This window comes from Nicotiana sylvestris, chromosome 2 (genome assembly GCF_000393655.2).
Source record: "Nicotiana sylvestris chromosome 2, ASM39365v2, whole genome shotgun sequence".
Classification (NCBI taxonomy): Eukaryota; Viridiplantae; Streptophyta; class Magnoliopsida; order Solanales; family Solanaceae; genus Nicotiana; species Nicotiana sylvestris.
In genome coordinates this window covers 69,037,165-69,109,253 of record NC_091058.1, presented here as the reverse complement: position 1 = coordinate 69,109,253, position 72,089 = coordinate 69,037,165, and the positions used below count along the sequence as shown (strand labels likewise).

General features: G+C 38.6%; 4 protein-coding genes and 1 pseudogene across 5 annotated transcripts; 1 reads left to right on the top strand and 4 right to left on the bottom strand.

Annotated features, from left to right (window-relative positions):
* Nucleotides 1-2,644: 2,644 nt before the first annotated feature.
* On the bottom strand, nucleotides 2,645-3,853 carry LOC138885045 (uncharacterized). The gene is made up of 2 exons (XM_070165932.1): nucleotides 3,736-3,853; nucleotides 2,645-3,000 (listed from the first exon to the last, which is right to left on the bottom strand). The coding sequence occupies exons 1-2, from the start codon at nucleotides 3,851-3,853 to the stop codon at nucleotides 2,645-2,647; spliced, it is 474 nt and encodes a 157-aa protein (XP_070022033.1).
* A 24,158-nt stretch (nucleotides 3,854-28,011) lies between these two features.
* LOC104213735 (uncharacterized) lies at nucleotides 28,012-34,730 on the bottom strand. 2 transcript variants are annotated; one of them, XM_009763278.2, is made up of 8 exons: nucleotides 34,100-34,730; nucleotides 33,162-33,285; nucleotides 32,500-32,629; nucleotides 31,583-31,619; nucleotides 31,220-31,412; nucleotides 30,111-30,228; nucleotides 29,920-30,006; nucleotides 28,012-29,263 (listed from the first exon to the last, which is right to left on the bottom strand). In XM_009763278.2, exons 1-6 carry the CDS (start codon nucleotides 34,337-34,339, stop codon nucleotides 30,137-30,139), a joined length of 816 nt encoding a protein of 271 aa, XP_009761580.1. In that variant the 5' UTR covers nucleotides 34,340-34,730; the 3' UTR covers nucleotides 28,012-29,263; nucleotides 29,920-30,006; nucleotides 30,111-30,136. The 2 variants fall into 2 exon arrangements, with proteins under 2 accessions (XP_009761580.1, XP_009761579.1); XM_009763277.2 differs by having other exon boundaries at nucleotides 30,111-30,258; nucleotides 34,100-34,726.
* On the bottom strand, nucleotides 30,818-30,936 carry LOC138886661 (5S ribosomal RNA; annotated as a pseudogene).
* A 3,677-nt stretch (nucleotides 34,731-38,407) lies between the features above and the next one.
* On the bottom strand, nucleotides 38,408-39,570 carry LOC104213736 (uncharacterized). The gene is made up of 4 exons (XM_070165931.1): nucleotides 39,415-39,570; nucleotides 39,285-39,363; nucleotides 38,926-39,125; nucleotides 38,408-38,539 (listed from the first exon to the last, which is right to left on the bottom strand). Exons 1-4 carry the CDS (start codon nucleotides 39,568-39,570, stop codon nucleotides 38,408-38,410), a joined length of 567 nt encoding a protein of 188 aa, XP_070022032.1.
* Nucleotides 39,571-63,942: 24,372 nt separating this feature from the next.
* LOC138885044 (uncharacterized) lies at nucleotides 63,943-64,585 on the top strand. The gene is made up of 2 exons (XM_070165930.1): nucleotides 63,943-64,044; nucleotides 64,241-64,585. The coding sequence occupies exons 1-2, from the start codon at nucleotides 63,943-63,945 to the stop codon at nucleotides 64,583-64,585; spliced, it is 447 nt and encodes a 148-aa protein (XP_070022031.1).
* The last annotated feature ends 7,504 nt before the right edge of the window (nucleotides 64,586-72,089 follow it).

Here is a 72,089-nt window from a genome sequence, read left to right as displayed (position 1 = left end):
TATGTCAACCTCAAGAATAGTGGTGAGAGGCATTTCATCCTTCTTTGAAATTCCACCTGCTCTCTGGCACTCATCACATCTCTTCATAAGCTCACCCGCATCCTTGTACAATGTAGGCCAATAAAACCATAGCTAAGCACCTTTGAAGCTGTCCTCACCCCACTGTAGGGAGAGGAATGACAAACATCCACAATACTCATTTGCTAATCTTCCGGAACACATCTATGGATCACACCATCATTACAAATTTTAAACAAATAAGGCTCATCCCAGTAGTAGTCCAAGATATCTCATTTAAGCTTCTTCCTTTGGTTAGAAGAGAGCTCACACGGAACAATACCGGTCACAAGAAAATTAGCAACATCCGCGAACCAAGGCATGCTATTCATAGATACATAGAAGAGTTGCTCATCAGGGAATGAATCATTAATTTCGAGGCCATCATGGGGCCTCCCCTCCTCTTCCAAGCGGAACAAGTGGTCCATCACTTGGTTTTCACACCCTTTTCGATCAAAAATCTCAAGGTCAAACTTTTGAAGCAATAGAACCCATCTCATCAACTGAGCCTTAGAATCCTTCTTTGTCATTAAGTAGCGGAGTGCTGCATGATCAGTATGAATTTTCACCTTGGCACCCATGAGATAAGGCTTAAACTTCTCCATTTCAAACACAATTGCTAGTAACTCTTTTTCAGTCACCGTGTAATTAACCTGAGCATCATTCATTATTTTACTTGCATAATACACTGGGTGAAACATCTTGTTTACTCTCTGACCCAAGACCGCTCCTACTACAACATCACTTACATCACACATGAGTTCAAAAAGTAAGCTCCAATTGGGTGTGGTAATAATGGGAGTGGTTGTCAATTTGTACTTGAGAAGTTCAAAAGCTTTCATGCATTCTTCATTAAATACGAACTTTGCATCATTTTCCAATAACTTGTACAAAGGATTCACTACCTTAGAAGAGTCTTTGATGAATCTTCGGTAGAACCCCGCATGCCCAAGAAAACTCCTAACCCCCTTGACTGAAGTTGGAGGAGGAAGCTTTGAAATTACTTTAATTTTGCCTTGTCCACCTTTATTCCGTTCTTTGAGATCTTATATCCGAGGACAATGCCTTCCTCGATCATAAAGTGACATTTTTCCCAGTTAAGCACAAGATTTGTCTCTTCACACCGGGCTAGCACTTTGTCAAGATTCTTCAAACACTCATCAAAGGAGTCACCCATAACACTGAAATTATCCATGAACACTTCCAAGAAGTCCTCCACCATGTCGGTAAATATAGCCATCATACACAGCTGGAAGGTAGCCGGTGCATTACACAAACCAAATGGCATCCTAGAATATGCAAAGGTGCCATACGGACACGTGAAAGTGGTTTTCTCCTGATCTTCCGAAGAAATCAAAATCTGGTTGTTACCTGAGTACCCATCCAGAAAGAAGTAGAAGGCACACCCAACAAGTCTATCTAGCATTTGGTCAAGAAAGGGCAATGAAAAATGATCTTTGTGGGTCACTTTATTCAGCTTGTAGTAGTCCATGCACACCCTCCATCCGGTGATAGTCCTGGTGGGAATCAACTCATTTTGCTCATTGGTAACCACAGTCATACCACCCTTCTTCGGCACACATTGCACCAGCAAAGTCCAAGGACTATCCGAGATGGGGTACACAACCCATGCATCTAATCACTTGATCACCTCTTTTTTGACAACCTCTTGCATAGCCTAGTTCAACCTCCTTTGATGTTCCACGGAGGGCTTGGCATCATCTTCAAGTATAATCTTGTGCATGCAAAAGGCGGGGCTTATTCCCCGAATATCATCTAGAGTCTATCCAATTGTCTCCTTCCTTCTTTGGAGCACCTCTAGTGTTGCATCTACCTGCACGTTAGTAAGATAAGACGAAAGAATAATAGGTAAAGTTAAATTAGGGCCCAAGAATTCATACCTGAGGTATGAAGGCAAGGGCTTTAACTCCAAAATGGGAGGTTCCTCAATTGAGGGCTTTGTTGGCAGAGTCTTTCTATTCTTAAGATCCAAAGAAAGCTTACATGGCTTATAATAATAAGAACACATTCCATGCAAAGCATTGACACACTCTACCCTACCTTCATCCTCATTTACATCAAGGTTCAACAATACCGCTTCTAAAGGATCCTCCACATTGAACATGGAAGTAGCATCATCAACTATCACCTCTGCGACAAAATCCACAAAAAGCAAACTTTAGTACTATTCCTCATTGATTTGCACATATGAAAGACAACTTTTTTGTCATCCACCTGGAAGGTGAGCTCCCCTGCTTCCACTTCAACCAATGCCTTCCATGTTGCAAGGAAAGGTCTTCCAAATATTATCGGCACCTCATAGTCAACTTTGTAGTCCAGAATCACAAAGTCAATAGGCAGAATAAACTTGTCCACCCGGACAAGAACATCATCAATAATACCCAGCGGCCTCTTCATTGTTCTATCCGCCATTTGTAATCTCATTGAAGTAGCTCTCGGTTGACTAATACCCAACGTTTTGAACACGGAGTAAGGCATGAAATTGCTATTTGCTCCCAAATCACACAATGCCTTTGCAAAATTCGCACTCCTAATGGTACATGGAATGGTGAAAGCGTCGGGATCTTCAAGCTTTGGACGAGTGCACAATTGCACTTACTTGATGAGTCATTTTGATGGAATCACAATCCATAGATCTCTTTTTAGTCACCAATTCTTTCATAAACTTGGCGTATCCCAGCATTTGCTCAAGAGCTTCCACCAAAGGAACATTGATCGACAAGCTTTTCATCATCTCAATAAACTTTTTTAATTGGTTTTCATTCTTTTGCTTCGCAAGTCTTTGAGGGTAAGGTGGACGAGGCCTTGGTAAGGGAGCCTTAGCCTTGGGCACTACCATTTCTGGCATATCTATTACGTGTTCCCTAGACGGGTTCACATCATCTTGAGTCTCTACCTCATTATCATGAATATCAATTCTCACTTTCGCATTCAAATTCTCTTCACTCACTTGCTCATCAACTATAGGAACATCATCATCTTGCACTTCAACCTCATCACTCACAACTTCCTTTTGATTGGAGGTATTCACATCACCACCTCGACCGCCTCTTGTGATCACCACCATTGCATGCCCGGTATTGTTCCCACCCTTTGGATTTACTACCGTATCACTAGGTAGATCCCCCTTAGGGCGAGTATTCAAAGATTGCGAAATCTGGCCAAGTTGAACCTCTAAGTTTCGGATTAAAGTATTATGGGATGCCAACTGGGCATCAGAGTCGGCATTCTTTTTCATCATTTGTTCAAACACTTCCCATCTCATTATTTGACGAGCTAGGACCTTGGGACGAAAATGGAGGCAGGTTTTTTGGTTGTTGATACATCGAAGGTCTTTGAAAGCCTTGCCCCCGATTTCCTTGATTGCTATTATTCCAACCCCCTTGGTTGTTGTTTCCTCCCCAATTGTTGTTGTTGCCACTTCAGTTGCCCTGGTTGTTTTGGTTTCCCCAATTCGGATTGTTGTTCCCCCAGTTGCTATTTCCCATTGGTTTTGATTCCCCTAGTTTCCTTGGGATCTCCATTGTTGTTATTGATTAGGAGCATTGCCCCTTTTCCCTTAGTAATTGTTCACGTACTGAACTTTTTCACTTTGCTCTTCATACCCATCATCTTGGTTGAAACCACCACTACCCTACTCATATTGACCCGGACTACCTTGACCTTGTTGACCTCTTTGTCGCCTCTTGTTGACCAACATGTTAACACCTTCCATAACATTTACTTGTCTCGGCGATTGAACTTGTTGCAATTGAGCTTTTGCCAACTGGTTCATTGTTGTAGTTAACTCTGCTATTGCCTAGCCATGGTCGTGGAGCTCTTTGTGTAGTTGAATGATAGTGGGATCACCCTGTGGCACATTAGCTCGACTTTGCCAAGCTGAGGAAGTATTTGCCATCTCATCCAAGATCTCACACGCCTCAACATAAGGTGTATTCATAAATTTCCCCCTGCTAGCTGGTTCACTACACACTGATTGGTCGTGTTAATGCCACGGTAGAATGTATGCTAGATCATTGCTTCGGTCATGTCATTATTCGGATATTCTTTCACCATTGTCCAATATCTCTCTCAGATCTCATGAAGTGGTTCATTAGGTTCCTGTTTGAAGGCCAAAATCTCATCTCTCAAGGTCTCCATATGCCCTGGCGAGAAAAATTTAGCTATAAACTTGTCCGCCAACTCATCCCACGTAGTGATGGAATGGTTGGGAAGTGTTTCGAGCCAGTCTAAAGCTTTCCCTCAAAGTTAAAAAGGGAACAATCTCAATCTAAATACATCCTCCGACATATTTGTTTGTTTGCTTCTCTAGTAGGTATCCACAAAGCCTTTAAGATATTTATATGCATTCTGATGGGGAGTGCCTATGAAGTACCCTCGCTGCTCCAATAAAGTCAACATCACATTTGTAATTTGGAAATTGCCCGCTCAGATCCGGGGTGGGACAATTGCACTTGCGTATCCTTCATTTGGAAGCACCCGATGAGCGACTCTTGGAGGAGCTGAGGAGGGCCTGGAATGTTTTCATTGGCCTGACAACCTCTTCTTTGTCCTTGAGGTACTAGAGACACCTTCACCATTATCATCTACCTCCTCCCCCGAGAGAACATTTCCAAGAGGATCATTGTTTGCCATTTTGTACCTGAATCAATTGACACACACAAGTTAGTAAAACAGAAGGAAAGAAAAACAAGACACAAAACTAGTCAGATAGATAGCCAAAACAGTTTAGCTCCTCAGCAACGACGTCAATAAGTGATCGGCTCCAACCCTATACCACTATAGAATGACAAGAGTGGTTGATGCAGCTTTTACCCAAATGGTCGGGATCAAATCCACAAAGAGCTAATATTGGTTTGGAATTGAGTTTCTATCTAATCTAGCTATGTGCGATGTTCTTAATTGCACTTCCAATCATGCTTTGTTTGGTTACTATTCTACTTATAACACTAATGAAGAATGAAAATAAGCTAAGTATAATATTTTTGTAAGGTTTTCTCAATTGGTAAAAAGGGACTAGGGAAGTGACTTACACCTAGGTGGGTACCTAACGAGGTCTAAAACTTATGGCTAACTTGTTGTAATTGGGATCATGATATAACCATTGCGCATAGTTACTCACTCTATACCTCTCGGTAGTTTGAGTGACTTTTCCCTAATTGGCTTTCTCGAGCCCAATTGGGTGTTTACACAATGCAAGCAAAATTGGCTCAAGTCGGGTATTACTATCTCTAGGTTTAACCCTTTAAATCTCTTGAATGCACCCCAATTCCTTGTTAGCCTAAATTTCCTAGACTTAGTCTCTCTTTCTCAAGAAGAGACTAAGTTAAAAAGGCACAAATCAGTGTTTGCAATCACCAATTCAACAATTAAAGCATAAATCAAGCTAAATATCATTAACCCATAGACTTTTATGCCCTAAAATTGAAGACCCATTAAATACACACAATAGGGTTGGGTCACAACCCTAATTAATGTGTTTAGATACTTATAATCACAAAAGAAATAAAGATGGATATGAAATATAAGCCATAAAAAGTAATTACAAGATTAAAATCTAAGATTAATTGCTAAAGATGTCTAAAATTACTCAAAAAGGCTAAAAATGGTTGTTCACGTGCTCTACCAAACAACAGATGCCCTAAAAATCTGAAAAAGAACTATTTATACACAGCTAAATTTTTTGAACAAAATTGCCCCTGCGAGGATTCTGCTGACAGCGAAAAATAGGTCGCCTCAGCGCTATGACTACTGCGACCACACAAAAGCAAGCGCGGACCGTGATTCTTATCTTTTTAGCTGGTTCTGAACTCTGAATCCGCTGAGAGCAGAAAAACAACCGCCTCAGCGCTCCTTCAGCCGCTGCCGCGAGATATGATCGCGGACTAGGGTTTTCAATTTTGAGCTCCAAACTTAGTTCTCTGATACTCACTTCCGCTGAGGGTGAGGATTGGACCGCGGCCGTGTCAGAGACACCGCTGCCGCACAATTTCACCGCAGGTAGCGGTAACTTGTTAAGCTTCAGAAACACTTCTCTGATTCCTCAATCCGCTGAGAGCAGCATCAGGATCGCCTCAGTGGTAAACCCCTCGCGTCCACTGCTATTTCTCGCTATCAGCGCCCCTTTGATTTCACTTTGAACTTTTGCTGGTTTTACTCCTTTTTGAGTTGGTTATGACTTCCTTGTCTCTTTTTAACCAAACACTACAAACAAGCACACTAAGTTAGCTTTCGGGAATACTTGTACGTACTTTTAATCTAAAACCTAAGCTAAAATGAGCATAAAATACGCTAGAATCCCTAGTTATCAGAATCCTATACCTAGAGGTCAAAAGTAGTGACCTCAGGGTTTTAGGGTTTGTCCATTGGTTTGAAACTTCAACAACTAATTACCTTTCACTAAGGTAAATTCAATACTGAATTTCCCCCTTTGTCTTCTGATTTCTCTTCGATTTGCTATCATCATTACAATGAGTCACTCTCCACTATTCGATTCGAATTCTCTGAGCCTTAGAGCCTTAATGGAACTATAAATAGAAGCCTTTAATATTCTCTTCTAGGACAACCTAATAAGAGAAAATCGCGAACCAACTATCTAATACTGAAGAGAAACACAAACACTGAGAGGTTTATGATTCCAAGACTTAGGTTTCTTACTGCTTTTCTTTTCTTTTGCTGAGTAATATCGCTGGTCTAAACTTGAAATTTTTTGGGGTTTTGAGCAACTGAAAAGAGCCCTTATTTGGTTTGCTGCTCTTAAAAAGGTCAGCACCTCTCTCACTTTTCTCTTTTGTTCATTTCTCTGAATGATATAATTATGCCAAGATAGGTTCTATATATTGCAATTGTTCTATGGTGTTTAATATGTTAATACTTATGCTATGTTATTTTAACAACTCCTTGTGATTGTTGTTCTGCTACGAGTCTTTAAGTGATGGCTGATCAAACCATAATTGATTCCTACTGATCTTTGTTCTGAGTTTTCAACAGTCTCCATGCCTAAGTTATTATGTTTTCATGTTCAACATGAACTTTATAGCTTTCATTGACCTACAATAATCTTATCTTTGTCTTGTTGCATCTCTGTAGTTTTGTGAGCTTTGAAGTTGAGTTTATTATCTGATAATCATAACTAAGATGAATCTGAAGTTGTTTAAGTTTATATCTCTTATCTTTTAACCTTAAGCATGAACTTTAATTGTTTAAATGCTTTCTTCTCTGCTTATGTTATTTAGACTGCTTCTGAGTTACTCCTATGGTCTTTTACTCTGTTTAGTTGCTATTATTTCTATTAATCTAATCTTTTTTACCTAAACTTCATGGTCTTTCACTAATGATTCTGCTGTGATCTTTAACTCTACATATTATTTCCCCTGCATCCTATTTGTCTTGTGATCGAGTTTATTATTTGATAATCTTAACTGAGATGAGCCTGAAAGTTCATAAGTTCATATCACCTAACCAAAACATGAAAAATCTAAGAGTATAGATGTTCTCCTTCTCTATATCTGTATCTGCTGGATCTGAGGGAAACTTATGGGCTATCACTATGACATTCTCGTAATTATATCTCATTGTTGTTTGCTTTGTACGAAACAATTTTGTTAAGATAAACTTTCTTCTTTTCATGAATACCAATAGTTACACTGTATACATCCCGTTAAGATTAAATTATCCTCTTTTTCACAAAAAGTAAGTCATAATCATGTTTATTATTATTGACTAGTAGTTGCTGTTAAATTGAACTTAGTTGTCTCATGAGTAGATGTAATCCTCAGCTGCATGTTTAAGTCAAAACCTATTTAGGTGTAATGCTTTCTTGTCTTTGATCTCTTTTGTGACATTGCTGACTCTGTGAATCTTATATGCAGTTATCATTAAGTCATCTTCTATGAATGCATGACCTAGTTATTTTGTTACAGTCAAGTGATGATTTTAAGATGATCATGGTTACTTCATATCTAGATACTAATTTAGCTTGTACACCTGAGTTAAACTTGTTTTTGGTATAATACTGCCCTTGTCTATAACCCATTCCCTTCATGACATGGCTAACTTGATTCCAAAACATGTAAGATTCCCCATCCCTGCATAAAATAACAACCTCACTTGAAATATCTATGTATAATTGACTGAATACTGCATATATCCCTATTTGTTTTCATGACTCCAAAACATGTAAGATTTCATGCTTTTGTTTTGAAGTTATATTCAGACCTCTCTTTTCTGTTACTCTGAAATTGAATCTGATTTACCATCCTTTGAGAAGTTCTCTATTGCAACTAATTAAATATAGTGTTTTGTTCAAGATTAGTATCATTTTGAGAAAGGATTTTATTAAAGCATCCTTAGGAACTCATGGTGAATCTGTAACCTATAGTTTTATTAAGAACGTTGATCATGTTTCTGGTACTTCTGATAATGTTTGGTGTGAATGTTTTGTTTAAATCTTTGTTGATATTGTCTAAGAAATCCAACCAACGTGGTTAGTCTATGCATGTGCTACTTGCAATATCTAAGCCAATCAACTCATCATTAGTCTGTCAAGGCAGGAGTGTCTACATCTCTTGTGTTGACTGCATACATGGACTCTGTATCCCTTACCTCCCTTTGAATATTGATTTCCCTAATGTTTATACCTTTAACAATATGGTATGATGTTTCTGTCTCTTTCTTATATGTGCTCAAAGTCTGACCTTTAGATTTACCTAGTATGTGGATTGTTCATATGATGTTTAAGAATGTAGAATTGTTTGTGTACCCTTATGTTATTCTGTAAGGAAAGTATACTTTTATGATAGAAGTACTATGGTAGTTAGTTTACATTAAAAGGGCCTCATTATCACTTAAACCCATAGGGAAAAATAAGTCGTTAGTGGTTAAGTGTCACGACCCAATTACCCCTATATGCCATGATGGTGCCCAACGTCGCCTCTAAGAAAGCCAATGCGTGAACTAGCCACGTATTTATTCTTTGAATAATTTTAAAGTAGTTAATTTTTATTTCTTAAGTAAATTAGAAGTGAAAAATTATAGTAAAGTAAAGCGTGAACTAATGAAAGAGCAAATACGGTGAAACAGATACTCAAAATCATAAAGCGTCTACTAGCATGTTCCTTAGACCTAGTGTCACAAGTGTATGAGCAACTAGTAGAATATACAAAACTCATATGCTACTGTTTGAAATAAGATAGACAAAAAGTAAATACAAAAGAGAGACTACGGGTGCTATAGAACGGCCTTAGAGAGCAGCTCACCACTATGCCTCGGGGTAATGGGGGTGCGCACTTTAATAAATGCCAGATACACTTGCATCAAATCTTGCACGATTAGTGAAGAAGTGTAGCGTGAGTACATAAACAACATGTACCTAGTAAGTATTCAGTCTAACCTCGAAAAGTAGTGAAGAGGGATCGACATCGACACTTACTATGGGCCAACAATTTAAAATACAGAAATTCTAAATAGACATGGAATACGTGAATAATAATAATAATACAATAGCAAGTAGTGAATAAATGATTCTTTAACTCATAATCAATTTAAAAATCTCCAATTGGCACCTACTAACTTCAATAATTTCGACCATTAAATAAATTATAACCGATCAAGCCATAAATAATATCAAATGTAATCGGGCTCCGAGTATTATCATGCATGATTTATGCCGAGGTCATACGGTCCGATCCAGGATAATGTGTACACTGCCGAGGGTCGAATGCACGAACCATAGATACATCTATTATACTGTCGAGGCGAACGACCTGCTCCCATAAGAGTAGTGTTATCGTACTGCCGAGGTGAACGAACCGATCTCATTAGAGTAGAGAAGTTTACCTCGCTCGCATAAGTACTTATGATACGAGAGGACATGGATTTCTCAGAGTTATTAAGTATTCCTCAATTCTTCAAAAAATAAGAAATCTAAGTCGAAAATAGCAACTTTAAATCCCTTGTCTCAGCTCCATTCAAGATGGTTAATACATATGATAAACACAACAGTACAATTAAAAGTATGATGTGGATCTAAGACTACCTGGACATATCATGGAATATAGCTATGCACGAACTCTCATCACCTCGTGTGTACGTAGCTCTCCACACAAGTAATACACAATAATGGTACCCTAAGAGGATGAGTTCCATCTTACAAGATTAGGCGAGAGACTTACCTCGTTCTCAAGCTCACTTCACATAAATCCGCTCTAAAGCCTCAACTTGGTGCCAAATAATCTGAAACTAACCAAATGTTATATAAATTAATCAATATACATTCACAAGTTCATAATTTAGCCATTAGAAAATTTACTCAACCCAAATTGGACGATCCATAAAATTCACTCCCGGAACCACGTGCCCGAATTTTGAAAATTTTCGAAGATAAATGTTACCCAAAACCTCAAGAACTCAAATATATAATTTCTACCCAATTCCATAATCATTTTCGTGGTTAAATTTTATTTTTATCAAAATTTAGGTTTTTCAACTAAACCCATAATTTTTATAATTTATGTATTAAGAATCTACCCAAAATGCATGTATTAAACTCCTATTGCGTAGAAATTACTTAAATAAAAAAATTATTATCAAAACAGTCATGCTATTATAGAAATTATTTTTATCTAATAGTTAAGCCAAAAATTATTCTTGGTTTACTTCTTTGTCTCAAAATTCTATGCATTTTTTGTTTAAAAAGGGCACTTGTAAATATTTAAACGTAACCCTCCCATCTCAATTATGTTATTATGATTTTTAGTAAATATTTTTAAAAGTTTCTATTTTTGCGATTTCTATTTTCACGATCTTCTATATATTATAAAGGAAAAGCAAAAAGAAAGCTTTTCCTTTGATCATATTATCATTACCTCCTTGATATTTTATAAACTCCCTTTTTTCTTTTTGTTATTTTTTCTCTTTATTAGCCCTTCATTTCCTTGTATTTTTCGTATTTTTTTCCATCTTGATAATTTTCTGTCATGTAATCCTATCACTTCCTTATGTATATTCATTCAAAGTACTATTTATCAGTTTTCACTCTTCCTCGCTTTCTTTTTCATTTCTTTACCTTTTCTAATCTTCTTATTTTATTCTTTTTTAATCATATTCATGTCTTTTTATTCATATATAAATTAGAAACTACTATTATCCTTCCCTAAAATAATCAACTCAATTTCCATTTCTACTTCTACTGATCTTATAAAAATTACAAAACTTGACTTTTTCCCTCTTGATCAACTTTTCCTCATAATATTCATGATTTATGTGATTTTTTAAGAGGTCCACAGTCACTTCTTCAATTATCTTAGTTATAATTCTCTATATTCCTCCTCTTTGACTGACATCTCTTTATAATTTATAAAAATTAGATGCCAATAAAATGCATAATCGAACGCTCGAATATTTCTCAAGTATTACTATAACGACCCGACTAGTCATTTTGAGTTTTTTCGATCTGTTCCCCCATTTACTGCTCATTTTATGCTTAATGGTTGTTATGTTACTTGCAGGGGTAGTTGGTTCGGTTCCGGGGATATTTCGAAATGAGTTGAGATACTTAATTTCAAGGTTGGAAGCTTAAGTTGAAAAGGTTGATCGGATCTTGACTTATGTGTAAATGGCTCCGAAATAGAGTTTTGATGGTTCCAATAGTTCTATAGGGTAATTTTGGACTTAGGAGTGTATCCATATAGTGGTTTAGAGGCCCATAGTGGAATCTGGCTTGAAATAGCGAAAGTTGGAAAATTAGAAGTTTTAGAAATTGAGAAGTTTGACCGAGAGTTGACTTTGTGGTTATCAGACTTGGATTTTGGTTCTGGAAGTTAAAATAGGTCTGTTGTGTCTGTAACGACCCGGCCAGTCGTTTCATGAGTTACAGCTCAATTTCCCCCATTTCTGCTTCTTATTGCCTTGTTCAGCTGTATTATGTATTATCGGGTTGGTTGGCTCGGGTTCGGAGATGTTTTGGTAACATTTGAGACACTTAGTCTCTTTTGAGTAAACTTAAGTTGGAAAAAGTCAACCGGATATTGACTTATGTGATAAAGGGCGCGTATGTGAGTTCCAATGGGCTGGATAGCTTCGGGAGGTGATTTGGGTCTTAAGAGCGTGATCGGAATGTATTTTGGAGGTACAGAGTAGATTTAGGCTTGAATTGACGAAATTGGTATTTTGACATTTTCCGGTTGATAGGTGAGATTTTGAAATAGGGGTCGAAAATGGAATTCTGAAAGTTGTAGTAGCCCAGTGGTGTCATTTGTGACGTGTGAGCAAAATTTTAGGTCATTCGGACGTGGTTTGATAGACTTTTTGTTCAAAAGCGTAATTCGGAAGATTTTGGAACCTTAAGCTTGAATCCGATATGTTTTGGTTGACTTGATGTTGTTTGAGGTGTTCTGAAGATCGATATAAGTTTGAATAGTGGTATATGACTTATTTGTGCTTTTGGTTGAGATCCCGGGGGCCTCATGGTGATTTCGGATGGTTGATGGAAAGTTAGGAATTGGGAAATGGCAGCTGAAGCAGAGTCTACTATCATAACCGCACCTGCGGCTAGGGGGCGCAGGTGCGGGCTCGCAGAAGCGCCCAATGGGTCGCAGATGCGGAAAAGGGCCATTGGGGCTGGAGCCGCAGAAGCAACAATTTGAGATATCGCAGGTGCGGGAGATCGATCGCAGATGCAGCGCCTGGGTTTTAAGTGAAGACCGCAGATGCGACGTCTTTGACCGCATAAGCGGGACCGCAGGTGCGAAAAGCCTGGGTCAGAAGGTATAAAAGGTTTCCTTCGCGAATTTTGAGTAATTCTACACCATTTTCATATGGGTTTGAGCTTGACAGAGCTATTTGAAGAGGGATTTCATAGAGGTAAGGTTTTTGGACCCTAAACTCGATTCTATGGTGTTATTTCAGTGATTTGGCTTGAAAATTTATGGAAATTAAGGGTTAAAAATTGGAAAACTAGGGCTTGAGATTGGAGACCTCTGAGCAAGGGTTTGAGAGGTCATTTTTGGTCGGATTTTAGTACTTTTGATATGCGTGAACTCGGAGAGTGATAATGAGTCTATTGCTGTAAATTTTATCGGATTCCGAGACGTGGGTTCGGGGGTTGGGTTTAGCCAATTTCGGGATTTGTGTTGTAATTTGATTTCTTTCGAGTGAGCTTTGTTCCCATTGCATATTTTGATGGTTGTGCACTGATTTTGGTTAGATTTGGAGCATCCGGAGGCCGAAGAGGCAAAGGCATCGCGGGCTAGAGTTTGGACCGGATAAAGGTGAATAATGATTGTAAATGTTGTCCTAAGGGTATGAAACCTCGGATTTCATATCGTTGTGCTATTTTAAGGTGACGCACACGCTAGATGACGAGCGTGGAGTTGTGCACCATTGGAGATTGTGACTCAGTCCATCCCGTATGACTGTTTAACTGTGTATTTGATTGAAAACTATTTGCCATCATCATGTTTTGGGCTGAATGCCATATTTGGGCCTCGTGCCAACTGTTTTGGACCCTAAGAGAATTTTTTACTACTATTCCTCACTATTTTGACTTTATACTTGTACTCAGTCATGCTATATTCTACTATTTTCATAACTCAGCCATGTTTACCCTGTTTTGACATCTTAAATGATATTTTGAGCTGAGCATTATAGTTTACTGTGCCCGAGTGACTTTTAGAGATTTCTGAGTGAGTAGGGCATAGGGCCTATGTTGTGAGGTTATTATGGGATCGGGCTGCACTCTGCAACAGTGTTGTACTGATTTATGATTATGAGGCCGAGGGCCTGAGTTGTTATGCCACGAGGTGGCTTGATATGAGGCCGAAAGCCTATTTGATTACGCCATGAGATAGCTTGATATTAAGCTTGGGCCATAAGGGGCCCCTCTCGGAGTCTGTACACACCTAGTGAGCGCGGGTACCCAGTTTGTGATGTGATATAGCCCGATGGGCTGATATTGTTCCATGTTATTGCCCGATAGGTTGATACGAGGGATTGTAAGATAGCCCGATGGGCTGATTCTATTGGTACTTTGCCCGATGGGCTGGTTTTACGTGTTTATCTTTTCTCACTGCTTTTCATTCACTCGTTTACCTATTGAAAGATGTTTTAAAGAAGCTTATACTGAACTAAGGTATTTTTATAAGATTTCACTATTTTATTGCATTATATTGGTTTTACACTGCCTTTTTGTAGCATTCTGCTGTGTTTTACGTGTTTTCTTATCGCTCAGCCTTTATTTATTTTTATTACTCACTGAGTTGGCGTACTCACATTACTCCCTGCACCATATGTGCAGATTCAGGAGCTTCGGGCCCTGCTAGCGAGGGTTGATTGCTTTCAGTAGACTGTGCGGAGTTCACTAGGTAGCTACCCGATGTTCGCAGCCCAGTGCTTCTCCTTCCTATCTTCATTTTCATTGTACCGGATTTTGTAGTAGACTATGTAGACTCTTTCTACTTTTAGACAGTCATTTAGATGCTCATGATTGGTGACACCGCGATGTTGGGCTGTGTCTGTTTCCGCAAATTGTACCATTTCACTATTCTTTTGGGATTTAATCATGTTAATGACTTAAATTGAATTATTATAACTGTTGAAAATGAATTGGGTGTTGTGTCGGTTGGCCTTGTTTCACGATAGGTGCCATCACGATCGGGTCCAGATTTAGGGTCGTGACAAGTTGGTATCAGAGCCTAGGTTACATGGGTCTCACGACTCATGAGCAGGTTTAGTAGAGTCTCGCGGATCGGTACAGAGACGTCTGTATTTATCCTCGAGAGGCTGCAGAACCTTTAGGAAAAACTTCATATTCTTGAAATTCTTGTCGTGCGAATATGTTGATTCGAGTGCTAAACTTCTGTTATTCTATTCTCTCACAGATGGTGAGGACACGAGCAACCGGTCAGGATGGATGACCACCAGTACCACTAGCTATGGCCACTAAAGGCCGAGGACGCGGTCGAGGTCGCGGTAGGGGAAGGGGTGTAGCCCGCACGACAGCTAGGGCAGCACCTGCAGATCCACCAGCCGCCCCAATTCACGATCAGGTTCCAACTGTGGACGCTCTAGCAGCACAAGCTCAGGCACCTGCTGTGTCCATTATGATTCCGGGTCTTCAGGAGGTCGTGGCTTAGATTCTATCAGTATGCACTGGCCTAGCTTAGGCGGTCTTATTTACTATAGCCACAACTACTTCTCAGGCCAGGGGAGGCACTCAGACTCCCACTGCTCGCACACTTGAGCAGGTCATGCAGGGACTTCAGACACTAAGGACACATCCAGCCTAGCCGGTTGCAGCTGCTCAGGACTATGTAGCTCCTGCCATGCCAGAGGACGAGGAGCGCAGGTTGGAAGGTTTGGTAGACTTCAGCCTCCGACTTTAAGTGGTGAAGAGGGTGAGGATGCCCAAGGTTTCTTGGACAAGTGTCAGAGGATTCTTCGTACAACGGGTATTCTGGAGACTAGAGGGGTCGCTTTAACTACTTTTCAGTTTTCTGGATCTGCCTTCACTTGGTGGGAGGCTTATGAGAGGCGTAGGCCTATTGGTGTAGCACCCCTTACCTGGCAGCAGTTCTCCATTCTCTTTTTGGAGAAGTATGTGCCACAGTCTCGTAGAGAGAAGCTGCACATGTAGTTCGAGTGGTTGCTTCAGGGAGATTTAACTATGATACAATATGAGATGAGGTTCTCAAAGTTAGCTCGTCATGCTGTTTGGTTGGTTCCGACAGATAGAGAGAGGATCAGGAGGATCGTCGATGGCCTCACGTATCATCTTCATATTCTCATGACTAGGGAGAGGGTGTCTGGTGCTACCTTTGAGGAGGTTGTTAATATTGCTCGCGAGATTGAGTCATTTCGTCGCCAGGAGCGAGATGAGAGGGAGGCCAAGGGGCCTCGGGGATCTGGTAGTTATGGTGGTGCTCCTTCGAAGGGTCAGTTTCAGCATGGTAGAGGCCGTCCATTCAGACATGCTCAGTCAGCTCGCCCAGGTTATCGTGGGGCATCATCAGGTCATAGTTCTCACAGTTCTCATCAGGGCCAGTCATCACTCAGTGCCCTTCCAGCTCAGAGTTCGTCCCGTGCTCCATCAGTTTAGGGTTCTTCTATGCCAGGTGCATCGTCTAGTCATTCTAGTGCTAGGGGTTCCCTTCAATCCCTGTATCCAGCACCCGAGAGTTGCTATGAGTGTGGAGAGTTGGGTCATATGTGGAGGCAGTGTCCTTGTCGTCTTGGGGGTTCATCTCAGCAGAGGAGCTAGCCACAGGCTTCAGCACCAGTTACTTCACCACCACCTACCCAACCAGCTAGGGGTGGAGGTCAATCAACTAGGGGTCGCCCTAGAGGGGGAGGTCGATCATGTGGCGGTCAGGCCCGTTTCTATGCACTCCCAGCTAGACTCGATGTTATTGCTTTAGACGTCGTGATCATATGTATTGTCTCAATCTGCCATAGAGATGCCTCTGTATTATTTGATCTCAGTTTCACTTATTCTTATGTGTCATCATACTTTGCTCGTTATTTGGATACGCCCTGTGAGTCTCTTGTTTCATCTATTCGTGTATCTACTCCGGCGGGCGATACTGTTGTTGTAGACCATGTGTACCAGTCTTGTGTGGTGACTATTGGGGGTTTGGAGACCCGAGTGGATCTTTTGTTGTTATGTATGGTAGACTTTGATATTATATTGGGCATGGATTGGCTATCTCCGTGTCGTGCTATTTTGGACTATCATGCTAAGACAGTGACATTGGCTATGCCGGGTGTGCCACGAATTGAGTGGCGAGGTTCAACCGATTATGTTCCCAGTAGGGTAATTTCATTCTTGAAGGCCCAGCGTATGGTTGGGAAGGGTTGTCTTTCATACTTAGCCTTTGTGAGGGATGTCGGTGGAGAGACTCCTAGTATTGATTCTATTCCTTTTGTGAGAGATTTTCCCGATGTATTTCCTATAAACCTGCCAGACATGCCACCGGACAGAGATATTGATTTTGGTATTGACTTGGTGCCTGACACTCAGCCCATTTCTATTCCACCGTATCGTATGGCACTAGCGGAGTTGAAGGAGTTAAAGGAGCAACTTTAGGAACTCCTTGATAAGAGGTTCATTCGGCCTAGTGTGTCGCCTTGGGGTGCGCCTATTCTATTTGTGAAGAAGAAGGATATTGCGATGAGAATGTGCATTGATTACAGGCAGTTGAACAAAGTAACAATCAAGAACAAATATCCTTTGCCTCGCATCGATGATTTATTTGACTAGCTTCAGGGAGCGAGGGTGTTCTCCAAGATTGATCTCCGTTCAGGTTATCACCAGTTGAAGATCAGGGACTCGGATATTCTTAAGACAGCTTTCAGGACCCGATATGGTCATTATAAGTTCTTGGTGATGTCTTTTGGGCTAACCAATTCCCCAACAGCGTTCATTCATTTGATGAACAACGTGTTTCGGCCCTATCTCGACTCATTTGTCATAGTTTTCATTGATGATATTCTGATGTATTTGCATAGTCAGGAGGAGCACACGAAGCATTTGAGAGTTGTGTTGTAGAGATTGAGGGAGGAGAATCTTAATGCAAAGTTCTCCAAGTGTGAGTTTTGGCTCAGTTCAGTGGCTTTCTTGGGGCACGTGGTGTCTAGCGAGGGTATTCAAGTCGATCCAAAGGAGATAAAGACGGTTCAGAGTTGGACCAGACCGTCCTCAACCATAGAGATTAGCAGCTTTCTGGGTTTGGCGGGTTATTACCGTCGGTTTGTTCAGGGATTCTCATCTATCACATCGCCCTTGACTAAGTTGACTCAAAATGGTGCTCTATTCAGGTGGTCGGATGAATGTGAGGAGAGCTTTCAGAAGCTCAAGACTGCCTTGACCACAACTCCAGTGTTAGTTTTGCCATTAGCTTCAGGTTCATATACCGTGTATTGTGATGCTCCGAGAGTTGGTATTGGGTGTGTATTGATGCAGGGGGGTATAGTTATTGCTTATGCTTTTCGTCAGTTGAAGCCCCATGAGAAGAACTACCCTGTTCATGATTTATAGTTGGCTGCCATTGTTCACGCATTGAAGCTTTGGAGACACTATTTGTATGGTGTGTCTTGTGAGGTGTTTACTGATCATCGTAGCCTCCAGCACTTGTTCAAGCAGAAAGATCTCAATTTGAGGCAACAGAGATGGTTGGAGTTGTTAAAGGACTATGATATTACTATTTTGTACCATCTGGGGAAGGCCAATGTGGTGGCCGATGCCCTGAGTAGGAAGGAGGTAAGTATAGGGAGTTTGGCATATATTCCAGTTGGGAGAGACCTCTTGTAGTTGATGTTCAGGCCTTGGCCAATCGGTTTGTGAGGTTAGATATTTCGGAGCCCAGTCGGGTATTGGCTTGTGTGATTTCTCGGTCTTCCTTATATGATTGTATGAGAGAGCACCAATATGATGATCCTCATTTGCTTGTCCTTAAGGACATGGTTCAGCACGATGATGCTAGAGATATCACCATTGGTGATGATGGGGTGTTGAGGATGCAGGGCCGGATATGTGTGCCCAATGTAGATGGGCTTCGAGAGTTGATTTTGGTGGAGGCCCATAGCTCGCGGTATTCCATTCATCCGGGTGCCGCGAAGATGTATCAGAATCTGAGGCAACATTATTGGTGGAGGAGAATGAAGAAAGATATTGTGGGATTTGTAGCTCGGTGTCTCAATTATCAGTAGGTGAAATATGAGCATCAGAGACCGGGTGGCTTACTTCAGTAGATGGATATTCCGGAGTGGAAGTGGGAGCAGATAACCATGGACTTTGTAGTTGGGCTCCCACGAACTTTGAAGAAGTTCAATGCTATTTGGGTAATTGTAGATCGGCTGACCAAATCTGCACACTTCATTACTGTGTGTACTACCTATTCTTCAGAGCGGTTGGCAGCGATCTATATTAGGGAGATTATTCATTTGCATGGTGTCCGAGTTTCCATCATTTTAGATAGGGGCACTTAGTTTACTTTACAGTATTGGAGGTCTGTGCAGCGAGAGTTGGGTACTCAAGTTGAGTTGAGCACATCTTTTCACCCTCAGACGGACGGGCAGTCCGAGTGCACTATTAAGATATTGTAGGACATGTTGCACGCTTGTGTCATTAATTTTGGAGGGTCATGGGATCAGTTTCTACCGCTCGTAGAGTTTGCTTATAACAACACTTACCAGTCAAGTATTCAGATGGCTCCATATAAGGCTTTGTATGGGAGGCGGTGTAGATCTCCAGTTGGATGGTTTGAGCCGGGTGAGGCTAGACTATTGGGTACAAACTTAGTGCCGGATGCTTTAGACAAAGTGAAGGTGATTCAGGAGAGGCTTCGTACAACGTAGTCGAGACAAAAGAGTTATGCTGATAGGAAGGTTTGAGATGTGTCCTACATGGTTGGTGAGAAGGTCTTGTTGAAGGTTTCGCCCATGACAGGTGTTAAGGGAAGAAGGGTAAATTGAGTCCTCGCTTCATTGGGCCTTTTGAGGTACTTCGGAGGATTGGGAAGGTGGCTTATGAGCTTGCTTTGCCACCCAGCTTATCGAGTGTGCATCCGGTATTTCATGTTTCTATGCTCCGGAAGTATATTGGGGATCCATATCATGTCTTGGATTTCAGCACAATTCAGTTAGATGATGATTTGACTTATGATGTAGAGCCAGTGGCTATTTTGAAGCGTCAGGTTCAAAAGTTGAGGTCAAATGATATAGCTTCAATGAAAGTGTAGTGGAGAGGTCGGCCTGTGGAGGAGGCTACCTGGGAAACCGAGCGGGAGATGCGGAGTAGATATCCTCACCTATTTGAGGCTTCAGGTATGTTTCTTGACCCGTTCAAGTATGAATATTTGTATAAGAGGGGGATGATGTAACGACCCGGCCGGTCGTTTCATGAGTTACCGCTCCGTTTCCCCTATTTTTGCTTCTTATTCTCTTGTTCAGCTGTATTATGTATTATCAGGCTGGTTGGCTCGGGTTCGGAGAGGTTTTGGTAAGGTTTGAGACACATAGTCTCTTTTGAGTAAGCTTAAGTTGAAAAAAGTCAACTGGATATTGACTTATGTGATAAAGGGCTCAGATGTGAGTTCCGATGGTTCGGATAGCTTCGGGAAGTAATTTGGGACTTAGGAGCGTGATCAAAATATATTTTGGATGTACGGAGTATATTTACGCTTGAATGGGCGAAATTGGTATTTTGGCATTTTACGGTTGATAGGTGAGATTTTGATATAGGGGTCGGAATGGAATTCCAAAAGTTGTAGTAGCCCCATGGTATCATTTGGGACGTGTGTGCAAAATTTCAGATCATTCGGACATGGTTTGATAGACTTTTTGATCAAAAGCGTAATTCAAAAGATTTTAGAACCTTAGGCTTGAATCCGATGTGTTTTGGTTGATTTGATGTTGTTTGAGGTGTTCTGAAGATTGGTATAAGTTTGAATAGTGGAATATGACTTATTTGTGCTTTTGGTTGAGGTCTCGGGGGCCTCGGGGTGATTTCAGATGGTTGGCGGAAAGTTAGGAATTGGGAAATGGCAGCTGAAGCTGAGTCTGCTGTCATAACCACACTTGCGGCTAGGGGACCGCAGGTGCGGGCTCGCAGAAGCGCCTAATGGATCGCAGATGCGGAAAAGGGCCATTGGGGCTGGAACCGCAGAAGCAAAAATTTGAGCGCACCTGCGGTATCGTAGGTGCGGGAGATCGATCGTAGATGCAGCGCCTGGGTTTTAAGTGAGGACCGCAGATGTGGCGTCTTTGACCGCATAAGCGGGGATTGCAGGAGCGGTAATGGGACCGTAGGTGCGAAAAGCCTGGGTAAGAAGGTATAAAGGTTTCCTTCGCGAATTTTGAGTTATTCTACACCATTTTCATACAGGTTTGAGCTTGAGGGAGCTATTTGAGGAGGGATTTCAAGGAGGTAAGGTTTTTGGACCCTAAACTCGATTCTATGGTGTTATTTCATTTATTTGGCTTGAAAATTTATGAAAATTAAGGGTTAAAAATTGGGAAACTAGGGCTTGATATTGGAGACTTTTGAGCAAGGGTTTGAGGGGTATTTTTTGGTCGGATTTTAGCACTTTTGATATGTGTGAACTCGGGGAGTGATAAGGAGTCTATTGATGTAAATTTTATCGGATTCCGAGAAGTGGGCCCGGGGTCGGGTTTAGCCAATTTCGGGATTTGTGTTGTAATTTGATTTCTTTTCGATTGGGATTTATTTTTTTAGCATATTTTGATGGTTGTGCACTGATTTTGGTTAGATTTGGAGCATCCGAAGGCCAATTCGAGAGGCAAAAGCATCGCAGACAAGAGTTTGGACCGGATAGAGGTGAGTAATGATTATAAATATTGTCCTGAGGGTATGAAACCCCCGATTTCACATCGTTGTGCTATTTTAAGGTGACACACATGCTAGATGACGAGCTTGGGGTCGTGCACCATTGGGGATTGTGACTTAGTCCATCCCGTATGACTGTTTAATTGCGTATTTGATTGAAAACTGTTTGTCATCATCATGTTTTGGGCTGAATGCCATATTTGGGCCTCGTGCTAACTGTTTTGGACCCTGATGGGACTTTTTTTACAACTATTCCTCACTGTTTTGACTTTATACTTGTACTCAGTCATGCTATATTCTACTATTTTCATAACTCAGCAATGTTTACCCTGTTTTGACATCTTAAATGATATTTTGAGCTGAGCATTATATTTTACTGTGCCCGAGTGACTTTTAGAGATTTCTAACTGAGTAGGGCCGAGGGCCTGTGTTGTGAGGTTATTATGGGATCGGGTTGCACGCCGCAGTAGTGTTGTACTGATTTATGATTATGAGGCTGAGGGCATGAATTGTTATGCCATGAAGTGGCTTGATATGAGGCCAAGAGCATGTTTGATTACGCCACTAGATGGCTTGATATTGCGCTTGGGCCGTAAGGGGCCCCTCCCGGAGTCTGTACACCCCTAGTAAGTGCGAGTACCCAGTTTGTGATGTGATATAGCCCGAGGGGCTGATGTTGTTCCATGTTATTGCCCGAGAGGCTGATACGAGTGATTGTGAGATAGCCCGATAGGCTGATTTTGTTGGTACTTTGCCCGAAGGGCTGGTTTTACGTGTTTATCTTTTCTTATTTCTTTTCATTCACTCATTTAACTGTTGAAAGATGTTTTAAAGAAGCTTATACTGAACTAAGGTGTTTTTATAAGATTTCACTGTTTTATTGCATTGTATTGGTTTTACACTGCCTCTTTGTAGCATTCTGATGTGTTTTACGTGTTTTCTTATCGCTCAACCTTCATTTATTTTTATTACTCACTTAGTTGGCATACTCACATTACTCCCTGCACCAAGTGTGCAGATTCAGGAGCTTCGGGCTCTGCTAGCGAGGGTTGATTGCTTCCAGCAGACTGTGTGGAGTTTACTAGGTAGTTGTCCGGTGTTCGCAGCTCAGTGCTTCTCCTTCGTATCTTCATTTTCATTGTACTGGATTTTGTAGTAGACTATATAAACTCTTCCTACTTTTAGACAGTCGTTTAGATGCTCATGACTGGTGACACTCCGATGTCGGGCTGTGTTTGTTTCCGCAAATTGTACTATTTCACTGTTCTTTTGGGATTTAATCATGTTAATGACTTAAATTGAATTATTATAACTGTTGAAAATGAATTGGGTGTTGTGTCGGCTGGCCTTATTTTAAGATAGGTGCCATCACGACCGGGTTCGGATTTAGGGTCGTGACAGTGTCATTTATAACTCATGTTCAAAATTTGAGGTCAATCGGATGTGATTTGATAGGTTTCGGCATCGAATGTAGAAGTTAGAAGTTCAAAAGTTCATTAGGCTTGAATCAATGAGCGATTCGTGATTTTAGCGTTGTTTGATGTGATTTGACGCTTCGAGCGAGTTCAAATGAGTTTTAGAAATTGTTGGTATGTTTAGTTGAGGTCTCAGGGGCCTCGGATAGATTTCAGATGGTTATCAGAATGGAATTTGATTTGGAGAAATGACTGAAGTTTGCTCCATGGCCCTTGATAGGGAATTATGGAGGTCGAGCATTAAAGTTGTAGGTTAGGGAAAAGTTGTGAATATTTCTAAAGCACAATAGAGTGAGACTAGCCAGTTAGGAGTTAGACTAAGAATGTCATTGGTCGGCTATTGATGCAGGGCTTTACCTGCTAGTTTTACTATACCAACCATCTATTTCGTATTTCGTATTCTGTATTTCATATCTCTTATATTGTTGTTATTTTATTATGCATTTTTATGGCACTAATATATCGGCTCCTGTTGCTTTTTTGAGTCGAGGGTCTCCTGGAAACAGCCTCTCTACCCTTCGGGGTAGGGGTAAGGTCTGCGTACATATTACCCTCTGCAGACCCCACTTGTGGGATTATACTGGGTTGTTGTTGTTGTTGTTGACTGAAGTTTGCTAGTGTTCAAGTCTGGTTTCCTTATACGTGATCGCGTGGACAAGTCTGCAATCGCGTAGGCTTAATTGGGCAGCTGAGGTTTTTGTTCTATGCGTTCGCTAGTTGAGGGATGTGATTGCGTAGTTGAGCGAAACATTGAATATCCAACACGTGGCTAAGGTCACGTTCCCACAGAGTAAATGAGGCAGAAGCGGGGTCACACACATTTTTTCATCGCGAACGCGTGAAGTCATTCGCGATCGTGTAAGTTTGAGAGCCAGTGCATCGCGTTCGTGTAAGGTTAATTCGTGGGGAAGCATATTTATGCTTCGTGATCGCGAAGCATTTTCCGCGATCGCGATTAAGGACACCTGGGCAGAACTTATATATTTCCAAAAATGAGAGTTTGAGTCATTTTACATAATTTGATTTTCAGAGCTCGGATTGAGGCGGCTCTTAGAGAGATTTTCAAGGGATTGACTAGGGCAAGTGATTCTTACTTGGTTTTGGTTAAATTACATGAACATATCTTTGATTTAATCATTTAATTATTGATTTGGGATGGAAAATTTGGAAAAAAATGGAGAAAACTTCTTAGGCTGAATTTTGGGGATTTGAGCGGGATTTTGATATCGAATTTGAGTAATTTTTATATGGTTGGACCCATGGTTGAATGGGTATTCGAATTTTATAACTTTTATCGGATTCCGAGATGTGGGCCCGGGGGATTGACTTTTGAGTTGACTTTTTGACTTTTGATTAAGAACTTAGTATTTTCATATGGAATTGATTCCTATAGCTTGAGCTGATCGTATCAAATTGTTTGTGGTTGGATTCGAGGCATTCAGAGACCGATTCATGAGACAAAGACTTGTTAGAGTAGAGTTTTACACGGTCTGAGGTAAGTAACACTTCTAAACTTGATTCTAAGGGTATGAAACCCCGAAATTACATGTTATGCGACTCATGTTGAGGTGACGAGCATGCTAGGTGACGGGCGTGTGGGCGTGCACTGTAGTAATTGTGATTTACTTGATTCCATGGAACTGTGCAGCTATTCTATCTAAATATTTTTACTATACTCTATGTGTTAGAGCACTTGAATTGTGATTTATGCTAGAAATCATGTGTTAGGCTATATGTTGGTACCATTGGGACCCACAATGGTCGTTCTTTGCTTCCGAATTAATTGCTTAATTGCAGTTATGTATACAGTCACATTCATCATTTCATGTCATATCTCAGTCTCTGTTATCATATATTGTCACTTCTCGTATCATTGATATGGGCTTTTTAGAATGAGTATTGTGATCCCGAGAGACTAGAGAGATTGATGACTGAGTGAGGCCGAGGGCCTGTTGTGAGTGATATTTATAGGATTTGGCTACATACCGCATCATGCTTTATTGATTCATGTCAGGATTTAGCTTATTATAGCGCTTGGGCTGGATCTGCCTCTCTGGAGTCTGCACACCCATAGTGAGCATATTTGCTATTGATTCATTTGCATTGGGCTGGATCTGCCCTGAATTTATTTCCATTTGAGTTGGATCTACCCTGTACAATGCTGAGTGATTGCGTGTGATGAGTGAGAATTGAGACAGTCAGGTTGAGTACTCCGAGAATGCAAGTACGTGAGGCTTACATTGTATTGCATCACATAAGATATATATATTGGCATGTATATATAGTGATGTCTTATTCCACGTATCATTCAGACTTGACATATTTTTATCTGTTCTGAGTTTAATTGTTAGATTGAAAGCATGTCTATATTTTCTGTACTGTAGCTCTGAAATTTGAATGTACCTATGAGACTCGTCATTACTTTCAGTCCAAAGGTTAGATTTGTTACTTATTGAGTTGGTTGTACTCACGCTACACCCTACACTTCGTGTGCAAATCCAGGTATTTCCGGTCACGGTGGTTGTTGATATCTGAGTTTTCAACTGTTCGGAGATTATCGAGGTAGTTGTCTGGCATCTGCAGACCTTAACTCTCCTCCCCTATCCCTCAGTTTTAATTATTCAGTTTCTGTTTTATTAGACAATGTATCAGACTTTGCATTTGTATAGATGTTCATGTATTCAGTGACATCCTGATTTGGGAACTTCTGTATTGAGTTGTGACGATTTTATCCAGTTTTATGAGATTTTCACTTATTTAAACCTATTTTTAGTGTATTATGAATTTGAGAGTGTCAGTATGTATGAGTTGTCGGATTACCTAGTATCATGATAGGCCATCACAACAGGTTGAGCTTTGGGTTGTGACGGTTATTTTCTTTTTCTTCTTTTCTTTTATTTCTCATATTCAAACCTTCGAGCAAATGAGAAACTATTGCCCGTCCTTGAATAATCAAATTAATTACCTTTTTTATTACTAATCTTACAAAAGTTTCAAAAATCAATTTCTCTTGATTAATCACTTATGGCATTACAACACACATATCTTATAAATTAATAAAAATGAGTCAAGAAAAATATCGCTTAAGAGATATATATTTTGTAAATCACACATAGAAGCATAATAGATTTGAAAAAATTGGTAAGATAATCTCTTTCAACTGTCAAAAGGCCATTAAAAGATATTAGGACACAAACCGTTTAAATTATTTTCAGATGAGGAAAATAGTCTTATTGTCCTCAAATTGTCAATTGTTTTGAGCATGTAATCATACTTCCCCAATTCTTTCTAAAATAATGAAACAATAATCAAAATTCAAGGTAAAATTTATCACAATCATTCTTAAAATAAAAAAAATAGAGCATTTTAATGCAAGACAAAAAGGCAAAGCTAGTACTTTACGTAAAAATTCACACGCAAAGTTAGGATATATAGTAGTGTACTTATCAAGGTTAAAGTTAGATTCCTCAAATATTGTCCACAAATTACACAATATGTCCTTTTCTTCCTTACTTCCTAAACAATGAAAGTTATGCACCAATATCGTATATTAAAAATAGCTGTAGCAAAAACACCAAAAATGAGAAGAAAAAAGTAAAAAAAAAAAAAAACTTATGTACAAAGAATTTCTAATGAAAAGGAGAAGAATGGTCAATAAAGAAGAAGAGACGAAAGTGACAAAAATAAGAAGATGTGCTTTATAATTTATAATAACCAAAATACAAGTAATAACTTACATTAAGTAATAGGAAAAGAAAGTATAACATATATTGAATAATTGTAATAGAATGGACATTAAGTATATTAATAATCATAATAAACATAACCGATAAGAAGCTACTAAGATAGTAAGACCAATACCTTGAGGGTTGAGGCTCAAACATAAAATTTTGTTAGAGGTTAAATTTAAACTGCAAGATTTCTAAATAAACTGAGTAAAGAAACACCAGCTAAAAACACAGTCTCTTCCTAAAAAATACTGCAAAAGAAATAAGAATTTAAAGAATGAAGCAATGCCATTTAGTGCATAATTACCAGTTGAAAAGAATTTGGTGAGAGAAAATAAACGGGCAAGATCGTTTCTGGAGGCACTCGATATTCTTATTGTGTTTGTTGTTGAAGAAGACCATACTTTTATTGCTATATTTCTATGTTTCTACGTTGCTTCATTGCATAAAGAATCATATTTCATGATGGCTTTTGGGCTTTCTGATCGAAGGTTAATTAGAAATGGGGTGAAGGATAGTGTGGGAAGATGAAGAATGTTAGCATTACCGCCGCCTTCATATATTTGTAGTGCTTTTTTTTTCCCACTCATTTATTGTTTGAGAAAATGAAAAGAAGAGTTACACCCATGCACATAAAACTGAGCAATTAAAACACAATATTTGCTTAATTTAGTAATGGTACACCAATGTACGAAAATGAGAGAGACCCAATTAAACTGAAAAATTTGGCTGTTAATTTATCCTTTTGTAACTCAAATAAATATAATGAGATGTAATAAATAGAATAGAGAATGATCAATTTCCAATTACTAAACAATTTAAAAGAAAAGAATGAAGGGGGAAAAGCAAAAGAAGAAGAAAAAAGATAAATAGAATCCTTGACCGAAGAGAGATGCCAAGTCACCTTTTTTATTTTCTCCGATGGTTAGTTTTAATTAATAGCGACTTTTCGACTGCTAAACATTAAAAGATAAATGTGAAAAATAAGGGAAAATGGCAAAAAAATGACAAAATAGATAAATAGCATTGCAGGCTTTAGAGTGGAGCCAACACATTGTCCCTACTTTATATAGATGTATATAGATTTCACAGCATTTTCTTGTCTTATTCTTCTACGTGCAATTGAGATGCGAATACTTTTTAAGAGAAAGTTGATAGAAACTAAGGGCAACGCGAGTTTCTTCAAGTTTACTAGACATTGATTGAAAATAGAATAATTTGAAAGGAATTAGACATGCTTGATGTGAGAACTTTTACAGCTTAATAAGTCTGTTCTACCCTCTTGACAAAAAATGGAAATTCTAAGTTCAATAAAAATAGGTGAATGATCTCCGATAACCTTATGTTAATTTGAAAAAAAAGATCTTTTATATACGCATACGACTCAAAATTTTGGATACATCCTTCCTTCTCTTTAATGGAAATTAAAAGTTCAGATAGTTTATGTAGGAACAAAAATGAGGCTCTTCGACAACCTCACACCCTAAAATAAGGCGTGGGCAGTGACAGAGCCAAAATTTACGTTAAGGGTGTCAAAATATATAAAAGTAAACATACCAGAAAATTAAGGGGAATCAATACATGATGCCATTTGACACCCCTTCCTATAAGGTGGTGTGGGGCGAGGAAAAATGGAAAAAGAAGAGAAACAATTACAAGAGCAGTACTGAAAGAAGATATAGCAATCAGCACGGACAACGGTCGTGTCATTTGACGAGACATTTTAAGCTGGGCAACATGTTCTCCAAGAACATCTCCTGTTCGTCCAATTTGATAGAAAATCCTTTTATGTTTCTTCCAACAGATCCTGGTGTCCCGTCAAAGGAAATCCTTGTCAAAGGTTGTCATATAACTATGTTTTAACCTACACTAATCTGAAACTACCACTGATCATGGGGGCAACTGGAGGTTTGATGCTCCTAGAGAGTTTCTGGTGCACAAGAAAAAACACATACTGGTCTGGCATTACTCTTCACTACAAAAGCAAGTCCAGAAAAATGAAAATTAAGTGATCAATACGCATCTATTGCATGTTTCTAACAGAAACCAGACTAGGAAACAAAATGGACATCTTGGCAGTAACATGCCCCGGGCACATCTTGGCTGCGGATTTGCGTACAAATGGATTCTATACCATCAATTTGAGCGCACAATCTCGCACCAGAGACCTTCTCCAACCCTCAAAGTGAGCCCGACTTTCCTTCCTTTGGACCTTTATTCTCCTTTGCTAGGAGAGGAGGTCATGAGTGAGAGACTTCGTTCTGAAGGAACCACAAACACACTGGAACCACAAAACGAAGTTGACCTCCAGTCCTGGATAACGATCCCCTAGCCCTACGGAGATCGGAACACCAAAAAAACAAAATAAAAGAGACACTATTCAAATGGACATCAAGTAAAAGAGTCGACCTACAGTCCTGGATAACCCAGGTATATATAAAGAATCATATGTTGATTCTGCTAAACATGATTGTGGAAACCATCTTCCCACAGTCAATTCAATTATATAATCTGTCTCCATACAGAGACTGCGAAAAGAGCAGTCCAAGCACTTCCTCATCATTTCTGATATGGTTATCTGGACTGCTTGATACATTACAAGTGATTCCCTCGAATATTTGGTGGCCATGACTTTGAAAGACCTGAAACAGGAATGCAAATAAACCTTAGCAAATACTTTTACAAAACAGCCCCAAAGAGACAGAGTTTCGAAGTAAACACGTAAAGGAAGGGAAATGAACAATACTGACACTAAACATCCAATCAATGAGCCAATAACTACATTTTAAAAAAAAAAAAAAAAATAGACAGTAATTTTTTCTGTGGACAAGAGGCTGTGCAGGGAGTTTCTTTTTTTTCTAGATACATTAGATACTCAAAATGAAAATTGAGATTTTACAATGTTTCCAACGTTTTCACTTTTCAGCTATGAGTACACCTCTTGGCAACAACAATAGTGGATGATTAGGGCATCCGGCTCAGGATGGAAAGGAACCACATTACAACTCTCCCAGAATGCATTGTCCCACACGGTGACAGAAGGGCAAGAATAAATAGAGAGCGCAGACTAAACCAAAAATTAAGATCTTTCTCTTGTATCCTTACAGCCAGGAGCTTCTCAAGGAAAATTCACAAAAGAATAGTACTATTATTTAGAGTATATTCATTCATCCAGCCATAACTACCCCCAACACAGTAAAAGAATTTGGGATTAAACCGGGAACATATTTAACTTAGAATCTGAGCGAGAAAGTTGAAAAAGACTACTGATGAAAATCCTCCGAGGGAGATCTACTACCTCTTTGTTGCCTCCCCGCTGACGTTCAAGGTCATATTCCAAGTCTACCACACAAGTTATAGAGCGAGCCAAATCCTTGAATTCATCCTGCAATTGAAGCAACATCAGACAAATCCAAGCGTGTGTATTATCTTCAGGGTAAAACTACATCAAAGCCACATAGACTAAGAGGAGTATCATGATCTCCTTACCGTGATACACCAGTTCCTTCAACAATTCAACCTGCCATTTGGTCAGACCCACTGCTCTGCGTGAATTGTGGTGGGCGAGCTGCAATCTGTGACTGACGAGGGGACGACATGGTGATGCCTGAAGAAACGGGGTAATCAAGCAGCTTCACTACAAAAAGATAACAGCTTAAATTCATTCTTACTGACTCAGACCACATAATAGGTATTTAGACAATGTAATACTTGTTGCCCTTCAGTACTACAAATTTCATTACAACTAAGCTCAAATGTTGTAGAGAGCGAAAAGAGGGGTAAAAGATGACGCAGAGTACGAGCACTTGTTAAGGACATAGCTACAAAAGTAATTGCTCGCTTTCTTGAGATGTAAGCTTATTTACACCTTGACAACTCAGGAAAGCAGGTAAGCAGTACCTTATTAACAATCAGATCAACCTCAGCAGGTCAATAAATCTTGAACCACCCTCACTCCCAAATACTTAGATTTAAACCCCCAAAAAAACAATATCTCAATTGGTCATTCTGGGTTGTGTTAGTATTACATGGTTGAGAGTCAAAAAGTCATTAATGTTACTGCTGTTAAAGCCACCATTTTCTGTATGTCTTGATATGTATGTTAGAATTATTATGCGATCAATCCTCCATCCTATCTCAACAACAACAGAAAAAAAACAAAAAAACTCAGTGTAATCCCACAAGTGGGGAAAAGATGGATGCAACAAGAGGACTTCTTAGGTTGTCACCCATCCTAGCACTACTCTCGCCCAAGCACGCTTAACTTCGGAGTTCTGATGGGATCTGGTGCATTAGGGCTGGTATGACTTCATCCTATCTCAATGCCTTGCACTTACCTAGTAAGCACATTCAACAGATCTTCTGATAATGGGTGCAAAAATCAAGTTAATTCCAATTTGAATGATTCTCAGGCCCTGTGTTGTCCAACTATTTGGTGAAGTGTGACAATTGGGACTTAAAAGCTTATTCCTTTGCACCAAATTTTTTAGAAACATCATCGCTCATAATGAAAAACTCTACTGAAGTAATTTCTATTTTAGAAACCCTTTTTTGTTTTGCACACAAAATGCAGGAAATAATTCCTACCAAAGTCGTACCTGAATGATATGGTAGTTGCATGACAGGAACATTGTCTGTTGTAGCTCCGTTAGTATTAGGTCTCTGATATTGCACCATCTGAGGACCTGGCATCATATGACCACGAAATGCGTATGCAGGACTGCCAGGTTGCATACCAAGTTGGCCAAATTGCAATGAGTTCGTGCCAACAGTACTTGGTATCCCATACATCTGAATGAAATGCAAAGATAATAGCTATAAAGCCCTGGATGGAAAGTGATGCGTATAATCACATGCCCACTAGCTCTTCCTAAAATTTAGCCTTAACGTTCCTCGTAAGAGGGAAACGACGAAAGAAAGAGAAACAGATGTTATTTAAACATTTTGCAAAGTAGACTTACTTGTGGATAGACGTAGTCTGGCCCATATGCAGGAAACCTACCAATACGCCAATCAAGAAGGACAAATTAGGTATAATAAATGAGAACGCTAGAGCATTTCAGGTAGTGTTAATGTATTCATGAGCATGATTACAACATAGCTGATACTAGAAATTCTAATCAAATCAAAAGATCCGTAGGCAAACATCAATATACAAATATATAGATGTTCCCACACCAGACTGAAATATTTTAACAGAAGGAAGTGCCACAGTAAAAGCATGTCTTTCTTGCTTCACAACAACTTGTTGTTTTTGTTTTAAGGAAATACTTGATAAAGAGAAAAATTCAATCATTTGCCTTTTTTTCATAAAATTAAATTTGCAGAACATGAAGTTAAGATAACAGAAAAGAGAAAGTTGTGAAATTACAATGCTAATTCATCAATTCGGGCAACTTTTAGATGAAATAACTATTAAGTATCTCAAAAGTCTGATAGGAGTTAGAAGTCATCATATGTGCATGAGGACAAAAATTTTAGAAAGAGATTTTCTACCACAAAAAAGAGCTGTACATATATCTTTTCATACAAAGTTTGCTATATCAGCTTTTGATTTAGCCATGGTCCCCTCTCATCTAATGAGCAACACACCAAACTTTCAAGTTTCAGATAAGAATATATCAACTCAATGATAATGAGGTGTCTCCCATTACTGAGCACTTGGGATAATCGGAAAACATAAATCAGATGATTCTCTCCCTCTCTTTTTTCTCCCCCAAAAAATAAATGCTGGTTCTGGTGATTCCTAATGAATATTATATCAGACTGCTGTTCTCATGACGCGGAGAAACACCCATACCACGTGAGCGAACTAAAATTAGACATTTGCACGGAAAACACCAGTATTAGATCCCCTGCTCGGGTAGTCAGTACTGACCTATATTGAGGATATGAGAATCCAGGCTGATAGCTGTAAGGAACTGGTAGCTGGTAAATGGGGTTGCCCATATACATACCCCTCATGGCCTGTGGATTTCCCAGATAGGGCATTGATGATCTCAAACGTCCTATAAGATAATCAAAATTAAAGGGAGGATAAAGAAAAGCATAAATGTCAAATTGCCACGGTGCACCAAAATGCTAACTGAATCACATTATATTTTAGTTTTTTGTTAGGATTACCATTGTTGTTTATCTTTATTTGGTTTATTATTAGCACAATAGTGTTACTTTAGCGTCCAATCTCTTGAAAGGTAGACCAGCTCTGCTACACCAAAAGAAAAGGCCATCTCTTGAAAGAAGGTTTATACACGCTCTCAAAACTTAAAGATAGATTATTGCTGGCTCCGCCGTCTATCTCTCCATAAAATTAGATTAGCATCAGTCCTCCCTATCTATGCACCTTCACTTAATGCCTTTGTTTAGTAAGGTGGGAGAAGAAAGAAAAAGATAACATCAAATATAGATCAATTGACATATTTTTCCCAACCATTCTCACTTGAATCATGAATGACTAGGCTGAAAGTGCCAAAAAAAGGGAGCAAAAAGAAGCGATAATGGCTAGTGAAATAATGCATTATCAAAATGAGAATATAGTACCATAAGGTAAAACTCCTTGAGGTCGTCCAAGTGAAGCCAAATTACAATTTGCTCTTCTGCCATCAATAATTGGATTAGGATTGGCGCAAGCCCTCCAAGCTGCTTCAGGATCATGGAATGTCACCTAATTTCCATATTAATTAAACAAATCAGCATTTCGCAAATGAGAAATGGTGATCAGAAAAATTGAGCCGTTGAACATTATCCAGAATGTATGTTGTCACCATAACGAAGCAAATAGTTGGAAAGAGGACGCAGAAGTTTTGATCAGATATTAATCCACCTACATGGCCATGAATGATCTTAATAATTAAAGAGAATGTATTTTTGGACTGCAATTATCCGGTAATTTGTTTCTTTCAACACATATTATTCTTAATACTTTTACGTTCAACTCAATTCCACACTAAAATGAGGGCCAAGAATGCCATGCTACGCATGATTTCTGCCATGTAGCAAGAGACAATCACTGCCAGATAACATGCACATATCTCTTAATTGTACATTGGATCGAATTAATGCCAATTTGAGCAAAGCTTCCTCAAAACTTTATGATAAATTAAGGTCAATGTAAATTGTCTTTCTTTTATTTCTTAAATTCCGTATCCAGTCAAATAAATTCATTGAAACGGAGCGAGTAATAAGAAAGTGTCACTCCTTGTGCAGGAACCTAGCAAGTTAACATGGCCAGCTCATCCAAGCCAGTCGTACAAGAAAGCATCCGCACTAGACAGCTGTCTTTGCCTTAAAACTATTCATTAACGTATCAAATTTGACAAGTCACCTTTGGCATGTATCCCATAAATGAAGCAAAGTTCAAATCTTTCAGTAATAATAATAATAATAGTAAAAGTTACTGCTAAAAGTGAGTCGAGAAAAGGAATTACACATGAGTAAAAAGCAAATAAAGAAGTAGGAATTAAAGAAAGAAGACTCACAAAGCCATAGCCTTTGGAGCGGGCAGTATGTTTATCAGTGATGACAACAGCTTCAATAATATCACCAAACTGCTCAAAATAACGGCGCAGTGATTCACTCTTTGTCTCCCAAGCCAACCCACCCACAAAAACTTTTGTATAAGTTGTATCTCCTCCAGCCCCGTATGGGCCCCGACCCACAAACGGCGAATTACCCGAACCACCACCACTACTACCACCTGGACTCATCTGATAAGCCATGAATACAAAGCTCCTAAACAAAAAGTATCAAAAATTGATAGTAAAAAAGATAAAATCTTTTCCTTTTTATAGGAGCCACCGAAACAAGGGAGTGATCAAGAAAGAAACTTGAATTGTAAGAAAAGAGAGAGGAGAGAGGTGGCAGTGTGGGGAGGAGAGAGAGAGAGAGGAGAAAACCCCTGGGTAAAAACTACAAAAACCCTGCTGGATTCTGGCAAATTTAGTGCAGAGGAGGAGAGAAGAGAGAGAAAGAGAAAGAGAGAGAGAAAGAGAAAGAGAGAGGAATGAATACGTGTGGGTCCAAAAGTCTACGCGTTTTTGTAAAGATAGCCAGCTGATTCAATCAAAGACTTTTAGAGAGAGAAGATGCTGAGAGCAACGCAGATGGATGAGGGAGGAGGAGGCTTTTTTAGCCGTGTCTGCGGAATCTTCCCGACATTTTCATTTCATTTTATATTTTTCAAGGATACGTCATCTTCGTTCCTATCCTTTGTGTAATGGGACTGTGTTTTCCTTTTTTATTTCATAGAATTTCCTTTCCCTTTTCATGTAATGTAAATCGTAGCCACATTAGGTCAAGGATGGTCAAGCAATAATCTTTCGCGGTAAACTATATTATATATATATATATAAATTACATATTATTTTATATAATTTTTATATTATATTTTAAATATCTTTAGCATAATTGAGTGAGAGATTCTATCTATTTAAGTTGTTCAAAGGTGCAAAATTATCCGTCCTTTTGATTTGCCAAAACTAAATGAAGCTTCCATGTGTGGTCTTTTTGACTCTTTTTGGATCTAAAGAATTTTCTAATTAATAAGTCTTAAACTTAAAATTTTGTAAAATAAAAATTAGTTTATAACAAAAGTTATATCTTAAACAAATTTTATAGTTTAATCGTCAAACTTATTTAAAAAAAAAATCAACAAAAGCTCATTGCATGCTGCAAACCCTCTCAACTCTCTTTTTTTTCTTTGGTTTTATGCTTAGGTTTATTAGTAAAAATTCATTTGTTATTTTTTCAAATGGTAACTTTGGTTTATAAAATTTTAATTCTATTATAAGTATTTTTTATTGTTTAATTAAATAATGTGTAATTTGATTTAAAAATTTTGGTACACCATTCATGTATAAACCAAAATCTGCCCTAAAAAATTTAACGTAAAACGGCATTAAGGAAAGTGTCGGCCGAGGTCGACCAAGAAGCGATGAGATTCGCAGTCGGGCTGTCAACAAAGATCGAGGTCGAGCACCAAAGATAGAATAATAAGTAATAACATCCAGTTTTTGTAATAGGATATTAAGATATAAGGCATGTAATATTCACTTGATAAGAACACTTTTCATAAAAGATTCTCTCTCTAGAAAAGATACAAACATTACCTGTTCATCAATATTCTTATTCACCGTATTCCATACTTTTTCATCAGATCCGAGAATAGTTCAAACATTCTAGAATTTATCTGTCACTTATCATTGTTAGGAGGAATAATTATCTACCTAATTCATTATTGGGTGAATCACTTCTCCTATTTACTTAAATGTCATTTAATATTATTTATTGCTAGTTACTCCTCCATTATTGTTTATACCTTTTTGAATATTAAATGCATGTCATTTTTGATCTCCCACTAACTTTGTCCTGCATCATCCGTATTTTTAAGATCTATATCTAGAGCCGTCAAAATGGGCTTGGCCCGTGAGGCTAGCCCAACCCAGCCTGCTATTTGGGTAGGGTTAGGCTAGGATTTTTTGAGCCCATTTAAAACTGAGGCTTAAGTCCAGCCCAAGTCAGCCCGCTGGCCAAAAATTAATTAAATTCAAATTAATTAGTATTAAATATTTAATATTTTAAAAAAGTAAAAAGTAAAAAGTAAAAAAAAACTATTAACTATAATCCCCATTTCCCAACCCTAAATTGCTCATTTACCTTTCCATATCAACTAGGATTTAGATTTTTTTATATGCATGTAATATGACAAAATTAATTTTTTTTGGCTTAATTAATAACGAACTCGAAAAGTCTTAGGTAGCTGGTAAAATCTTTTTTTCAAAAGAAAATATTACTTTAAGTGATCCGTGATCAGTTTGGATTATTTTAATATATTAACAATATTTTAACTACTCTTCAATATAGATAAAGATCAGTTTTAAATACATAAAAAAAATTGACCACTAGCAAATTTCAAGAATTTTAAAAATTTTATGCACTATAATGACGAAATCAACAAATGATGTTAATCCTACATTAAAAAACCTTAGCATATAAACTTGTTAAAATAATCCCTGAATCTGAGGAAAATGAAAGAAAGGTATTAAGAAAATATTCATGTAACTTTAAAAAAGAAGAACAAGAGATATAAAGAATTTGTATTTCAATTACGAGATTCTTCGTCAAATATCAGTCTTTTTGTACACCCTAAACAAATAGAAGTTGTTTATATGATTAATCGACTATGTCACGAAAAAATATTTAAGAATTTAAAGAATTTTTTTTTTCTAAAAAAAATTGAAGTGCCGACCCGCCCTAGCCCGCGACCCTTTTAGAGCTGGGCTGGCCATGCCATTTTAAGGCCCATTCATATGGCGGGGCGGGCCGGCCTAGCCCACCAAGTTTAAAAGCCCACGAGGCTTGGGCTGGGCTGGACTGACCCGTTTTGACAACTCTATCTATATCTAGAGATATTATTAATAACTAGGTTTAGCCCATTGTTACATACAAAATAATAGTTTAACTAAACGATTATATTTTTGGTCAAACAGTTCATCTACAAAAAAAATTGATTTGCTTAAAGTTTGAACCCCTTGGTCACTGTTGTATATTAAAGAGAAAGAGAATGCTCTCCCACAAACTATTTTGGGGAAACTATAATTCACATATGTATTTTATTTTCATCCGTTAAATGGACGTCTAATACTATATTTTATAAATTTAAATTATCTGTACTCACGTTATAACAAATTTTAATATCATAAAACGTACTGGAATCGATTATTTTATATATTATTGATCTTATTTTTCGGATGACCAACTTATCCATACTTTACAAGAATTACTTGTGATTATTTCTTTATTAATTAATAGTGCAGAAGAATTTTATATTACTTCTATCTAAAGCTAAACCTACAGTTTATTGGTTAGATTAGTTAGTAAAGTACAGAGACACGCACATATATAGTTTTCCCTGGACTTCAATGTGTCGTTACATTAAAACTTTTCTAACGTGATTACGACCACAAAACCAATTATGTAAACATGAATCCAGAATAATTTTATGATTTGTATAATAAACTACCCAAAATACGTTATTAATGTATTTGAATTAATTCATTTCGCATGTTGATTTATTTTATATTGTTTATTTTTCATATTATAACTCAATTTTACTTCTTAAAAAAGAAGATATTAAAATGTCCTTAAAATCGAAGTAATTAAGGAGGGCATGATTTAAAGCTAAGAAAAAGTTAACAATTCAACGTCAACAATATTTTTGATCCGATTTTGGAGCAACAAAACTACAAAAGTAAGAAGTGTTTAAACCAGTCACAATTTAGGTTCATGTCTTGAAAGGGTTTGGTCATCCCTATATCGCGTTATTTTGGATACTAAACTATGTTCCTCGCAAAGTAAGAAGATTGTCCATTTTGATACTAAAGTCAATAATATTCAAAAACATAGTGTCAAGCATCGATGCTTCTAGATTAAGCTGAGAGAGATTGCAGCACAGAGAGGAGAAAGAGAAGATAGAGAAATTATCTTTCACTGTTGTATCGAATAACCATCTGTACACCTATTTATACAATATATTTCAACTAACTCTAACTACCTTCTAATTTACATAATTAACAACTACTTTAATAAACTTTCTTCCAGCTAAGAGCCAACTGACTTCCTACTCACGTGACACCTTTAACACTCATAGTCAAGATGTTTAATAAGAACAAATTGAACATTTCCAGCTTGGATAATAAGAAGTCATGATGCACCTTTTCTAAATCTTTAGTTAAAATATCAGCTAGTTGCAAGCTTGTGGGCATATGTTCTATGTGTATAAACCCCTCTTATATCTTCTCCCTAATGAAGTGAAAATCGATTTCTATGTGTTTTGTTCGTTCATGATAGATAGGATTAGCAGCAATTTGAAGTGTTGCCTTGCTATCACAATATAGCGTAACAGGCAACTCCAGCTTCACCTTCAGTTCGTCACACAGTCCAATGAGTCAAACTATTTCTGCAATTGTATTGGCCATGCTTCTGTACTCTGCCTCTATTGAACTTCTTGACATTGTACTTTTCTTCATTGATTTCCAAGAAATCAAAGAGTCACCCAGCTTGACTATGAAGCCACTTACTAACCTTCTTGTCACGGGGCAAGTTGCCCAGACTGCATCACAGTAGACTGTAAGTTGTGAGGATGGCTTAGAAGATAATAAAATGCCCAAACCAGGTGCATTCTTCAAGTACTTCACCACGCCCCTTCCATGTGTGATCTCTTTGGTCTATGCATAAATTTGCTCAGGTTCTGCACTTTGTAGCTTATATATAGTTGAGTCATAGTTAGGTAAAGCAACTTCCCTACCAGTTTATGATAGCCAGTAGGATCAGACAACAACTCATCATTATTGCCCCCAGTCTTATAGCTGTGATCAAATTCTGCACTGGTGAACCTATGATTGACCACCATAGGTGTGTCAGCAGACTTAGAATCATCCAGTCCTAAGTCTGCAATAAGGTCCAATGCAAACTTCCTTTGACATACTAGTATTCCATCTGTGCTCCCTGCAATTTCAAGACCAACGAAGCATCTCATATCCCCAGATCCTTGATCTTGAAAATATGATAGAGCATGAGTTTAGCTGCTTGAATGGGAGAAGGAGAAGAACCTATGATGAGAAGATCATCCACAAAACCAGGATGATGACCAGATCATGCCCTGACCTTTTAATGAAGAGGGAATAATCATGATGGCTTTGAACAAAACTTGAGGAGAGAAGGCCTCACAAAGCTTGAGATTCCACTGTAGAGAGGCTTATTTCAAGCCATACAAAGACTTATGTAGCTTGCATACTTTCCCACACTCCCCATGTCCCAGAAGACCAGGAGGTAGAACCATGTAAACAACTTCCACAAGATCACCCCGGAGTAATGCATTAAACACATCCAGCTGACGCAACCTCCAACCATGCATAGCAGCCAAGGACAAGACAGTTTTCACAGTGACCATCTTTACCACTGGAGAAAAGATTTCTTGGTAATCCAACCCCTCTTGCTGAGTATATCCCTTGGCTACAAAGCGAGCTTTGTATCTATCCACATCTCATTTAGCATTGTATTTGACTTTGAATACTCATTTACAACTAAGGGCCCTCTTGTCAGGAGGAAGGTCAACTAACTACCAAGTTTGATTGTCTTGAAGGGTCTGCAGCTATTGCTGCATAACTGCTACCCAAATGTGGATCATGAAGAGCTTCTACATAAGTGTCAAGTTCCGTAACAGATGATATGTTGCAGATGACCTTGTAATAGTGGTCTGAAAGTGAAGCATATGACATATATGCTGACAAAGGATAAGCTGAGCCCACTATAGTATGAGAGGTGGGCTTAGATCCCTTATGAACATAGTCACTAAGCTAGCTAGGAGTCTTGGAGGTTTTGCATGACTTCATTGTGCCTGTAGGTTCACAAGAACCTGGAGAAACAACAACATTTGTTACACCATCATGAGAACCCTCACTAAGGATGGGAAAGTCAGTTCTAGCATCATGAACTAATACAACATCATGCATGGAAACTGGAGGAGTATGTCCAGTGGCATTTTCAGAGGCACCAGCTGTATAATCTTTTAAGTTCAAAGAAGTATGAACAGGAGAATTGGAGGGGACAAAAAATGTCCCAGCTGCAGATGAAGGCTCCAATAGAGCTGCATCAATAGTAGTTTCAAGAACGAAAAGATCGTGACAATCATCCCAACAATCCACAAGATCAGGTGGTCGAAGTTGATAACAGGAGGACCTGAAAGGAAATACATCTTTCCTAAATGAGACATCTCTGGTGACAAAGAACATTTTATTAGCTAGATTATACAGTCTATAACCCTTCTGAGTGGTAGAGTATCCCATATACACTACTAGGATTACTCTTACTCTAGATTTGTCACTTTTGGCACCCACATTGGTGGCATAACACAGGCACCCCATTATCCATAGGTATTTCAGGTTAGGACTTCTCTTATATAATGCCTCAAATGGTGATTTTCCTGCCAAAGCAGTGGACGGAATCCTGTTAATTAGATAAGCAGCATTCTAAACACATAATCCCCAATAAGTTAGAGGAATGCAACCCTGAAACCTGAGAGCTCTTGCTACCTCAAGAAATTACTTGTTCTTTCTTTCAACAACTTCATTCTATTGTGGAGTGTGAACATATGAGCTTTGATACACAGTTCCTACGCTACTGAACTAGTACCATTATTACTTCTGAAAACCTTGATTGAACCATCAAATTGTGTCTTTATTAATGGTATAAAATCTTTCATTACAATTGAGATATCACTCTTCAACCTCAACAAGAAAATACTGACCATTCTACTATAATCATTTACTAGTGAATGAAAACAATCTCTGACTACCATGTGTAGGTAATTTGTAGGGGCCCCATACATCACCAGAACTAGCTCAAATAGTTTAACAACTCTACTAGTACTTTGAGGAAAAGGAAGCCTAGTTTGCTTAGCTAGTGGACATATAGAACAAGTTCTATCTGCATCTGTCTTGGAACCGTTACAAATGTTTGTTTGTTGTAGTATTCTATGAGGAACATACTCCAACCTCCTATGGCACAGTGCGGTAGATTGAGTCATAGTAGTAACCAATGATTGTGACATCTTATTCTCTATGTTGTTTTTCCAATAGTACAAGTCATTACGGATTCTACCAGTCTCCTTTACCTTTCTAGTGTGAAGGTCGTGCATCAGGAAAAAATAAGATAGAAAGACATGAAATACTGCAATTCCCTAGTTAGTTTAGCAACTGACAACAAGTTAAACTTGAAGTTTGGTACACACAATACATCACTAATATCCCCTTGTGCTAATCTGCATTTACCAACATGGGTAATAGGTAACTATTTTCCATCAGGTAAATGCACTAATGAGCCCTACTTAGCATAGTCATACAAATCAAACAATACTTCAGGGGTAGATACCAAATGATTTGTTGCTCATGTGTCCACTATCCAACTGTACTCAGTTTTATTAGCCAAAAAAGAACAAATAACACATGCCATAATGGCTAATGTTTCAAGGACATTATCTTTGTTAAGCATCTATATGATTTGACTATATTGTTTCGGGGTAAATGTAACCGTGATACCTGCTGTAGATCCCTGAGATTGTGCCTCTTGCATATGTACAAAGTTATGAGTCCCTTGCCTTTGCACCTATATATGGTTGTTGTTCTCATGTGTTGTGCATGCATAAAGATTCCCAAAGGCTGCAGTCATACCTGTTTGCCCTACATTACAACCTCCTCTAGCTTGAGCTGTGAATCCTCCATGTTGTGTAGCATGTGCTCTTTGATGAAAATGACCCGTAAGTCCTCCTTGGTGACCAGTAGGTGCTCCTTATTTTCTTCCGCCTTTAAAATCTGCTGGATAACCAATGAGCTGGTAACATTTTGTTTACTATGTCCTTTCCTCTTGCAATGTTCACGATGTATGTTGTAATTCCTTTTGTTTTTTGCATTGATCCTCCTTTTACTGCTGAGCTCCATAATGATGTAATGTTATTCCTCTCAGCTATTAAGTTCAACTTAGTGTGTGATAAAATTCCTGATGCACTCATTTGACTTTCGTTTTCAACAATTAGATCATAAGCCTGGTTTAAGGTAGGTTCCGCTGATTTTATTATAATCTTCCTTCTACCTTGAACATAGGAATCATTCAATCCACTTAAAAATTGTAATAGCCTCTGTCGCTGAAGATGATCTGCATACTCCTTCAAATTTGTTGTGAGTACCATCGCATCGTACTCAACCTAGAGTTCTTTTAATTTTGTAAAATACATGGACACTGAATATGTTCCTTGGGAAATTTTAGCAATTTCTCAATGCAATTGAAAGATCCTTATCCTATTCACCTTATCAAATAACTCTTTTAGATCTTCTCATACTAGGTGAGCATTAGAAGTGTACAGGATTCCACCAAGTAAATCTGGAGATACTGTGTTCATAATCCATGAGAGCACAATTACATTACATGTTTCGTAGTCTTCATGTAGCTCTGACCTAAACTGATCCTTAGTGCATGTGCCAATGACGAGTCCTAGCTTTCGTTTGGCCTGAAGTGCAATTTTCATCGATCTCCGCCATAATCCGTAATTCTCAGATCCATTGAATTAGGCTGGAATCAGCACGGAGCTTGGAGTATTTGAGGGATGCACAAACAAATGATGAGTGTGGTCAATTTTTTCCGTCGCCATTGTCGATTCGATGTTCTCGAGGGAAGGAGATGAAGATGAAGCAGGTGAAGTTTCGTTCATATGAGCTCAGAGGAAAAATAGACGAGAGCAATGATCACACAAAGCTCTGATACCATGTCAAGCATCTGCTATGAATGCTTCTAGATGAAGCTAAGAGATCGCATCACATAGAGGAGAAAGAGATGATGAGAAATTTTCTTTCACTGTTGTATTGAATAATCATCTGTACACTTATTTATACAATGTATTATATTCCCACTAACTCTAACGACTTTCTAATTACATAATTAACAACTACTTTAACAGACTCTCTTCCAGCTAAGATCCATCTAGCTTCATACTCACGTGACACCTTTAACACAAACAATTGAAAGAACCTAAAAGAGTTTGCTGAAAAACATAAAGACCAATGAGAAAATGACGATGGGAGAGAAGGTTCATCTGTCATTCTTGATCAACATGAGGTAATGCTAAGTTGTCGGAGCCAAATTTTCACCCTATGGTATAGTCCCCTTAAGAAGTATTGGAGCCAGAATTTTTACCCGGGGTTCAAAAGATTGAAAAAAAGAAGACATATAGAAGCTAAAGAAATTTAACATCTCATGTTTATATATAAATAAGAAATTTAACCTTGCATATATGCAAGGTTTAATTTGGGATAAACTCTTTTCCGCCACTGCCTCTAAGTTGATCACTCAAGTAAAATTCCCTGTAGTAGTACTATTAGGTAACATTTTGACGAAGTATGCTCAAGTATTTATTTTGCCCGTTTTGAGTTATCGATTAATTGAATACAACAGAATCCTCATCATGCGGCCATGATGATGCATGATAACTTTGACAATAGTTGCTACTTGCGTAATTATTTGGGTATAATCTAGAGTATTTTATCGTCAACGAGCGACGTTTTAAAGGTTATGATTAAATCGAAAAGCCAAACATGGCGCTGCCACCACTATCATATTGTTTGAATTCTTGTTTTAATTAATCCGGCAGGTTTGAGGCTGGTTTAGTTGACTACAAGTGAAGGTCGAAGACGCTTGGACACTATTTATTAGTTGAAGTAATACATTTAGAATTAGTGTTAAAACAAGTATCTGAAAGTTAAATATAGCTCGTTTACTAATGCAAAGTTACTTTTTTTTGGGCACATGTTTGTTTAACCGCAACTTCAATTAATTTATAAGAAAAATAATGAAACAAAAAGTTCTTCAGTCCAGCAAAAACAGCTTTAGGCTACTTTTTCGACAGCACAATCTTAAAACCAACAACTCTCTATGTACAATTTTTATTTTTACTAAAAATATTGTTCCTAGAAACATTCCTGATGCCACGTTAACGAAAAAGAAGGCAGATACGCAATTTCACACACACTTGTTTATCTGACAAATTGATTAAATGGAGGATAGGATTTAAGTGGAGAAAGTTGCCGATTTGGCAGAAAACGACAGCTTTGCCGCAATTGCCGACAAATCAAACTGCCGCATTTACTAAGAGTTTTTCATGTCCCATCTCCAACCTTTACCCCATTTTTGATCTCCATCACATGAAAACAACTTACTCCAACCATTCTTCTATTTTGTTTCCCAAACTCTTTTATATTCTTCTCTCTCTTCTATATTATATTATTATCTTTCATTTCAATTTCATTTTTTAATTTTCATTAAATAAATTCCATCTTTTATTTATTAATTTATAATTTTCATAACTAAAAAAATTCCGTAAAATTTTAAATAATATAATTTATAAGAAATTATTATAGATTAACTAATAGTTCAAATAAAAGTGAAATCATTGCGATATAAAATTAATTAAATACATATTATATAACGATAAAATAATAAATGCACAAAAATTAATTTATAAAAATTATACACCAAAGTTAAGATATAATATTAATATTATAAGATATTACATAAACATATACAGAGATAAATTAAACGATTAAATAATAAAATAATAATAATAAATTGATGAATAGTATTGGGGGAGATGAATAGTGTACCCCATATTTGAGGGAACACTATTCATCCTCTATTTTGGGGACAAAAATGGGGGAGAGTTAGAGAAGGTTGGAGATGGTTAAAGTTTCGCCGTTTCTTTTTTGTAAAATACATTTGTTTTCTTTGACAATTGACAATAAAAATATAGGTCATGATCCTCTTTCTTTGTTGTCAATTTCTTCTTTATTTCCTGAAACTATGACAAAACCTAATCGCTTTCTAGCAATTCTTAGATATTTCTAAAGTTGCAATATTATCTGCTTCATCATTTTCTTATAGAATTTAAGTTTTGATATTACAGTTATAAAATTAAATTAATATGTCCTTCTCCAGCTAAAAGGTTAAATTTTGAAACGAAACGGCCGCAGATAATCATACGATCTATGTAACTATATAGAAGTTTTGAGTTTATGTCTCGTCTGCCATCGGTAACTGTCAAAAATATATACACATGCTTTACCGAAGGACATCTGCATATCTCAATATTTTGTAGTACTACTAAATACTATGAGTTTATAGATTTTAGAAAGAGGTTACCTGACTTGTTAATTGAACTGATTGAATAACACTATACATGCAAATAAATTTTACGTACATCATGAATAGATAAATTTTTACTATTATTTTCTTTTACTGTGTTGTTGATTTAAATAGCCAATAGAGGAACAAGAATACGTGTGTCAAAAATACCGACAAACTTGTCCTAGAAACAGACAGCTATACAGGGAACGACGAAGGTTCACTATCAATCTCATGCTGTCTCTTTTGTTGAATCTTTTAAAGTTGTACTATAGATCTGCATTTCCTATGCCATCACTAAAAGAGGCAAAGAGCATTAGAGAAATGAATGTACAATTGGCAAGCACTTTCATCCCTGCTTTGCATTGTACCATTTCATTTGATGAAAAGTTAATGTAGATATTTGAGAGATATATATTGTACAGACTATAAATTTTAAATATTCTTAAATTTCACAAGGTTGTATAAGTTGCTAATCTTGGAGTAGGAAGTTTTTCAAATTGATAGTCCAACATTCATACTCCTCCTGCCATCTTCACACTATTTATTACTCCCTCACATTTGCAATAAGTAAATGTCTGTTTTCACACAGATTAAGAAATCCACCTTTTAACATTAACTAACAATAGAATTGACCATATTAACATTTGCCATCTCTTCACATAAATACTCCTAACACATACCCCAACACTATTTACTCTAAGTACAATGTAGGAAAAAAATAATTAATTCATTCTTAAAATCTGGAAAAATCAGATATTTTGGATCATAAAAAAAAAGCCAAAAAATCACTTACAGTGAATCGCAGGGAGTAGTAAATTTGGAGAGAGAAACATTTGTATCTAATTTTCTTTAATAATACTTTAAACTCTAAAAATTTATTGCTTATACAATACTTAATAGTTAATATGTACTAGTTTCTAAGTATTTAAACTCTATCTCAAACAAAAATTAAATAAGGATTTCTAAATTTATGATCATTGCACTTGGAACCTCACTATTCTTTTGAGACAGTTAAGGTAATATGCTAGTAGCATAAATTGAAGAAACCATTTGAATTATCAGGACACCCTTCATAAACAAGAATAAGACGGGTAGTAAGTAAAAGAAAGTGCAATCTGGGCCTCAGCCCAAATCCGGCCTAGGCAGGTAGAAATGATATTAGATAGCCACTCTAAAGAGCTGCTATTTAAGAATTAACCAGTGCTTCTTGAATCTTTTTAATAGAAAAATTAACCCAAATAGCCACCCATCCGACCACTTAGACTAAAAATAGCCGATGAAAATATAATATATGCATAATTTGTGTAATATATGTGTATAATCAATGTATAGTTGATGGCTAGAAAAAGTAAACAGTAAATATGATCGACTATTTATTTAAAGATTCCATTTCAATATTCTAGTTAAATTTTTCGGGACAAAAATGTTCTGAAATTAAGATTTTTAGTTCAAAATCTTAGGACAAAATAAGAACTGGCTCATCTTTAAAAAGCATCCCAAAAATGGTTGTTTGTGCACTTACCCCTTAAGTAGTTAGGTTATTAATTTGGATTTGTCCAATCAACCTCCAGATTTGCCTAGCCCATTCTTTCACCTTCTTTTGGGTGTCCCTAACCATTGCGTAGTCGGCCCAATATTATCCCAACTTAACTAAACTACTATAGCTCCGCTATCCTTTCTTTCATTTCTAACGATAACTCAAACTTATAATTCATTGATCAAAGCCATGGATATTATTTTCTACTATATTGAATTGTTATAAAGAGTAGATTATAAGTGTCTTCTTCATGTCGCGCTTAGTCGATGTATGCACTAGATATGTTAGAATTAAACCCATAATGTTTGCCCATTTTATTACGAACCGAAGCAGGCAGCTAGTGGCAACTGACTACATTAGAGAGGAAACATGCGTGTCGTACTCTACGGATAAGGAAAAGCTATCACATAATTAAAGAGACCAGAAAATCTCAGCAAAAACATGTAGTATTTAGATTTAACACGAAGGGAATTTACGTAAATACATCAAAAGTGGGCAAATTCTAAACCCTTTTCTAGGTTTCAAGTAAAAATTTGCTTTTCTCTGCTGCTCTATTTCTCTCTCAAGTGGGTTCTTCTTCTTCCTCCTCTTTCTATTTTGTTAAGTTTGTTTTCTCTCAATTTTGGTGATACACCCGAGATTACAAACAAGAAATTAATAAGAAAACTCAATCTTCTAAGGAGCTAAAAGAAAAGATCTCCTGAACAAAGACTGAAAAGAGAAAGACGAATTCAGTGAAGAAGAAGAAGGGAAAGAGATTTCATTTCATTATAAAATGCTCTAATGAATGTGTACAATAGAATTCCCTATTTATTCCCAACTAATCACTGTAGAAATTCCTAACGACCACCCTAATTCTGTTAATGACCTCTGTCTCTTTTAACCGTCTAACTAACTCCTTCAAAAGACGCCGTAAGACCCTTTTCATTAGCTATTAACTCACTTATCCAAACGACATTGGTTTATTTGTTTTCTCCTTACTAAACTAAATGATACAGTATAGATACTATTTATATTTCAGAGTATATCATATTCCCTCCTTTAAAACAATCCTTGTCCTCAAGGATTAAATTCTTGAAACTGAGCTTTAAGCTGATCAAAATCGACCCAAGTATTATCCTCCTCAGCTGCATTCAACCATTTCACAAGTACTTGGGCTACATGTCTGCCATTGCGAGGAACCAACCTTCTTTCTCATACTGCTTCAGGAGCTAGTAGTACAACACCATGATCAGTAACTTGAGCAGGGATAATGGGCGACACTGGAGCTGAATTAACTCTCATATTTAACTGAGAAATGTGGAATGTGGGGTGAATTTTAGTGCTAGCAGGCAATGCGAGTTTATAAGCCACTGAACCGTTCTTCTGGAGCACCTCAAATGGCCCAAAATACTTAGGGAAAAGTTTCCGGTGAGAATGAGATTTGAGAGAGAGTTATTTGTAAGGTTGAAATCTCACATACATCCAGTAACCCACCGCTAGTGTTCTCTCGAACCTACCTTTGTCAGCTTGAACCTTCATCCTCTGTTGAGCTTGAGCCAAATGAGACTTTAAAGTTTTGAGATGGATTCCCTAGCCTGCGAACTTCTGTCCACCGAGTCAAGCTGAGAATCAAATGTCATATATGGAACCAAGGGAGGAGGTGTCTGTCCATAGAGGATCTCATAGGGAGTTGATTTTGCAGCTGAGTGATAAGAGGTGTTATACCACCATTCCGCCAAGGGAAACTATTTGCGCCACTCTTTTGGTCTATTTGCTACCATACATCTCAGGTAGAACTCGAGACACCTATTCACAACCTCTGTTTGGCCATCACTGTAAGGGTGATAGGTTGGAGACATATGGAGATTGACTTGCTGCAACTTAAAGAACTCTTGCCAGAACTTACTGAGAAAGTTAACATCTCTATCAGAGTCAAAAGGTAACCCATGCAGCCAAAACACACCATTCATAAAAAGTTGGGCCACATCCAAAGATGTATAAGGATGTTTCAAGCTGAGGAAATGAACATATTTGCTCAATCTGTTCACAACTACAAAAATCACAGACTTTCTATGTCAAGGAGGAAGGCCTTCGATGAAGTCCATGGAAATATGTTGCCATACTCTGTCAGGTATAGGGAGAGGTTGGAGAAGGCCAGCAGAAGCCATAGTTTCATTCTTACACATTTGGCAAAGTGTCACAAGATCGTATATATGCATACACATCCTGCTTCATGCCTTTGCAGTAGAAGAATTGTTTCAGCATGTTGTAAGTTGCTTGAACCCTAGAATGGCCTCCAAGGGAACTACTATGGTGCAGATTCAACAAATGCCGCCTCAACACAACATCTCTGCCTATAACAACCTTTCCCTTCCTAATCAATACATCTCCTTTCAGTTGATAAGGAGGTTGGGCTTCAGGATCTAACCTTAGGTCTGGATAATCTTCACAAGCTTACTGTCAAATGCCCAAGAAGCTGTGATTCTAGGCCATAGCTGAGTATTCACACCAGTCAAACTACACCATTGAATCTGCTCAATATCTTCTTGTTCTCTTCTAGATAAAGCATCAGCCACTAAGTTTTATTTTCCCTATACTGAATACTATAGTCATACCCCAACATCTTTACTAACCACTTCTGTTGACTAGGGGTGGTAATTCTCTATTCGAGCAAGTACTTTAAGTTATGATGATCTGTTTTAATGATGAAATGTCTCATAATAAAATAGGGTCTTCATTTCTGCACCGCTGTAATGATAGCTAAAAGCTCCCTTTCATATACAGATAAAGCCTGATTCCTTGGAGATAAAGCTTTACTAAATAAAGCAATTGGTCTGCCCAACTGCATAAGCAAAACCCCCAATCCTCCTATTGAAGCATCAGATTCTATAATGAAATCTTGAGAGAAATCCGGTAATACCAGTACAAGTACTGATGTTATAGCCTCCTTTAGAGCCCTAAAAGCAACTACAACTTCTTCTGACCATTGAAATGATTCCTTCTTTGACATTTCAGTTAGTGGTCTAGCAATAAGACCACACCCCTTAATAAATCTTCTATAATAGCTAGTTAGCCCCAAAAATCCCCTCAAAGCCTTGATAGTCTTGGGCATTGGCCAGTCCAACACTGCAAAAAACTTTTGAGGATCCATTGACATTCTCTCTTGTGATATTATATGACCTAAATAATCCACTTGCTGCAACCCAAACTTATACTTGCTTTTCTTCACATATAACTGGTGAGTTATCAAAATGGACAATGTTGTAGTTAAGTGAGTAAGATGGTTGTCCCAATCTTTATCGTAGATCAAAATATCATAAAAAAGACAAGTATAAATTTTTTCAAGTGTCAACAAATATTTGATTCATGAGACTCTAGAAGGTAGAAGGTGCATTAATGAGTCCAAAGGGCGTCACTAAGAACTCATAGTGACTAAAGTGAGTTCTGAAAGTTGTCTTTGATATGTCATTTTCAGCCATCCTAATCTGATGGTAACCTGACCTTAAATCCAGCTTAGAGAAATATTTAGCGCCATGCAATTCATCCAATAATTTTTCTATAACAGGGATAGAAAACCTGTCTTTAATGGTGCTCCTGTTAAGCTTCATGCAGTCGACACATATTCTCTAAGAGCCATCCTTCTTTTTTACCATTACAATAGGTGAAGAATAAGGGTTGATGCTATGCCTTATCACTCCAGTATCTAGTAAGCCCTGCACCATCTTCTCAATTTCTCTCTTCTGCATTGCAGGATATCTTTAAGGCCTTACATTGACAGGTGAAATTCCCCTTTTCAGTACTATTTTGTGATCATGAGGCCTATGAGGGGGTAAGCCTTTATGCTCCTCAAAGAGGTAAGCAAATTGCTGAAGCACTTCCTGCACTTGTTCATTTTCCTGGCAGGAGGCACTATCCTTAGACATATGTTGTAATGCTCCTGCTGATCTAGTAACTTTAGGGATTGTTCTCATTACTGCTACATACATCATAGAAAGAGAAACTGACTGGGATAGTAACTTGTTCATCTGATTTTGATCCACAAACCTCATTGTAGGAGGTTGCATATCCCTGAGTGACACATTTTTTCCCAACATCATAAACTCCATATTTAACTATCTAAAGTTCCACCTGATATCTCCTAGATTAATCAATCATTGAATTCCCAAAACTACACTACATCCACCCAAAGGCAAAATCAATATATTAGAAGCAAAGTCCACACCTTGCATTCTCGAAGAAAACCCTTCACACATATATTTACTGTACACTATATTCCCATCTGCCACTACAACTGCATATGGAGGCATTGCCTGCAGAGCACTGTTTATACCCAATTTTTTCTATATTTTTTATATGCATAAATACCTTCAAAATAGCATATACATACATATATAAGCATGCACAAGGTTTTTATAATTTTTCCCATAATTTTAAGGGTTCAAATTGATTTATTTTCTTCCCTTTTATTCCTAAAATCCCCAATAATTATCCCTCAAATTATTGTTGTGGTGATTTAGTCATTTGATTTCTACATTTGTGCCAAAATATGGCTAAAATATTTTTTTATGCATTTTTATAATTATATTTTTGTTTTTTAAAGCTAAATTACATATAATTGCAACATTAGCCCTATTAAAGCATAATTACATTTATATGCGTGAAATTGATCTTCTATATTTTTAAAATGTTAAATATCTATTGTAAACCATTTTATTACCTGAAATTATTTTTTTAGAAATTGGTTATCATTTATTATAAATTATATAAGGAAAATTGGCTAATTAAATTATAGTCAGATTTACATTTCAATTGTAGCCCAATTTAAACCCAACCACAACCTAATTTCAGATTAAAAACACCAGGCCCAAACCCTGAACCCGCCTACCCGACCCAAGACCCGTCAAATCCTGGCCATTGATCTAAAAGATCAACGGCCCTCATCCGTTTTTACCATTTTTGATTCCAACGACCCCCTAACCCTATCTCATTTTCCAAATCCGCCGCCTTTGTATTCTCTCATATCCTCTCCTCTCTCAACCCCTCAACCTAACCCTAACTCTTTCAACTGCCGACTCCCTTCTCTGGTCTTCTCCGGTAATCTCCCTTCAACTCCTAAGCCTCCAGTGGCTCCTCTATTGCCATGCTCACCTTCTCTGAGGCCTTCAAGGGTTCTAGGCCACACTGATTTGCATCTAGGGTTTGCCATCTGGTTTGTTCTTAGCTACTTCAATATAATTTCAAGCGAAATCATGCTATACTTTTTACGATCTTTGAGATTTTAGATAGGTTCTTTCTTCTCTACTTGGGTTTCTTCTAAAACCCTAATTTTTGCTTACATCTCCTAGATCTGTACGATTTTTAAACGATTTGAATTTGTTTCTTTGATGTTTTACACTATCCTCGTAACTCTTTACAAGAATCATCGATTTCAAAGTGTTTTCACCTTCTTCTAAAATTAGGGTTTTCAGAACTTCTTCTAAAACATTGTTTAAACCGATTCTTTATGTTAAACTTCTATCTCTTGCATATTTTGACTGATTCTATGATTTTACTACCTCTTCAACTTACCTATGTTGAAAACCCTAATTTCTTAGTTCTAATCTTGGGTTTCTGAGTTTTGTTTTGATAACGTGTTCAGTTAATCTATATGTTTCTGTGATTCTGTGATTTTACCCTATGATTGCTAGTTAAGGTTCCTAATTATGGTTATCCCTGCCTATTGTGTGATTTTATCCTATTTTGTTCACCAATGTTTCTGATTCTTCACTTCTCCTACCTGTATCATGCTTATTCTACTAATTCAGACTATGCTCTATATGAACCCCTAATTTATATATGATTTTTGTCCTACTCGGCCTCTTAAAGTTCTGGTTTTTGCTTACTATGTGCTTGTCCTTATAAAGTTGTGCTAAATTAGTGCTATTTTCTACTTTTGAATCCTTGAGTCATTGTGGTTGATCTTTCACTGATTTGGCATGATATCTCTACCGATTTTTAACCGTGTAAAATATTTTCTGACCTTATTCTATGGTCAATTATGCTATTAATTGATTTCTTAAGTCTTTTCCTTGATTGAAATATGCTGAACCTAGCCTCTATTACATGTTGTGTACTTGTACTATGCAGAAAATATTTCCTTATTTGTTATGCTCAGCCTTATACGATTTGCTTCCTTATTTGCCACATGTTTATTACCGTTTGAAGTCGACTCCTCAATTAAAGGGAGTACTTACCTTGATTCATGACTAATTGATTCTGAGTCCTCATAATTACTGATGAACTTTGATTTTTACCTTATTTGCTACCTGTTTTCAAACTATATATGCACACACTCTCTTATTAGCACAAAAGACACGAACACTTTGGTTCAAAATCTCTCTCTCTCTCTCTCTCTCACAGTTAAACTTTCTGCTCTCTCTATTGTGCTACTTGCTACTATTCTGAGTTAGCCGACTGCAAGCCAAGGCTAACTATTATGTTCTCCTGTTCCTTCACTTTTATTTACTGTCTTCTCTACTAGTATGTTCTAGTTTCAATTCAAGTTCCAACAACAATATGGTTCTTTTATTGCTTCAATTCATCCTGTTTCTACTTTGCTTTTACTTATGGTTTTACTGTAAAACCTGCAGTTAATATGCTTGCATGATTAGCATGTTATGAACTCCCCTTCCTTAGAATCAGTATGGGCATGTTACCCCCTTCTAAGTAGTCTGCACTTCTAACTTGTATGGTTCTGGGATTGAATCATGTGGATCCTATACTGAACCCCTTTAAGAATTGCTAGTTCTGTGACTATGTTTGATCAGTTGTGTCTGAGCATGCTTGTACCAATTCCTAAGACCTTTACTTGTTATGTGTTTACAATCATGTGTTTTATGTATCCCCAAATCCCTTGACCCCTGTTTGTGACTACTGAACTTGCTTTGGTTCTGTGACCCCTGGCTGTGTATGAACCTATCTTAAGGGTGTTGTGTTTGGACTGTTGTTTACTACTCCACTATCTTTTTAAACTGTCTCTGTTGTTTTACTAAATTATTTCAAACAAACTTCCTTTTAAAACAGTTTTCCCACTAAAACCTTTCAACTTGTGTCAAGCACTTTCAATTTACTCCCAAGTCAATAAGTTCTACCCCCTACAGTATGTGTACTGCCTTGGGATCCTCTTGAGAACCTTCTGAACTCTGGCATACTGAGGCTGGCCTTTCTACACTGCACTTATTCAGTTTTGGTTACCAAGTCTAGGTATAAGCACTGCCCGGGATCCTTGAGATCCTTAGGGAACTTTGATGCACCTGGACTATGACATTGTCTATGGAATTGAGGCATTTGAGGCTATTGGAGGCTTTGACAATTTGGGCCTATCCGTAGGCTCCCTATAGAATAACTTCTTATTTTCTTGTTTACTTATGTAATTCATTCATATGGTCTGTAATAACTTGTAAATGAATATTGGGGTAATTAGTGAAAAGGGTGGGTAGCTACATGTTTGTAGGGAAATAAGGGTAGAAACCATGCCTATAGAACTTTATAATTTGATGTGTTTGCCTTTATAAGTAGAAACCATGCTTATAGGACTTTACAATTTGCTGTGTTTGCCTTTATAAGTAGAAATCATGCCTATAGGACTTTTGTGTCTTGTCATGTTAGAAATAATGCCTATAGGTCTCAATTGATTTCATAATAGAAATCATGTTTACAAGTCTTAAAATCAGCTTCACAAGTAGATGTCATGCCTATAGGATATAATGCAATCCAAATTCTATTATAACAAGTGTTTCCATGTGTTCATGTCTGCAAGCTTCTAAAATCAGTGTTAAACAATTAGAGATCATGTCTATAGGGAACAACACCAGAATTCTGTCTATAGATCTAAACTAGTTTAAATAAATCAACCCAGTCCGCGTTTTAGTTCATTTCTGAACTGGTTTAATTAAGTGGTTTGTATTTCCTTGAAACGAGTTCTTTAAAACTGCCTTAATTTATTATTAGACAGCATGCCTATAGGTATTAAAGAGTCTGTTTCAAAACCTACCTTGTTTCACTATATAAAATGTAGTCATCAGTGTTCCGCGTATAGGCAAGTCTGTAGAGAATTTTCAAAACTTGCAATTCTGAAACTGTTTCTGTGACTTAATGTTGTTCTAACAAGCTTTAAAATAAGTAGGCCACTTATATGGTCATTACCTCCGTGTTTATAAAATAAACTGCCTGGTTTCTGTATGTTCACTTAGACATCATGCCTTAGGATACTGTTTAAACAAAAGGCCCTTATTTGTGTTTGAGTCGTGCTGTTCACGTGCCTTGTTTGAGGAGGAAACTTTGAGCCTCTAATTGCTCCCTTTTGTTCATATTTTCTAAGAGTCCTAATTATTCTTGCCTGTCGCCTTAGTATTTTCACCTTTAAAACCTTAGGGCTCTGTCTAGAACCACCTATAGGTAGAGGTCCTAAATCCCTCCAGGACCATTAAGAAGGGACGAGTAACAACACACAATAGAGATCGCTGACCAAACACTCACTTTAAATGACCACTAAGGGGATGAGAAGGGTATATATGGGATATGATGACTACGCGCTAATGTCACGTGTAGCCTCTCATCGAGGAGTGTTTACCGGACATTGTGTGGGGTGATCCTATAGGCTAACCACCCTAGGACTCCTCCTTTTCCAAATTCCTTTTTTTCTTTCTGTTTAAAACTTTGTTTTATACAACTTGTTCAAAATCTTTATCTTATTGAGTTATCCAATGTGCTTTACTTGCAACCTATTTGATTCAACTATTAATTTGGTTGGTGGACTAATTTGTAAATATAAGTTCGGCTGGGACCCACAGTTGTGGACCAAGAAAGGTGCCTAATACCTTCCCCTCGAGGTCATTTCGAGCCCTTTCCCTAATCTTTAGTAATGCAAACCAATCCAAGAGTTAATTACTCTAGGTGCCCTAACGCACCGTAATCCGTTAGGTGACGACTCTTCAAATACCCAATTCCCAAAAGGAAATTAGTTATCACACCCCATGGAATGTTGAAACCCGGACCTCTCTCCGCGGAGGGGAAAAAAGGGGGCGCGGCAGCATGGCGACTCCGCTGGGGATACCTTTAGGCTCTTACCATAACGAACATATCTTTTTACTAATTAGTCCAAGCATGCTCTATCCCATACCTTTCTCCCTTATTTGAATTTAACTGTCTATCTTTTTAAGCATTTATGGTTCTTTATCCCTGAAACTGACTTGTCTCTTTGTTTTTTTCCTGTAACCGTCTTTCAATTATTTAAATACTGTATTTACTTTTTCCTACATGAAAATACATGACTACATGTTATTAATTGCTGCATAAGTCATGCTCCGCATCATATTCCACTCGTGCATATCAAATCCTATAGTAACACTTTAATGAGTGGTTGCGCTTTTCCTATTTACTACCCTTAAATTCAGAAATATTTATTTGCGGTAAAACCCGTCGATCAGCGGTGTAGTCGATGGTTCCGTGCCTTCCCCCTCGAGTTGTCCGCTTGAGGGTACCAGTCTAAAACCCCATAGAAACCTTACTCTGGTTAAAATTGTGCATGCATCATGGTCAAACCTAGTCGGATCAGTATGTTATCCACATAATGATCCTTTAAGATAAGCCTTATCCAAAGTCCATCCGGTGGGGGGGGGGGGTAAGGTCTAACCCTTTTGTTTTGTAGAAAATGAGGCACGAGGTCCCCAAATTTGGTATGGTTAGCAATATCCCACCATTGCTGTTAGATTGGTAGGAGGACCTTTCCTCAAGTGACAAGAAACATGCCAACAAGTACCTGGGTAACCTGCCTTCCTTGCTAGATATTGAGCCAAACAACAAATTGATCGAGGCTGCCACTTTATTCTGGGATAGTGAAAGAGTTGTGTTTCGTTTCGGTGACATAGAGATGACACCGCTTCTAGAGGAAATAGGAGGGCTTGCAGGATTGACTTGGGACAATCCGGGGCTATTGGTGCCAGAAAACCATACGGGCAAGGGATATTTGAAGATGATGGGACTGAAGAAGAATGTCGACCTAGTGTGCTTGAAGGACTCCTACATACCTTTCGAATACCTGTACGAGAGGTATGTCCATAGCAAGTCTTTCCGTACTTACCATGATGAGATCTCTCTCACTTCTCTGGGGCATATCCACCGCAGAGTGTTTGTATTTATTGTATGCTTTCTAGGCCTAGTAGTGTTCCCAATGAAAAAGGGAAGAATCAACACTAGGTTGGCCATGGTCGCTAAGACTCTGATGGAAGGGATTAATGGACAGACATATACCATAGTCCCCATGATCATAGCCGACATCTACAGGGCTCTGGAGTGCTGTCAAAGAGGGGTCAATCATTTCGAGGGTTGTAATTTGTTGCTGCAGTTATGGTTGCTGGAGCATTTCCAAAAGGGTCGCTATCGTCAAGAATTTCCGCGAAGGGCTTGGAACGACCATATTGCCTTCCATCACCCTAAGAAGATGACCTACATTCTAGATAGATTTGCCCCGCCGGAAAGTGCCAAAGAATGGGTAGAATTCTTCGATAATCTGACCGAGGAATAGGTGTAGTGGATGCTTGAATGGTTCCCAACAGACGAGTTTATTATCAGATTTAGGGATGCTCCGCACTTAGTGTTGATCGGGTTGAGAGGGATATACCCGTATGTCCCTAAACGAGTTATGAGGCAAGCAGGCAGAAAATAGGTTGAACCAAGGGTTGTCAAGATGAGTCATTTCAGGGCAGACTTTCAAAATGATGACATCCCTTACAAGTGTCAAGCTCAGCACATGTGGCACTGCAAAATCATTGTGGAGAAAAACACCATTGAGCCAGATAGGTATCATGCAGGGTGCGAGCCTCTCTATTTTGCATGGTTGGAAGACAATCTAAAAGGAATGATGACACCAGGGACCAGTCGATGGAACAACATCATAGATGAGGAAGTTGAAACTCAAGTCAAATACAACAGGCTGCGTAAGAGGGTCCACAACTTTGAGAATGAGCACCGGGAAATACATGAGAGGAATGTGAGGTTTATTGAGGAGTGGAAAGAGATGGCAATCACCTCCAACATGAAACTGAAATACCCGAAGCGAGGAATAGTGGAGCTGGAAGGTAAATTCATAAAGAGAATTGAAAATTGCCAGAACGTTGAAGGAGATGAAGAAGGACATCTGGCCAGAGCCTACTTGCTACTGGGACTGCGTGAGCTGGGGGATCTATATGATGGAGTCTGGAAGATCGAGTATGGGGAAGGTCCTTCTGGGACTAAATAGGCTAGATTTACTTGCTTTTCCTAAAATGTAATAAGGCCAAGTGTCAGGTAGTGACTTATCTTATTATTATCTTAGTGTCGTTTTGGGATTCGACTATTTTTATATTATGAAATGAAGCAGTTATTGGCATTAAAACTTCTCCAAGTTTATTTGTCGCTAGGCCTACCTCGGGAACAACGAGGTTCCCAAAATAGGACAAGAGTTTACATTTCGCAATATGTGTTTAAATACTTCAAACGTTTTAGAATTCTCACTGACTTGTTACCTTTTTGTTTTTGTTTATTTCTATTATTATTCCTTTCCCCTTAGGTTGGTTCACTCATACTAGCCTCATCAGCATATCATACCAGATCTAGAGGCCCTCCACCTCCTCCTTCTTCAAGCAATACAAAGGTAAAAGGAAAGATAAAGATGAGCGACTTGAGCAGAATCCGAAAGGAAAATGTTGAGAACACAGAGACTTCAGATGACCGTAGTACTCCGGCCCCGAATGACCTGGTTTTGAGAGTGGAATAAAAGATACTAGAACTGCAAGGAGAACTTGAGCTGGTCCACAACTTGGAAGACCTATCACTTACCCTCAATGTCCCTGATATCCACCAACAAAACACAAAGAACCTAACACCTCCTTAGAACACACAAAACCAACAGCCACAAAATCCTACCAATACGCAACTCCACCCCAAAATATCAATCCGCTGACAATACCAACTCCACCACAACATCATCATCAACCAATTCAGTACCCACCAACCACCACTTACCACACTCCCCAAAACACACAACCCATTCCCGATCCACAAAACTCCACCAATAACCATCACTACACCCAAGTTCCTGGCACCCATCAAAGCAATCCCATATATGTGGAAACTATACCTCATTTTACCCAATCAATCTCTTGTGCACTAGAATCCTCCGAGAAGGGCCTGCTCATTAAGAACATGGCTGAAGAACTTAAGAAGTTGACAAGCCGAGTTCAAGGTGTTGAAGGCGACAGAGGAATAGAGGGTTTGAACTATGAAGATCTGTGCATACAGACGAATGTCGAACTGCCAGAAGAGTACAAACCTCCCAAGTTCAAAATGTTCGATGGTACATGTGATCCCAGGGTTCATCTAAGGACCTATTGTGATAATCTTGTCAGGGTCGGGAAAGATGAAAAGATCCGGATGAAGCTCTTTATGAAAAGCCTTACCAAGGACGCTTTGTCTTGGTATATCAGCCAGAATCCAAGAAATGGTCTAATTGGGTAAGCATGGCGTCGGATTTCATGGACCAGTTCAGGTTTAACACAGAGAATGCACCAGATGTCTTCTACATTCAGAATATTAAGAAGAAACCTACTGAGACTTTCCGTGAGTACGCTACTCATTGGAGGTCGGAAGCAGCCAAGGTTAGGCCTCTTTGGACAAAGAACAGATGAATAAATTCTTCGTCAGGGCACAAGATCCGCAATATTATGAGAGGTTGATGGTCATCAAAAATAAAAAATTCTCTAATATCTTCAAGCTCAGGTAAAGGATCGAGGAAGGAATCAAGAGCGAGATGGTAACGAATTTTGAGGCACTGCAAGCCACAAATAAGGAACTACAATCAGGTGGCATATCGAAGAAGAGAGATGTTGGGGCGGTAATGGTAGCCCAGGGCCCAAAATCTCCACTCACCTATCAAACACCTCCACCTACATATCAAACACCTCCACCCACATAACAAGCATCACCGCCTACATATCAACCTTCATCTCCCAGATATTCCCAGCTAGCCATTGTCCATCACACCTATAACTCCCAACCATCCCACTTCCAATCACCACCAGCTCGCCAAAACTATCTAAGACCAAGACCCAACTTTGATTGCAATCCACCCAGACAATATACCGCCATTGCTGAACCCATCGGCCAACTGTATGAAAGGTTAAAAGCTGCAGGTTACATCATTCCTGTTCCAGCCGTGGCATTAGAAAATCCATCCCAATGGGTCAATCCGAACAAAACTTGTGCATACCATTACGGTATGAAAGGGCACACCACTGCTGAGTGCCGAACATTGAAGGATAAGATCCAGACACTCATTGATAACAAGGTCATGCAAGCAAATTAAGCTGCACCTAATGTCCGCAACAATCCCCTCCCTGGTCACTGAGGTGATGGTGCACATGTGATAGAGACAAATGAAGAATGGGACCCTGAGGGGTCAATCAGGCTCATTCGAGAAGGCGACAACTTTAAGGTTGTAGTCACACTTACTCCTATTGTAGTTCAAACTCAGGCACCTATTGATGTTGAGGTAACTACATCAGTTCCATTCAAGGTAGAAGTAGCTCCACCCGCAGCCACCTTCGCTCCATTTGAAGTAGAAGTGGTCACACCTTTTACTGTGACGGTGTCAACCACACCCCCCATTCAACTCAAAAGCAATACCCTGGGATTATGTTGCCGAGGCTCGGTGGAAAGGGAAAGCCAAGGCAGAGGAATCTGACGTAGCACAAGGAATGACTAGGACTGGAAGAGTCTATACACCAAAACATTTGGGAGGATCAAGCAAGGATGCCACTACTAGGCAACCTATCATTAAGACCGGGCCAGATGACCTGTGGAGGAAAGTGCAGGCAAAGGAGTACTCTGTTGTTGACCATCTGAACAAAGTTCCTGCTGAGATATCTATCCTGTCACTATTGCAGAATTCAGAGGCGCACAAGAACGCCTTAATGAAAGTACTGAGCGAGGCTTATGTACCCAATAACATTATTGGTGGAGAAATGGACAACATGGTTGGACAAGTGCTGGAGAGCCATAAGATTATCTTCCGCGAATATGAGCTACCGCCTGAGGGTTTGAATCACAATCGGGCATTGCATATTATAGTGCAATTTGAAGACAAGTTCATTGCCAGGGTCCTGGTTGATAGAGGTTCAAGTCTAAATATTTGTCCATTAGACACTCTGAAGAGGTTAGACAAAGGTTTCCATGAGATACGGGTAGAAAGCATGAGTGTGAAGGCTTTCTATGGGTCCAGAGGGCCACGATCGGAGAAATTAACCTTTGCTTGCAAATGGGGCCAACTTGGTTCGATGTTGAATTTCAGGTGCTCGACATACCAGCCTCATATAATCTTCTGTTGGGCCGGCCACGGATTCATGCTGCTGGAGCCGTGACTTCCACGCTACATCAAGCCATGAAATTCAAATGGAACCGCTAGGAGGTAATCATTCACGGAGATGGGAGTAACCCCATCTACACTAGTCAAACCATCCCGGCCATCGGACATAGAAGAAGCTTAGGAGGGGAAACCTATCATCATATCGAACGGGTCAATGCCATCGAGAAAGATAAGGGGTGGAGTAACAAAATAGAAAGCATACTAGCATGGTCCGGATAAGAACCCGACAAAGGGTTGGAAAAGAACCTCCAGGGCATCACCAAACCAATACAACTGAAAAATCATGGTACCACCTTTGGGCTCGGATACCAGTATACATGGCAAGAGTACAATGATTGGTTGCCTCTGTGGCGCAGACCGTATTAGCCTCTTGAGCAGCCAGTGCCACGTTTGGAACAAGCTTTTCACCAGGCTGATACAATATGGGGGACTGCAAAAGAAGATCACTCGTTGGGTTGAAGAATTTGTTCTTGGAAGATGAGGATATGGAATGCAGTGCCATAATTAAGGAGGAGGAGGAAGAAGGCCTCACTATTCAGACTGTGAAGAAGGGAGCTTTTCTCAGGAACTGGACCATCACACCATCCCGAGCCCGTCGAGTCCCTGGGTAGCTTGGCAAGATTTACCTCTATAGCCGTTTTAGGCATTTAAAATTTCCTATAGTTTCATTTTAATCTTTACTTGTTTCAAAATAAATGCTCGATTCATCGAGCCGTGCTTTGTCTGAACAATTTTTCAAATTTTAATCAAATGCATTTGCTCATTATTATTCACTACTATCTTTACACTTTTTCTTTCCGCAGTACTATTATTACTTTTCCTGATGAACGAGTGACTGTGACATGTAATAAGGTAACGCAACATGAGAATAATGACTCAAGGGAAGAAGATGAGATACCCGAGGAAATTGTCAGGGAGGTTGAGAATTTTGAGAACATGCCTAAGATCAATTTGGATGAGACCAAAGCGGTAAATTTGGGAGACGCCGAGACCGTCAAAGAAACACGCATCGACATTCACTTGTTGCCAACAGAGAAGGAGGAGTACATTCGGTTCCTAAAAGAATATGAGGACATTTTTGCATGGTCATATGATGACATGACCGGTTTGAGAACTTCCATAGTGGCTCACAAGTTGCCTACTAATCCCATGTGTTCGCCAGTAAAACAGAAACTCAGAAAATTTAAACTAGACATGAGCCTAAAAATCAAGGAGGAAGTTACCAAGTAGATCAAAGCCAAGGTTCTCAGGGTGGTTGAATATCCAACCTGGTTAGCTAACATTGTGCCAGTTCCGAAGAAAGACGGGAAGGTCAAAGTATGTGTTGAATATCGAGATTTAAACAGAGCAAGTCCCAAAGATGATTTTCCACTGCCAAATATACACATCCTGATTGATAATTGTGCTAAGCATGAGCTCCAATCCTTTGTAGATGGCTTCCCGGGTTATCACTAGATTTGGATGGATGAAGAAGACGCAGAGAAGATAACTTTTATTACACCATGGGGTGTATATTGTTACAAGATGATTCCATTCGGTCTGAAAAATGCTCGGGGCCACTTACATGAGAGCCATGACAACCATCTTCCATGATATGATATACAAAGAAATAGAGGTGTACGTGGACGATGTCATTATCAAATCCAAGAGGGCCGCAGATCACATAGCTGACTTAAGAAAGTTCTTTGACAGGCTCAGGAGGTACAATTTGAAATTGAACCCCGCAAAGTGTGCATTTGGGGTTCCTACAGGAAAGTTATTGGGATTCATTGTTAGTTGTCGAGGGATCGAACTGGATCCAACTAAATTCAAAGCTATTCAGGAGTTACCACCACCTAAGAGCAAAAATGATGTGATGAGCTTCCTAGGACGTCTCAACTATATCGGTCGTTTCATAGCACAGTCCACAGTCATATGTGAACCCATCTTTAAGATGCTAAAAAAGGATGCCGAAACGAGCTGGACCGAGGATTGGCAGAAGGCTTTTGACAAGATCAAGGAGTACCTGTCCATACCACCAATTCTGGTCCTGCCAGAACTAGGACAACCTTTGCTACTTTATCTATCTATATTGGATAGAGCCTTTGGATGTGTTTCTGGGACAACATGACGAGACAACAAGAAAGGAGCAGGCCATACACTACTTGAGTAAGAAGATCACACCTTATGAAGCACAATATTCTCTGCTTGAACGCATTTGCTATGCTTTGACATGGACAACCCAGAAATTGAGGCATTACTTCTGTGCCTACACTACATACCTCATATCTAGGATGGATCCTCTAACGTATATATTCCAGAAACCCATTCCAGCTGGGAAGTTGGCTAAGTGGCAGATACTACTAAGTGAGTTTAATATCGTCTATGTAACTCAAAAGGCGGTCAAGGGACAAGCATTGGTAGATCACCTTGCTGAAAATCCAGTGGGAGGAGAATACAAACCATTGAAAATGTATTTTACTGATGAAGAAGTATCATTTGTAGGAGAAGACATTACCGAAGCATATAATGGTTGGAGGATGTTCTTTGACGGAGCCGCAAATTTCAAAGGAGTGGGCATTGGAGCAGTTTTGGTATCAGAAACGGGTCAGCATTATCCGGTATCTACTAAACTCAGATTTCCCTGCACCAATAACATGGCAGAATATAAAACCTGCATATTAGGGCTCAACATGGTGGTCGACATGAACGTTCAGGAGTTGCTGGTAATCGGTGACTCAGATTTGCTTGTGCACCAGGTACAAGGAGAATGGGCCACCAAGAATTCCAAGATATTGCCATATCTGCACCATGTGCAGGAATTGAGAAAGAGGTTTACAAAGATAGAATTCCAACATGTGCCTAGGATTCAGAATGAGTTTGCTGACGCATTGGCCACTTTATCATCCATGACAACATCCAGATAAGAACTACATTGATCCCATTCTGGTAAAGATCCATAATCAGTCGGCATATTGTGCTCATGTCGAGGAAGAAGAAGATGGAAAACCTTGGTTCCATGACATCAAAGAATACTTAGCAAAAGGAGAATACTTAGAGCATGCAAATCACACTCAGAAACGCACGCTCTGGAGATTATCAAATCACTTCTTACACAACGGAGGGAACTTGTACAGAAGAACTCCTGATTTGGGTTTGCTAAGATATGTTGACATAAAGGAAGTTTCTAAGCTACTTGAGGATGTGCATGCTAGGACCTGTGGTCCACACATGAATGGTTTCGTCTTGGCTAAGAAGATACTCAGTGTCGCAACCCCTTTTTTCCCTCCTCGCGGATAGAGGTTCGGGTTTCGACATTCCATGGGGTGTAGTGACTCGTTTCTTTTTTTTGGGAATTGGGTATTTGAAGAGTCGCCACCTAATGGATTATGGTGCATTAGGTCACCTAGAGCGATTAACTCTTGGGCTGGTTTGCATTACCAGAGATTAGGGTAAGGGCTCGAGATAACCTCGAGGGGAAGGTGTTAGGCACCCCTCTTAGTCCACAACTGTGGGTCCCGACCAAACTTATATTTACAAATTAGTCCATACAAATAGTTGAATCAAATAAATACAACACGTTTGAACAAGTCAAGTAGTGAAATAAAGGTTGAACAAATTATAAAGAAAAAATTTTAAACAAGGAGAAGGTTTGGGGTAAAGAGGGGTCCTAGGTTGTTTATCCTATAGGATCACCCCACACAACGTCCGGTAAACACTCCTCAATGAGGGGCTACACATGACATTAACGCGTAGTCATCATATCTTATGTCTACCCTTCCCAGCCCCTTATTGTTCATGCAAAGCAAGTGTTAGTCACAGATTCCTATTGCGTGCTGCTACCCGTCCCTTCTTAATAGTCCCGGAGGGAATTAAGACCTCTACCTATAGGTAGTTCTAGACATACCCCTAAGGTTTTAAAGGCAAAAGTCTAAGGCGGCATTCAAATAAAAACATTTAGAACTTTCACATAAATGGAGCAATTAAAGGTTCACAGTTTCCTCCGCAAACAAGCATACATGCAGCACGACTCAACCACAAGCAAGGTCTTTAGTAATCAAAGTACTAAAGCAAGATTTCTAAATGATTATGTAGAAATAAACCACTTTCAGAAGTCGCAACTTATTAGTTGACTAGGATCTCTTTTTAAAAGCCCATTAGAATTCAGAGACGTTGAGTGACAGAAACAACTTTAGAGAAATGCAAGTTTTGAAAATTCCCTAAGGCTTTCCTATATGCGGGACTGATATTTATGTTAGTGCAGAAAAAACAAGTTTTTGAAAATAAACCTTTCAATACCTATAGGCAGGATATCTAATGGGATTAAAGCAATTATGAAAGGACCAGTTTTAGAGAAATGTTGACACTTATTAAAACTGGTTTTAAGAAACAAACTAGATGAAAGGAAATCGACTCATTAGACCAATTAGATTATCAGACATAATTGCGAGTAAAAGTCCCTATAGGCATGGTATCTAGGTGTATTACTGGTTTTAGGCAATTTGCAGTAACGTGTGAAAAACTTACTGAATCGGAATTATGTCCTATAGGGATGATATCTATACTTGAATTGATTTAAAACATGATGGCTTGGAGCCTAGAAACATGATTTCTAACATGACAAATGCGGGATTTATGAACATGGTTTATATCTGATGCAAATGACATTAAAAGCAAAAACCTATAGGCATGATGTCTATTATGCAAAATGGAATCAGATTTAACAAGAGTCACACCCTATGAACATGTTTTCTATTAAGTAAAGCAGGCAGATTTGAAAGTAAAATCCTAAGAGCAGGATTTCTACCCATATTACCCCACAAAGTATACATCTACCCATGCCTTTTACTAAATTACTCCGGATATCTGTTTATAAAATATTACAGGCCAACAAATGAATTACATAAGGGAAATAGAAAATCGAGAAGCTATTCTATAGAGAGCCTGCAATCAGGACCAAGTTTCCCAAAGACTCCAATGGTCTTTCAAACCTCATTTCCATAGAAAAATCATAGTCTAGGTGCATCAAAGTTCCCTACGGGTCTCAAGGACCCCGGATAATGCTTACACCTAGACTTAGTAGCCAAACATTGAACCAATGCAGTGTGGAAAGCCAGCCTTAGTATGCCAGAGTTCCAAGGGTTCTCAAGAGGATCCCAAGGCAGTACACATACTAGAGGGGCCAGAACTTATTAAATAAGAGTAGAGTGAAAGTGCAGGACTCATGTTTGAAAGAAGTTTATTAAAGACTGGACTCAAAAGTTGTTTTGAAAGCAATTAGTAATAGAGATTGTTGAAAGAAGTTGGGATAGTAAACATAATTCAAACACTTCGGGATAGGACCACACACAGTAAGCTCACAGAATATGAATGAATCACATAGGGGTTAAGGGGTTTGGGGATACACAGACATTGACTGCAGATACATGACCCCAACAGGAGTATTAGGACTGGTATGGACATGCTCAGAGATAGTTTGACACTGGCATAATCACAAACCAATCATAAACATATAGAGGGGAGTAGGGATTTGGGATTCACAAAGTGTAAGTGTATAGTAGGTAAAAGAATACAATTGTCCAGGCATGCTTGATTCACACAAGGGCATGCATGAATGAGAGGGGAAGCCATACTAGCATGCTTAACTACAAACTTCACAACAAAACCACAAGTAAAAGCAGGCTAGAAATAAAAGAAACTGAAACAAGAAGAGAAACATGTTGTTGTTGAGACTTTAAATTAAACTGGGACATACCAGTAAAGATAAAAGTAAGCAAAATGAAAGAACCAAAGAGCACAGATAATTAGCCTTGGCTTGTAGCTGGCTATTAGTAATAGAATAACACAGAGATTTTAAATAAGAGAGGGATTTTTGGAAGCCAAGTGTTCGTGTCTTGTTTGTGAAAACTTAGAGAATTTATAGTCGAAAGTAGATAGTAGAATAAGGGAAAAATCATAGTAGTACACTAATTTAAGAACTTTGAATTAATCAATTAGAGAATGAAGGAAGTCTTTCTTAAGTTAAGGGAATCAAGATCAAACGGAAAGATTCAGTACCACATAAAGGGGAAAGGAGGAATCAGTGCATAATTAAACAAGGAAAGGAGACAGAGTCCATTAGGCATAATTAGGACCAAATTCAAAAAAACCCAATTAAGGAAAGGCTAAGTAAAACAAAGTACCATGGTAAATAAGGTAATAAAATCAGTTAATTTAAACAGACGAGTAGAATTTTAGGACTTTGAAGGAAAATCTTTCAATTACCAAAAGTTAAGAAAAATCAGAATCAATCATGGGGAGTCATGATTCTGCATACCTCAACATATAAATAGAGACGATTGAACAGAAGTAGCAAACAAACAAGGTCGATTATATAGGCAAAAAGAAACAAGAGATGAGCAAACACAATCATGTAGAGGTGATGTAAGTAGGCTAGAGATTCAACAGAACATATTCGAAGCATGGTGACCACGAGAGATTAACAAGACCAAGGCAAAGAAAATCATGCTAACATATAGAGCCAGGGCAAAGAGAGTCATACTAACCATGAGACCAAAAATAAAGAAAATCATGCTAAAATACAGAAGAAGAGTAAAGAAAACCAAGCTAACACACAGAAACAAGTAAAGAAAACCAAGCCAACACACAGAAGCAAGTAAAGAAATCATGACAACTCAGAGAAACAAGTAAATAAAATCTTTAAAAAAAAATTAGGGCTTTTTAATAGAGTTGAGTTAAAAAGAAGTAAGAACATAGAATCGGTCAAGATAAACAAGGGAAGAAGGTTTAATCATAAAGAAATCGGTCGAAATAGGTATAGAAAGAACTCTGAAAAACCCTAGTTTTCAAAGGGAGTAAAAATAGTTTAGAGTAGAAGATCTTTCAGAAGAAAGCTCGAGAATAAGCAAATCATAGAATGAAATAGGCTTAAAGAATAAAAATAACATAGATCTGAGAGATTCAAGAGGGAGTTAGGGTTTCAAAAGGAAACCCAAGTAAAAAATCGAAAGAACCTGTTGTAACTTCATTGATCGTGACATATAAGGTGTGATTTTGCCCAAAATCACACCGGAGAACCCATAAGTGACAGAAACAGAAACCCTAGGTCCAAATCGACATGGCCTAGGATCCTTGAAGGCCTTAGAGATGATGAGCAGGGTAATGAGAGACCCATTGGAGGCTTGGGTTGAAAAGGATAGTCGCCAGAAATGGCTGGAGATAGAGGGGAGGGAGGAGTCTAGGGTTAGGTTTGAGATAAGAGTGGAGATGGGAGAGCATCTAAAGGTGGGCCGCCTTTGGAAAAATGAATTAGGGCTGGGGTCGTTTAGAAATTAAAAAGGAAAGGGGAAATAAGGGTCGTTGATCTAAAAGATCAACGACCAGGATTTATGATGGCCTGGGTCGGGTAAGAATAGTTGGGGCCTGGGTCGGGTTAATTGATTAGGTGATTGGGCTAGGAATTGGGGTCCGATTTGGCTATAATTGAAAGCCAAATTTGGCTGTTATTTAAATAGCTAGTTTTTTCTTATTTAATTTATAAAAATAATAGATAATTTTTGGAAAATAATTTAAGGTACCAAAATGATTTAAAATACATAATTAACAATTTAAAAATACAGGATCCAATTTTATGCATATAAAAATAATTATATCTAAAAATGGGCTAACATTGCAATTATATGCAATTTAGCTTTAGAAATACTAAATATAATTGAAAAAATATATAAAAATTACCTTAGCCATATTTTGGCATAAATATAGAAATTAAATAAATGAATTATCAAAACAATAATTTTTGAAATAAATATTGGGAATTTTATGGATAAAAGGGAGAAAATAAATCAATTTAAACTCTTAAAATTATGGAAAAAATAATAAAAACATTGGGCATGCTTATATATATATATGTATATATATTCTATTTTGAAGGTATTTATGCATATTTAAAAATATATAAGGAAAAATTGGGTATCAACACTCAAAGCCGGTTATTTTTTAATGACCATGGAAACAGACTGCATTCAGTATGTCCACAAATACTTTCAATGTCAAGTGCATGCCGATATGATAAAAGTGCCGCAAAATGAGCTCAATGTAACAAGCTCACCTTGGCCATTCACCGCTTGGGAAATGGATGTTATTGGTCCGATTGAGCCCGCTGCTTCAAACGGACACAAGTTTATTCTGGTAGCCATTGATTACTTCACAAAATGGGTAGAAGCTGCATTTTGCAAAGCTGTAACCAAGAAAGTCGTCGCTGATTTTGTCAAGGATCGTATTGTCTGCCGATTCGGAGCTCCCGAGTCTATTATTACTGACAACACCGCCAATCTCAACAGTGATCAAATAAAAGCTATATGTGAAGCTTTCAAAATCATGCACAAGAATTCCACAGCCTACAGACCTCAGATGAATGGAGCCGTAGAAGCCGCCAACAAAAATATCAAGAAGATACTAAGGAAAATGGTAAAGAACCACAAACAATGGCACGCAAAGTTACCCTTTGCTCTATTGGGGTACCGCACCATGGTTCACACATCAACCGGGGCAACTCCCTACATGTTGGTTTATGGTACCGAGGCTGTCATCCCAGCCAAGGTAGAGATTCCTTCTTTAAGAGTCATAAAGGAAGCTGAACTCAGCGATGCAGAATGGATAAGGAGTCGCTATGAACAATTGTCCCTTATCTATGGAAAGAGGATGAACGCAGTGTGTCACAACCAACTTTATCAGAACAGAATGTCCAGAGTTTTCAATAAAAGAGTCAAACCAAGACAGTTCGCACCAGGGCAACTAGTATTGAAGAAAATCTGCCCACATCAAGATGAGGCCAAAGGGAAATTCTCTCCCAACTGGAAAGGTCCATACATGGTCCATAGGGTACTAACAAGAGGAGCACTCATACTTGCAGAAATCTACGGAGAAGTCTGGCCAAAACCGATCAATTCAGATGCAGTTAAGAGATACTATGCTTAGATACTTTGCATTTCCTCATTTGATGTAATTGAACTACGCTTGATCTGATTCCCATTTAAGAGGGGATACGTAGGCAGCCTTATGGGTTCGGTCATATCATACTAAAATTTTCATTTCCCCCAAGAGCAGAAACTGGGGCAGAATTTTGAGGAGAACTCTCAAAATTCCGGAGCAAGTCCAGCCAACACCATCGCATGCTGAGAAGTCAGTAATCAGTTAAGAACTGGGGCAGAATTCTGAGAAGAATTCTCAAAATTCCGGAGAGGTTTCAACAGGGTCCATCATCCATAAACAATCAAAGATCATCAACCAAACTGGGGCAAAATTTTGAGGAGGACCCTCAAAATTCCATAAGAGATCTGCAACGTCTTTGAGATGTGTCACAGTCACTAGTTCATCAAAATTACTTGATGTATCAATATGTTTCTAATACAACTCTATTTTTTCAAATATTGCATATTTTCGAAATTCTACTTCCATAATAGTCAGGTGTCACCCAGAGGAACTCGAAGGGCTTTCAGAACGGAGCATAGCAAGGCCAGCAGACGAAGCACGAACCAACCTCCTCCCACAAAACTTACAATTTTTCTTGTCTCCATATTTGCATGAGGCTAATCCTTGTCTTCATATTTGCATGAGGCTAATCCTTGCCTCCATACCTGCATGAGTCTAATCCTTGCATCCCTGAGGCTAATCCCTGCCTCCATACTTGAATGAGTCTAATCCCTAACTCCCTATTTGCATGAGTCTAATCCTTGACTCCATGAGGCTAATCCCTGTCCATATTTGCATGAGGCTAATCTTTGTCTCCCTGTTTGCATGAGTCTAATCCCTGACTCCACATTTGCATGAGGCTAATCCCTGCCTCCCTATTTGCATGAGGCTAATCCTTGCCTCCCTATTTACATGAGGCTAATCCCTGCCTCCATATCTGCATGAGGCTAATCCTTGCCTCCATATTTGAATGAGGCTAATCCCTGGCTCCACATTTGCATGGGACTAAGCACTGTCCCTTTTTGCACAAATATTGCTCTATTTCTAGTACTATTTATTTGCTTTTTAATCGGGCTAAGCTCTGCCCTCCATTTCACAAGAGTAATCATTGTCTTGATAAAGTCATGACTATTGCACATTATGGGCTGAAATATCGTCAATCTATCCGAAGGCATCATAGTCTAAAGGCATCATCCTCATTGACGGAAGACACCATGCCATGGTCTGAGGATCCCTCAAACTTGCATATCATTATTCAAAGACGTCATGGTTCGGAGGCACCATTAACATGGTCTGAGAAAATCATTTCATGGCTTGCGAATCCCTCACTAAACAATTCATGGCCCAGGATGTCATGGTCTAAGGACGTCATCTTTAATCGTCCAAAGACAACCTTCATGGTCCAAAGGGAATCTGCATCATGTTTAAATTTTCGCAAATACATTTGTAGCATTTTTTATCTGCAGGTAGCCAGTAAGCAACCGCTATCCTAGTAGGAGCAATCTCACTACAATTCCCTGCAACCGTCCCGAGCTTTAACCGCTCACTGTAGCCGCTTCCGCATAGCGTGTCCGTTCTTGCAGTAATTTCATCGACATACTTCGCGGATGAATCCAGAACTACACATGGCCTGGTTTTTGTAAAACCAAGGATATGTAGGCAAATCAAAAACTAGATTTCGGCCTTTGTCTTTCAAAACATCCCGTCCGGTCAAAATTGGTCATCATTTCTTTAGCCGAAAACTCTTTCATCCTTCCCGGGTAAAGAGGGGCAGCTGTTGATACCCAATTTTTTCTATATTTTTTATATACATAAATACCTTCAAAATAGCATA

Bases quoted from the DNA above. Each gene is read 5' to 3' on its own strand.
- LOC104213735 (XM_009763277.2), bottom strand. From the start codon at position 34,339: ATGGCTTATCAGATGAGTCCAGGTGGTAGTAGTGGTGGTGGTTCGGGT. The intron at 32,630-33,161 runs GTACTATATTCT...ATTATCTTATAG, and splicing joins TCAAGGAGTTTTACCTTATG to GACGTTTGAGATCATCAATG. The intron at 31,620-32,499 runs GTCAGTACTGAC...GCGTATTGGTAG, and splicing joins TTCTCATATCCTCAATATAG to GTTTCCTGCATATGGGCCAG.
- LOC104213736 (XM_070165931.1), bottom strand. From the start codon at position 39,570: ATGGTCACTGTGAAAACTGTCTTGTCCTTGGCTGCTATGCATGGTTGG. The intron at 39,126-39,284 runs GTCAGGGCATGA...TTGAAATTGCAG, and splicing joins TATTCCCTCTTCATTAAAAG to GGAGCACAGATGGAATACTA. The intron at 38,540-38,925 runs GTAGGGAAGTTG...GACGAACTGAAG, and splicing joins CTACTGGCTATCATAAACTG to GTGAAGCTGGAGTTGCCTGT.
- LOC138885044 (XM_070165930.1), top strand. From the start codon at position 63,943: ATGGCAGAATATAAAACCTGCATATTAGGGCTCAACATGGTGGTCGAC. The intron at 64,045-64,240 runs GTACAAGGAGAA...ATTCTGGTAAAG, and splicing joins CAGATTTGCTTGTGCACCAG to ATCCATAATCAGTCGGCATA.
- LOC138885045 (XM_070165932.1), bottom strand. From the start codon at position 3,853: ATGAACCAGTTGGCAAAAGCTCAATTGCAACAAGTTCAATCGCCGAGA. The intron at 3,001-3,735 runs GTAGTCCGGGTC...TGAATGCGAAAG, and splicing joins AAGAGGTCAACAAGGTCAAG to TGAGAATTGATATTCATGAT.